The sequence below is a fragment of the Malus domestica genome, chromosome 11 (assembly GCF_042453785.1).
Source record: "Malus domestica chromosome 11, GDT2T_hap1".
NCBI lineage: Eukaryota > Viridiplantae > Streptophyta > Magnoliopsida > Rosales > Rosaceae > Malus > Malus domestica.
This window is the reverse complement of record NC_091671.1, coordinates 8936460-9007379: the sequence shown is the minus strand read 5'-3', so window position 1 is coordinate 9007379 and position 70920 is coordinate 8936460. Positions and strand designations below refer to the sequence as shown.

Sequence of the window (70920 nt, the reverse complement as noted above, 5' to 3'; positions counted from 1 at the left end):
ATGCACTTTGGGATGAGGCTCGCCAATGCACATTCAATGACTTGAAGAAGTACCCGACATCACCTCCCTAGAAGCAGCGGATGACTTATTCACATGTTTGACGGTATCTAAAGTAGCAATAAGCTCTACCATCATGCGAGAAGAGATGGGGGCCCGACTACCTGTAGTCCACAGTTACCTGTATTCTACAGTTCAAAAGCTCTCCTCAATGTTATTAAAAATTCAAAAGCTAACTTTGGCGATAGTTGTTGTAACCCAGAAGCACAAGTTTTACTTTCAAACGCATGCAATCATCCTAATGACGTACTATTCTGCCCAATCCAGACGCGCGACGATAAAGGCGTAGACCCTGGCGGATGTAAAGTTTTCTGACGAACGCAACACTAGAAGGACACACTCGAAAGCAAGTTTTGTCCTCGTTACCCTAAAAGATTCTACATAGGAGCAACATGTACCGGCAGTTGAGTACCATTTCTTGTTGCGCATCACATGGCCCTAGCCGACCCTTGCTCAATGATTCAACTCTAGAGTGGCCCAATACCGGCAGTTGAGCATCTCCTGTTGCGTATGACATGGCCCCATCTCCACAGCTCCCTACTGCGTCTTCACGCCGAGCCTAGGTGACGCAACAGAGCGGCCCAACGATGCCTCAGAAGTAGCCGAGCACACTCTAGCTGCGCCTACTCCACCCGATGGAGACTTCTGGCATTTGCATGTCGACGACGCAGAAAAGCCTTCATCACTGCCAGCAGAGAAGGCTCCAAAAAGATGGATCCCATCTGGGAAGGTCCGTACAAGATCAGCAGAGTAGGGGGCAAGAGTAATTACACCCTTACCACCATGAAGCGGCAAAAAGATTGAAAAGAAATGGATGGCCTACAATCTGAAGAAGTACCATGTGTGACCTCCCGCTATATCAAAACCCGAAGACTCAATAAGCTCGACGGGCACCACCTCACAAGCTGAGGACTATCCAGTTGTTATGTAGTTCCTACCTTACAGCTAAAGTTCTCGTTCGTTTCACTCGTTTTTCAATGAGGAATTTAGAAGTAATCACAACTTGGCTTGGCTGCATGCTTACAACAACTAATCACCCCTGCACTTCAAAAGAAGACTGCGCCCTTCTTAGGGACTCATCGCAGGAATTGCGCCCCCCGAGGGACCAACCATGCTCTCCAGTGCGAGAGGGTAAACCAATTCTCCGACACCCATATGGGTCAGCTCTCCAAGACGGGAGGATAAACTTTACACTCCGAATATCCAGACGTGGATGAGCCTGGCTGCCCTAGTATAACTAGATGCACGATGGCTTGCGCCGGGATTCCTAGAAGTAACCGCAATGGTCTTTTTCAAGGTTTAGCTAACTGAAGGAATTTGGGTCTCTTGGCCTAATCCGTGGGGAACCGGGCCCTAGAGACGGAGAGGGCACATTACGCATTACATCCGATGGACGGCTACCCTGGAATCCAAAAGCTGCTACCGAGTGCACTAAGGTAGCCTACGGATTCCGGAAGACTGCCTACGGCTTGCCTTTCGAGCAGTGAAGCCGCACTAGACTTATACAACCGCACATTCTTGTGAAAGGTTAAACAAGCTAGCGCGCATATACGAAGTTTTATCCACTGCCGACATGCTACGTAGTCGATAAGCTTCACCTCTGCCAAGCGCGGAACAACCTACACCAAGTCCTAAAGTGTTGTGATACTTGCTACGCAACATACGGAATTGAAGAAAGTCAAGGTTAACAGCCTAGTGGTTACGCGGACTTGTCTGCTTCTGTAAGTAAGGCATCCGGCTGCCAACCCTATGGCTAACAACTTTGCAAAGTTCTACACCAACACCTACGGCTGCATAGGCTACACGAGTTTGTCTGCTTATAAAAAAGTAGCATGCCTACCACTGGTCTATCAAGTCTAAAGGTTAGGGCATGAACAAAAGAAGTGAAGATGAAGAAAAACGAAGGAAAACATGTTTTTAAACAACTAGCAAAGGCCGAAGGAGTTCAAGCAAAACAAAAGCTACAAGGAAAAACAAAGAAAATCCTAAAGGCTACCTAAAATACTACACTACAGCAGCTTGGACATCCCACGACTACTCGGTCGCCACACCTTTAACAGCCGTAACGCTCTTAGTAGCGGCATCATCCGACGCTTCACCCCTGGTTGCCCCAGTCTGGGCACTAACTTCTCCAACTACTTCACCAATGGAAACTTTAAAAGTAAAAGCAAGCAAGTCTTCCGGAGAAATAGAAAAGGTCTTAAAACCTCAAGCCCATCCTTCTCACCCTTCAGTTGCTCATTCTTCTTAAGCAGACTAACACGGACGCGCTGCAGCTCATCCACTCTCTTCTTAGCATAAGTAGCGAAACGAAGCTTAGAAATTGCAAGCTTAAGATCTTGAATCTGAGGCGAATCAATCTCAGCAGCAAAGGGAGCAGGCTTTAGCGCCACTTTAGTAGCAGAGTCCACCTTACCACTCTTCATAATAGCAAGTCTCTACAAAGGTGAACCGGACTTGGCTCCCAAAGAACGTCCTGGTACAGACTTCGGCACTGGGGGCATGATAAAACCTTTACGCTGAGTAATCTTATCCACAATTGTACTAGCCATTCTCAACATGGAAGACGCCACATGCTCAGATCTAGCAGCCTTACATTTCTTCCCATTGGAAGAAGTCATGTCAATCACATACCTCTTGGTAGCAAACAGACCCTCATGAGCAGCGAAAGAAGTCTTTGGTTTTTTTCTCAGCCGACATCTCTTGAGCAAGCAGAGAAGATCCATTTTCCCACCTTCACTTGCAGCAGGATCCACAACAGTGATTGGACGAGCCAGTGCATCCGCTTTGATCCTATTCCCCTCATCTTTTGGGAACAGCCCACGTTTCTCCTGATGAAAAGAGTTAAAGTAGCCAACATCATTCGTGGTACCTAGCAGGGAAGTTCAACCCAACATTCCAGCAATTCATGTGGTTCGCAACCTCTTCATTTCTCTCAATCACCAGCCTAGCTCGAGTCATGTCCAAAAGCCTAAAAAGACATGAGCCATGTGACTTGCCTAACATTGCGCCCCAGTGCCACAATCCGAGGTCCCAACCACACAAGCTGCCCTTGGTTCTAGCCAAGTCGAGCAGCTTAAAGCAGTGGTCCCTGCCACAATACCTCATCGGCCCATGCCGAGTCGACTCATGGCCCATGCCAGCCGACGTGCCGCACCACCCCGACGGCTGCCCCGCAGTAGCACTATCCACGAAGAAGACGAAGAAATCAACGAAAGACGGTCCTTTGCACGGGCAAGATGTAGAAGATTGCTAGAGGAAGGGGAACAAATATCCTCTAAGCTATCTCTCTCTTGTAGGGTAGAATAAATCGCTCTCCAAAGTTGATTTAATAACCCATTTAAGGTGGATTTAAATAGGCTTTGAGAGAAATTTATTTCTCTTTCCTAGAAGGATCTAATTTCCTATTAAAGAGAGAATCTACATCAAAATAGGAAGCAGTCCTAAGTTTCCTAAAGCAAGAAGATCTCTACACCTGCTGCCCTTTTCTGCGAGCAGCCCAACAGGTGTGGGGGCATTTGTGGAGCCAAAAATATTCACAGGGCGACACGTGGATTTTTGGACAAAAATGACAAAAATACCCATGCAGTACAACGAGGTTCCTACGCGCAAGCAGCGGGCAACCCTCTTTCAACCAAGACAGAAGTGCTCAAAATAGGTAACAATTCAAAGTCCATCTCATCAAATCCTTTCTACAAGGTAATTCCCAAACACATTCCTTTTAAATTATGTTAATTGGCTAATTAATGGGTTTATTGCCTAATTAACCCATTAATTGTCAATTAAACCATCCATTATATCCAAATAACTACAAAATACATCCAATTCAACCCTAAAACACCACATGGCCGGCTATCCCCATTTCAAAACCTAATCCATCACTTTTTTCTACCTTTTTCACCATTTCTTCCTTTTTATTACCCAATAAATTCAAAAACCACCAAAACATTCATCTTATGTTTAATAGCCAAATAAATTGGCTAATTAAACCTAAATTAAACCTAAAAACCCTAGCCACCTCCTATCCCTATAAATATACTCCCATTCTCACCAAAAAGCTAATTCCAACACTTTGGCAAAAATCCCAAAATTCTCTAAACACTCTTTCTCTCTAAATTCTAACTTTGGCATCGGAGGTTCTTCGGCCAAAGCCCCCCCATTCATCGTGGGCGCGTGAGGCTCTTGGCCTTAACCTAAGATGTTAATTGTTTTGTAGGTGCAAAATTGTCCAAGATCAAGGAGGAAGAAATTTGCATCCACAACTCCAACTTATGAGCTAGCATATGTGATGAAATATGTGATGAGCTAACATATGTGATGAAAAATGTGATGAGATAGCATATGTGATGAAATTTGTGATGAGCTAGCGTATGCGATGAAATATGTGATGAGCTAGCATATGCGATGAAATATGTGATGAGCTAGCATATGCGATGAAATATGTGATGAGCTAGCAGATGCGATGAAATATGTGATGAACTAGCATATGTAATGACATATGGGTAAGTCGTATAGGTCATTATAGGTGACTCCGACTTATGAGTTAACATCGATTGATGAGATATGGGTGCAGTTGTATAGGTCACCATAGGTGACTCCGACTTGCATGCTAGTATGAGTTATTAATCACACGATTATTGATATTGCTGATGAGATGCTGTGTTGTGGTATATTTATGATTTTTCTGGTAAGTATACAAATGTTGTAGCGAGGAGTTATAATGTTCTATATGGTTTCTATTAAAATTTTATTACCAGGGCCACTCACCCTTGGTTTGTTTTCACCCTACAGGTTTTATTAGCTGAGCTTTCGTATCAACGAAGATTTGTGGCAAGTCTTGATATGGGAGATTACCTTCAATGGTATGATTTTCAATCCACTCTACTGTACTTTACTTATGCTCTGACGTTACGTGTGAAATGAATTCATTTCCGCTCACGGCGCACTCTGGTATTTAGGCACTCTTAGGTTCCAATTTATTCATATTTTTTCACATCTTTACACTTTATGGCTTCGTCACCTTCCAGGTGTCGGCTAGCACAGCTCGATTAGGATGCCTTGAGGTGTGTCAGTTTGGTATCAGAGCATAAGTTTTGCAGTATTGTGTTTATCACAGCGTGATGTGAGTATTCTTGGTTCTCGAGTCTATTGTTTGAATCTTGCCGCCTCGTCAAATACGGAAAATATGTTAGTTGTTCCTAAGTTTGGGCAGATTTGACGACTCGTCGATCTTTAGAAGATCATTTTGGCGAGTGTCTCTAGATTATAAGCAAAGAACTTTTTTGCCAATGAAAGGTATAGATTTGAGGTAAGTTGATGGCCTAAGTTAATGTATTGTTAACCGTGTATCACCAAAGATTTTACCAAATAATTATACCATTATTCTTCCATCGTTAGTATTGATCCTTTTGAGATTGGGAAATCTCAGCTAGTCTTGATTTCTTGGTAGCATTTCACGGAAGATCATCTTAGGGATAATTACTTTTAGTCCCTATTAACACTAATATTTTCAAACGTGCTTGTGTTCATGTTGGATCTTCAAGAGGAAGGTCGACTCTCAATAAAGTTCTTTTTGAAAATAAATCTTTAGCAAAGTCTTTTTCAGCCGTGGAATTTTTCGACCAACGCTCAATTCCAGATGGTGCTTTTATTGTTATACTTATTAAATGGGTGAGAATAGGCTTGCGAGTGTAAGTTGTCATATCCTAGGAGTAGTAGAAATCCGAAAAGCAGTTATCAAGTCCTCCTAGGATCAATGAACTACTTCGTTGAGCCGAATAAACTAGGATCGTGGAATCTTAGGAACAAGCTTTGTATTAGAATAGTTAACTCAAGGTTGTTTTTACCTTATCACTTACCTAGGTAAATAAAACCTCTTTGACTAGCCACATCTTGATCACTTTAGTTCGTGTCGTAGAGTTGGTTAGTAATACAGTGCATTTCGCGGACGTATACTTTTAGCGTCATATTCCAAAATCTTAGATGGGATATCACCAAATTATGAAGTGAGGTACATCATCAACTCACCTCCTAGTGTTACACTAATTTTCCTTACTTCATATCAAACGTTTTTGACGTCGTTGAGAAACTTAGTTACAAAGTTTACCAATTAGGAATTTACCCAAACTGGAACCAAACACTTTAGCGTAGGAACCTCAAACCTTTCGGCTACAGTGTTTTCCTCACTTATGACCGAGGAAAGTTAAATTAGAGTGGGTTATTAGAAATGATTAAAGTACCTGACAACTGAAGTGTTGTCTTATCTTACCCCTATTTTACACCTTTTGTTGACTCTGATCATTTCGAAATCCAGTGTGACGTGTTCGTTGGATGTTTCGACTGGGCAGAGGTAACATGACGAGTATTGCTTTTATTTTCCAACGGTTAGAACCGTTCGAAACGAACCATCTTATTCATGACCTAAAGTCAACAGTCATCATCTTATTTCGGAAGCTAGATGACACCTATATATGGAGATTTTGGTGATGTATGGTGATTGTCGATTGATGTGACAAGTCAATTCGCTTTCCGTTGGTTCAAAAGGACAATATTTTCACTTCTTTGTACTGGAATGTCTTCTAGTTAACCTTAGGTACGTGTCTACCCTACTACACTTTGTATTGCCTTAAACGGAAGCACTGTCAAGAAGAACCACTAACATTGAAAGTGTAGTTGTAACCATTAATTACTTAATCACCCAGTAAACTCTCAGTTGAACGAATTTTACCGTGGCGATCGAATATCTCAAAAGCTATTGTCGTAGTTCGATGTTATGTATTCAGTCTAGTTATCTCTTATTCTAAATTTGACGGACTTGCCTTGATCCCCAAATTCTCGAGTATTCTTCTACCCTTCTTGACATTATCACTTTCTCACTAAGTTCGAGGGAACTTCATTATAAAATTACTTGATAAAGCGTTGCAAACTATGTTAGCTCGACTACATAACAGGTATGTCACTATTACATCTTATTGGGATGCATGTTTACAAGTGTTTGGGAAGCCTTCTTGATACCAGTTCAGGCAAACAGAAATTCAACAAGATTATCATCTTGGTGTATTTATATTTCATCGTGCTACCTGTTTCACTTCCAAACCCTTGGGAAGTCTTTATGAAGGTTATGAATATTAGATGCTGTTTAGTATCACATTTCTACCCCTAAACTAATTATTAGCTCGAAACTAGCTACTCAGACCTTAGTGGACGAATTTCATCTTGTTCGTTCCACCATTATCCTGGTTGCAACATACCATTGTCTCTATTTTAGTTGCTTGTAAACACGGTTACAATTTTGGTTTAGCGATGGTACCATTGGAGTCGACATGCAAAGACTTTATGCACATTGCATATTTGATAGACGCTTAATTTGTTAGAGTTATGTGTATCTACAGTTACATTTTTTATTAGGAGTATGGCATCATTTGAGAGATAATGTAATTATTATATTTGTGGCATGGTAGTGAAAGAGAAGGAAAGTTTGAGCTTGGAAGCATAAAAGAGGAATTACTGCACTCCGATCGCGATAGAATGACATTCTATTTTATGCAACCGCTCTAGTTTGATTTCTTCTTATGTGTACATTTTCTTACGATTTTTTGGAGCATTTTATGTATAACTAGTGATTTCAAATTTCGGGGACGAAATTTTTTTAAGGTGGATAGATTGTGACAACCCGTCCCTAGTTCTAGAATTTTATAAATTTTAAAGGTGTGAGTGTACTTAAATACCCTAAGAGGCGAGGGTATTGACTTACGTTGACCAACGTATAGTGAGACGTATGACTTATTCTATTAACATATCGTCGTAGTACTCATTAGTACGAACGCATAGGCGGAAGCCGTTTGCGAGTCCGAATTATAACGTATAGTTACGGACGTTTGATTTTGGGTTATTCAAAGATTAGTTATAAATTATTTGAATTCCCACCTTGTGGGATGAGGACCAATTAAATTAAAGTACAAGGGACCAATCAAATAAAAAGGAACTAAGGACCAAGCAACCGATGAGAAAAGAGATTAAGGAGGGAAATGAGGGAACCAATATCCCCTCTTCTTTTTGGACCCGTGTACCCATAACACCCAACCCGTTCGGCCGGGGTTATTCCAGCCAATTTTCACCCATTTTTCCGGCGATTCATGTCAAATTAACACTTAGGAAACACTCCATGACCTTTCCTCTACCAATTACAACCCAAAATTTATGGAGTTTGGCTTTGATTTGATGAAAACCGTACCCATAGGCGTGATGAATCCGTGTCTTCGATCCTCCAAATCTGAAATGATTTCATCCAATTACTACCACCATTATACTCTCCTTGAGGTCTAGAACAAAGCCCAAACATTGATTGGAGCGTCGAAGTTACATTGGAGTCGAATCAAGAACACCCAAATTCAAGGGTTTCCGACAGGTTTTGGAAAAATTGAGGCTTTTCTCGGCCAAATTGGCTTTGGTCATATGTATGAAAGTTGTTCCACTCATTGAGATTGTCATTCCTGTAAATATTGGTAATTTTTGGAAATAGTTGGATTTTTCGACGAGTCGGGGCGGTCGACCGCCAATCGCGGCGGCGCGTGGCCAGGGGACCGTCGATGTTATTCTTAGGCTAAATTAGATGTCTTGAGTTCAGTTTTGGTGATTTTATATCGTAGGTTGATCGTTTGGACCTAAATTACGTTACTTGGTAAAAATGTGAATCGACGATCCGATCGTTGGATCGTCACCAAACTTTTATACATTATAGTACATAATGTTTAAGGACCATAGAAACTTATGGATTGGGAATCTGACGAACGGATCTTCCCAAATTGGATATGTAAGTTCATAAAATAAAATGTTGACCGCCACTTGGTTTTTGACAATTAGCGGAGATCCAACCATTGGATCGTAATGAAATTTTAGGATGTTATTCTAGAAGCATAATGTGGATCTTTGGAAGTAACGGATCTGAAATCCATGATGCGGATCTTCCGGATCAAATCTTAGGGGTGTGTTTTATGTAAATTATGTATTTTTATCAGTCAGAACTCTGAGATGTGATTTGATAATTGGTCATAGGCGACAATGGTTTGTGACATCTCGATATGCGTGTTAGGGAGTCATAGCGCGGACCTCAGGTGAGTGGATCTCTTCCTTTCTATCGTATAGTATATATATATATATATATATATATATATATATATATATATATATATGATTATGATTGACAATTCCATAAACGTTTATAAATTGAATTATTGCATATAATTACTGTAAATGCTTTGAAATACTATCGTGAACTACGAATGGCTTCATCCCTGTTTAGGGTATGTAGGCAGTCTAACGAGACGTTAGATGCAGCCATAGAAGAAGGGAGACTAAATAATTGAGGCAATAGTCTTGTTTAGGAAATTGAGTAATGTGAGGGACATTGGTGGAAAATGTGAGAGTTAACATTATGACTTGGTGATTAATTGGTGGTCAAAAATCAATGTGTGAAGAATTAAGAATTTGAAGTAAGGAAATGTAAGTAATGATAGTTAATTAAACTAGTGTCTAGTTGGGCTTAACACTGATAATTATTCCTGAAAATAAATAGTTTGAGAGTAGGGCGTTACAGCTTATGCATTTTTATGCCATATTATATATATATATATATATATATATATATATATATATATACATAATTGAAAATACTATAATATGGTTGAGTATTAGATTGCATCATGGTTTATCTATATGTATATTACCTGCACATAATTATTGTGAACGCTTGGAGTGCAAAGGTGAACACAATACATTCAGGTAAGTTCAGGTGAGTTTATGGTATTAGTTGAAATGATGGAGTTATGGCATGACCATATAATATTTTAAGCAACTCCGACATTGTCATACGGGTTGCCCATGAATCGTACATGTTATGTTAAGATGGATTGAGAGCTCATAGACCTATACCCTGGTGTTAGTGCTCCCGCCCGTGGCCAGGGCACAATCATTCACGTGATGTTCACCTCCCGCACCTTACGCTCACCTTGGATCCAAGGTAGGTGCACAGTCCTGTCATACAGACCACTATAGGTGGTTCCGACTCGTAGGTGACCCGCGATTATTCGCACAGTCTTCACGTGTTCATAGCACTTAAGCGTATTTATTTACACTCAATCATGTCGTACAAACCACCTTAGGTGGTTCCGACTCGTGTGCAGGTATACTTATTGAGCTATGGATAAGTCGTACAGGTCACTAGAGGTGACTCCGACTTATGAGCTAGCATATATGATGAAATATGTGATGAGCTAGCATATGTGATGAAAAATGTGATGAGCTGGCATATGTGATGAACTAGCATATGTAATGAGATATGGGTAAGTAGTACAGGTCACTATAAGTGACTCTGACTTATGAGTTAACATCGATTGATGAGATATGGGTGCAGTCGTATAGGTCACCATAGATGACTCTGACTTGCGTGCTAGTATGGGTTATTAATCACACGATTATTGATATTGCTGATGAGATTTTGTGTTGTGGTATATTTATGATTTTTCTGGAAACTATACAGGTGTTGTAGCGATGAGTTATAATGTTCTATATGGTTTCTATTAAAATTTTATTACCAAGACCACTCACCTTTATTTTGTTTTCACCCTCCAGGTTTTATTAGCTGAGCTTTCGTATCGACGAGGATTTGGGGCAAGTCTTGATATGGGAGATTACCCTTAATGGTATGATTTTCAATCTACTCTACTGTACTTTACTTATGCTCTAACGTCACGTGTGAAATGGGTTCATTTCCGCTCACAGCGCACTCTGGTATTTAGGCACTCTGAGGTTCAAATTTATTCATATTTTTCCACATCTTTACACTTTGTGGCTTCGTCACCTTCTAGGTGTCGGCCAACACAGCTCGATTCGGAGTCCTTGTGGACATTCCGGGTCGGGATGTGTCAATCAAAGTCTCTAGTATTAATGTATTAATGAATTAAATGTCAGTTACATAATTTTTAAAAATAAAAATTAGTAATTGATTTAGGGTTTAAATACTCACATATTTATTAAACTCCTAATTAATTTTCAATTCAAAACATTTCCAAAATATAAAAAAATAAAATTAGAATAAGTTTGTACCCATTAATTTTTTTTATAAAAAAGTTCAATTTTTTTATCTTATATGTACCCATTCATATAATTCTTCAATTTTAATGTACCTTTTTTTTAAATATAAAATTCATTCAATCTTTTTTCTAATCCACTTTTTTAACTTATATGGGTACATTCTATGATTTGAGAATGTATCCATGTCAAGTTTAATAGAAGAAATTTAATAATGTTATTAAGCCTAATATATATATATATATATATATATATATATATATATATATATATTTGAAAAATGTATCCCATGTTTTGGTGCAATAATTTTTTGGTTAGTTTTGATGAACATACCCATGCATGTGTATATATATATACACAATATATTGGAGAGTATAATTTATCTTTAATATTTTTTATCCCATAAATAATGGGTTTTATTTAAAAATTAAAAATACATTATTACATTAATGTCAAAGACTTCGATCAAAAACTGAAAACCACAAAGGTTTTAATTAAAAAACATTAATAATTAGAGATCACATCCAACGTCTCCTTTAATATAAACTTGCTCTCGTTAATTTGAGAAGTCCTCCAAAAAAATTACTTTGAAGGTCAACTGAGACAAGTATATATTGACTAAAAACAATTTAAAAAGAAGGAAAAAAAATAAGATAAAACGAAGGGAAATTTGGTCTAATAATAGCCTTGGCAAAAAAATCACCAATAAAAAATAGCCCTGCTTAAAAAATGTATTCAATTATAGCTCTTTTTGACGAAATTTTCTTAACTTAGGATTTATCCATATCGACAAAATATAAAAATGCATCGACGAAATATCAATAACAGATAAAATATCAACATTCGGACAATTTAGTACATAATGAATTTCAGGAGTAGGGCTAATTTTTATTGCTGGCTTTGCAGTTGGGTCATTGAAGCGACATCATGACCTTATTAACTGAGTTTGTCTTGAGTAAAAACCATAACACTAAACCATTGAATAATCTTCAATTTATTACATGACAAATTAACTATAGTCTTAAAGAAGGGGTGTGATATTCACACATCCCATTTTACTTCTCACACACCTTTTTAATTTTCGATCGTCGGATCGGATGAATTGAAGAAGATCAACAGATAAAAATTATTAAGGGGTGTGTGAGAAGTAAAATGGGGTGTGTGGATAACACACCCCTTAAAGAAACGTGTCATTTTGATATTAAAGAAATCCAATATACGGTTGAAATGTTGAATTATGATCAACGACCTTGCAGACTGATCTTTCTTCCAGCATTCGAAGGCCAACGTACCTGCCCGAAGAACAGAATTTGGAGTGGGAAAACAACAACAATATATTCTTATATGAAAAAAAAAAGGAAAACAAAATAACCAAATAATTTATATTTCGGAGGATTATTTAGTTAAAAATGATTAAGTAGTTGTATTAAGTAAAGGTAATTTCTTATGGATTTATTTGAATGTATGTAGCATGCATACCTGCCTAACATCATAAGAGTAGCCTGAGGATTGGTCCCTGGTGATAAACTTTTGAATACAGATCCATCAACAACACGTAATGCCTTGATCCCCATGACCCGCAAATCTCCATCAACTACCCTTCCGACCAGGCATCCACCATGGTAATGCCAAAATGTGGCTACTGTATTTCGACAAAAGGTTTCAAATGATGCAACATCTGACTGGTTCATTGGTAAAGACGGTCCAAAAAAGTTAAAACCTTCTTCACCTGGTAAATCTTGAGTCTTAAACGGTTTCAATGAGTTTGTTTTTAATAAATCACCAATTTTCCTCACGGCACTAACACAACGAGAAAGGTCTGGCTTCTGTGCAAAGTAGTTGAATTTGACATTTGGGCCGACTTTGACATCAGAGGAAGATTGCAATTTAAGAGAACCATAGGACAAGGGTGCTGGATGTTTTACAACAATGTGCCCGAAAGTTGAATTTATCGTCATGGGAATGGTTGGATTAGGGAAAAGACTAAAGGCCGGAGTAGAAAATGGCAAGCCGGAGAAAGTCTCTATATAGTAATCACTTGTGATACCAGCAATCTGTGCAGTAGAAGGTTCTAGTTGAAATGGGGGCAAAATGGTAATGTAATTACGAGGATTGTCACGCATAAACTGCCCAACGTAAGGTTGTGGGTGAACAACTGGGATTTTAAGAGATGAAAAGTAGGACTTCGAGCCAACACCACTAAGTAGCAGAAGTTGAGGACTCCCAATTGCCCCTGCACTCAATATAACTTCACCCTTACCACGTATCAATGCCCGATGAGACCTCCCGTTAAGATCACTGTATATGATTCCTTTAGCTGACAAACCTGCATTAAATCGATATTAGAATTGAACTAATATTTAATTTGCAAGTAATTAAATATATAGATTAGATTCAAATTCAAATTCAAATTCTTTAAATGTATTAAAGAGTTTTTCTTTGTAACGCCATGATAGATTTGGTTTTTGTTTTTCGAAACATATTAATGTACTTACACATATGTATATGCACAGTAATATGTACGCAACATACAAGGTCAAAATCAAAGTCCAATCAAAATCCAATCTAAAATTGATTTAATGAAAAATATGAAAAACCTTAACTCATCTTATCCAAGTATGGAAATCTAAATGGCCTTTAATTGTATATATCAAATGTTAGCATACCTGATGCTTTGGAAGAGAAAAGGATCCTCTCAACTGCGGCATGAATTGCAACTCTCAGGTTTTTTGGATGTCCTTTATTAAGCAGTTCCACAGCTCCATGTCTTCTTCCACGATTGTCAAAGATCGTACCCGTGATTTTAGTTCCCTTAATGTGATCCAAAGTAAGTCCATTGTCTGGACGAACACCAGCTTCTAACAATGCATCTTTCACAACAGATTGCCAGTGTGATAAATTCGGACGGAACACTAGAGTGTTTTCAACCCATTCATATGAATTATTGACTAAGTTCATGTCCAATTTAATTCCTGATTTCTTGAGGAATTCACTGTCGGCTCTTGAGTAAAGACCAATATTGATCATACTTGACCCGCCTAGGACCCGTCCTCTTACAAAAGCTACACCATCTTCTGATGTGAACCTCTGGGCCGGCGTCTTACCGTCATCTTCTTGCATGAAATTTGCAAGAATCCCAGCGTTACTCAACACGTTTGGATATGCTGTGGGAATATCTCCCCTTTCTAGGAGGAGCACGGAGTAGTTCGCGGATAAAGTTGCTGCCAATGGGCACCCTGCCGTGCCCCCTCCAACCACAATGTAGTCGTATTTTTCTTGCAATGGTAGATCAGTTGCGTTACGTACAAATTTCAAGTAGCTAAAATCTGCATTATATGAATAAAGAGATGAGGAAACAAGATTATATAAAGAGAACTGGTTTGTTATTAATTTTATTTGTTATGTAAGTTACTTCGAAGAACCAATTAGACTTTCAAAATATATTTAGTACCTTCGACGTCAGATGGAGTGGCGAATGAGTGAACCATTGGTTGAGGGCAGAAGACAAAAAAGTACAAAAGCAATAATATAGCAGCAATTGCTGATTTCTCCATATTGTTTTCGAAACAAGACATGTTTTTCTCCTAAAAATATTATATTAAAAGAAAAGTTAGTTTCATGTTCTTCAAGTAAAGACTTTCTGAATAAAATTGCTCTCGAGTCATACTCTAAAAACACAACTTCCCACAAAAAAATATTTTGAGCTCCATATATAGAGTAGAAAGAGCCCTTCTCTAAATTTAGAGTTTGCCAACCAAATCGTCTCCCAATTCATGTCCATTTGGTGCTAAAAATTCAATTTCTACATTCCCAAATTTAAGAACTACTTCTCAAATTGCTATTTCTAATAATGAAGGAGAATACCACTAGACCGTAATATTAAGTTATTGTATAGGTAAACTTTTAAAGTTAGAATAATATGAAGTTATAATATTTTAAAATCACATTGTAAATTTTGAAAGAATAATATGGTAATAAGATAGAATAAAAGGGAACTTCAAAAGTAGGCGAGGTTATCGATATTTTAACATTTTATTTATACATATATAACTCATTATCGACAGTGTTTTCACTTATTTCGACATATACAACCAAATTATAACCACATATTAACGTTCAATGTGCAATTAGACTATTTTCACTTAAGGATCGCAATAATTTAAATAACGTTCAATGTGCAATTAGACTTTTTTTTTTTTTAAATAAATGATTAAATAAGGGAGCCAAAGCGTAAGGCATGCCTCACGCTGGTTGGAACAAGATTGAACCAAATATAATCAAATCGTATATAATGACTAAGATGAGCAAAAACATCTGTCACAAAATTAGCCTCTCTCTATACACATGAGCAAATACAACTTTTGTGAAAGTCTACTGATCAATCTTTTCAATTGACTTAACTCACTAGGAAAGGTTATTGATTAATATAGTGTTGAGAAATAATGGAAATCAAATGATAAATTCAAACGCATGAAGACTATTGCATATAACTTTAATTTGAAGCTAATTGTTGGAAGTTCTTATTAGGGTATTGGGATCAGTGGCAAAATTTATATGGAATCATTACAGAGTATTTTGGGTTATGCGAACCCATTGGACACCTCGCCTCCCTTCTCTTCCCTACCCTCCGCTACTGCATGTGACCTTCATATCAATGACGGATTCAGAATTCTAGCATCATAGGGTTATAATGTAAAAGTTAAAAAAAATCTTAGATGCAAATAACATTGAAAAATTTAACAATAAATACTTTTCATTCTTAAATCACTACAAATACTAAATTTGTCTACGACGTAGTTTTTATACTTTGAAAATGTTCATTATCAATACAAGAAAAATGGTCTTACGAAACAACTAAACTATCACTTAATCATTAATCTTCCATTCTGTTGAGGAGTGAATACTTAATGATATTCGTGGTGAAAAATGTGTTATTCACTAAAGTAGTTATAACCGGTAAAACCAAAGCCAATTCAAATTGAAACTATTCAGAATAAAAAATAATAAATTATATGTACTAATGAAGACATTATAATATAATTCTTGTATTAATGCCAAAAATATATTTATTCTATTGATGCATTATAATATAATAGATACTAATTTAGTCGTTATAATATAATAGATATATACATTGATGATATTGGCTAATATTTGATCTCTCCCGTCAGCACCATTGATCTCTCCCACAAAATACTTTTTTATTTCTCAAAGTAATAGGTTCTAGTCAAACAAAGAGCTAGAGTCTAACATCTAGGTGTGTAAGCAAATTTAAATAAATTTATTATATATCTTTAATATCGCTGAACTAATAGAATGAAAGTGATTATAAGTTCAATCACTTAGTAAATATTTTTTCAAAGATTTTGAATTTATTGTCTTATAGTCTTATAGTCTTATAGTCTTATAGACTTGTAGAGGTGAGGGAAAATGGGCCACATAAAAGGGGATTTAATAAAAAATTAAAAAACATGTGGAGTGGTCGTTGGTCACGTCTATCACGTGGATGGGAATTGGAGAGAGAGAGAGACACACACACACATTTGTCTCTTCTTCCTCCTCTCGTCTTCTTCGATGGGCATAGAAGTTTGAAAAGCGGAACCCACAACCAGAACCAGAGTGCAAACCATACTCAGCTGCTCTCCAAAAAATATTTGAAACGCCCAGGCCATCCAATCGCCCGCCTAGCCCGCTCAAGCACCGCTTAGGCCGCTCGGCGCCCACATAACCTCCTTTGCCCATTTTCATCCCTGACTATGGGTTAATCGAAGTGACTGGGCACTGTGTAGTGCCTAAGCGGCCGTATAGGCTGATTTTTTTTTCTATATCCGAAATATAACAGAATTTCATCGTCAAATCCATTCTATTCAAGTGATTATTCAAGATTATCATATCTAACGGTTTAAGTGTTAATTAAATAAGGGAACTGCATGAAAATAGTTGAGCCTCGAGTTTGTAAATGAAAGAGTTTTAATGTTTTTCCAAATGGCCTGGCCCAAAATTATGTCATTTTGGTCAGATCATTAAATGTATTGTTTGGTATGGAGACCGGATGAGACGGAACGAAACGGTACAGGACGAGACGGAACGGAAGCAAAGATGCTTTTGGATGGAAACAAGGAGGAAGAAGAAAGAGACGGAAAGATCATAATTTTGTGTTCCACGGATGTGGAACGGGTCTTTCCAGGAGGTGAGGTGAAATGAAAATTCATCCAAAATTCGTTTCATGAAATAGCGCGTTTCATCCGTTTTAAACACACCAAACGTAAGACGGAACACCTCGTCCCACTTCGTTCTGTCCTGTCCCATGTACCAAACAGTACCAAAAAGAACGTGTTCAGACCATCAGGTGGTCCTCCAAGGTCCTCACAAGTGTTTCTCGGAGTTTTTTAAGGGTTCTGGGACCATCCGGATCCATTAATAGATATGCCCCTGCTTCACACACGAGTCAACGTGACTCAAATACCATGTTAAGGTAGTTACAGAGAGCATAAAAGAAAGCAGAGAAGGAAGAGGAAAGCAGAAGAAACACTGTATATCTCATAGACTGAAGGGAATGAATGACAAACTTTGCCTTCCCTTTCTCGACTTATTCACGGCCCTTCATTTCTTAAACTTAAAAACAATAACATGTTATTGATAATATCGAATTATACTGTTAGTGAAAAAAAAACAGACAAGACTTACCTGAAACCACAATATTGCCTTTGGTGATTTTGAAGCTACTTCCGAGAACTCCTTTGCCCGCAAGGCAATGGCATAGACTTGCTGAGTCTTATTCCTTCTTATATAAATGCTCGCTAGGCCGCCAAAGATACGAGGCATCTGTCACCATCCATTTATTGATAAGTGGACCCAATATACACCCCGTCGGACGGTCATTGAGTAGGACAAGGATTGTCTGCCCTCCACTTTCGGTACCCTCCATGTGCTTTTCTGTTTGTGTGGTCACGGTTAAACCACGTCAACATTTTATATTATTATTCATTTTTATCTTATTATATCTATAAAAAAATAATATAAAATATTGACGTGACTTAACAGTGACTACACAAAATAGGAGGGCACAGAGAGGGCACGAGAAGTGGAGGGCAGACAATCTTTGTCCCATTGAATGAGCAAAGTTGAAAGTAATGATAATTTTAGTATTATTAAGAATAATATTGTGGTTTCAAATCGTAATAATAATTTTCTAATAACGAATTATCTTGATATTTTATTGGAAGTAAGCAGTACTGTTCAAACTTCAAACTGATTTGGGATGCTTGGCGTGTGAACCACTGTCGCCGCGTAGACTCTGGCTAGGCGCTAGGCGGCTAGCCATAGTTCCGATTAATGTTTAGGCGTTTGAAAATTAAGAAAGAGCGTCTAGACATGCCAGTCTAGACCACCTAAACACCCGCCTAACCCGTCCAGACCCGTTAGACACCTGCCTAGGTTGCAACTCATTTAGATAGAAAATAGATAACTTTCGTTTTCTATTTTATTGTTTCCAATAAATTGTAAGAGACTTATTGAACAATTAAATAAACTCACATTATATGTTTGCTCCCCATGTTTTCATTATGTTCCAATACTTCATAATATATATATATATCATTTTGTTTTCTAATTTATGATGAAATTATATATATTTTAAGTATAAACAAACATTTATTTACACAAAATACAATAGATTTACTTAAATCCAAATAAGCTTTGTCTAGCCGACTAGGCACTAGGCTCCAGTCTGTCGTCTGATTAGCGTATAGCGTCTTTTAAAACATTGGTGTGAACTGAAAAGTGGCGTAGTCAAGGATGTTGACGTGGCAAGACAACTACTGATGGATTAAGGTAGCATTTTTGTTCATTATCCCAAACAATAATGTATGCTCACCTCACCTTCAAACCTAACATCTGTCCACCAGCCTAACCATAGTTAAAGAGGAGGATTCTCTACTCTCTTATTTCCATTCATTTTCATCATCTCCTCTCATATATTATTTTTTGTCTTATTATCTCTATAAAAAAATCAATATAAAATGTTGACATAATTTAACCATAACTGTTCAAATAAGAGGGATGGAAGATTAGAGAGATTAGGAGGGTAGAGAATTCTACTCTCACAGTTAAATCATATGTTTTTAATTATTTCTATATCGTTACGAGGAGAGATAATCACAATTTGAAAAGTCATTTTATTGTAAAAGAAAAGAAAATTAACGGATCAATAAAACCAACCTCCCGGATTCCAAGATTTCAAATTCCATTTTCTGGGTTCTGAAATTTCTAGAGAGAGAAAGCCAACTGATTCGATAGTGAGACATAAACCAAATCAGTGAGTTCGTTCGGAAGAAGAAGAAGCTTACAAGCCTAAAACATCAAAAACCCAATTCCGAGATTTTGAGATCTCAAATTCCATTTTTTGGGTTCTGAAATTTATAGAGAGATACCGATGATGACGGTGAAATTGATTTTAGAAATTGAAAATCATATGGCTGGAAGAAGAAGAAGGGACGGCGGAGGACGGAGACATGGCAAGATTCACCATGTCACCCGAAGAGGAAGATTGGCTGGGTGGGTGGGTGATCGTGAAGAATGAAAAGCACCAAATTCGCAAGATACCAACCCTCGAACCCAGACCTTACATGAATCATGCTTGTGCACTTTTCCATTAGGCTAGGAGGAAGGCCATGGTGAATTTGGGTTTGAAGAATCAACAGAAGGTTGGCGTTGGTGGGTGGGTGTAGGGTTTGGCTGGGTAGGGAAGTTGAAGCACATCTGGGTTTGAGTTTTATTTACTTATTTATGTTTAATTTAATGTTTAAAATTAATTTTAAAAATTGAAAATCATATATATAGTCAATGAGTTTACTAGGGTTAAGAGATGGGACATTTTGATCGCTAATAATGTGTACGTATACATTATAGTTTAAGATAGTGGGCAAAAATGCTTTCATAAATTAATGCATGCATGTATGGGATAAAGGTGAATTGCATTTTCACACCTAAAACTAAAAGTCTTCTGGACAATAGACAATTTGACCTTTCTAATTGAATATTAATTGCTTTTTGTGAATAATAAATGTCTAATTGCATCTTTATTTTTAAAATGAATAAAGCAATTAATTCGTATTAAAATATTATTATTTTTTATAAAATAATAAATAAATAAAATTTTATTTTTAATTTCAGATTATAATAAAAAATGATTAAAATATTAAAATATGGTCTAATATGGAAGAAGATTGTTAGGTATTTATAAAAAAAATTATTATTTTTATATTTTTCGTTATGATTTTTTTATAATTTTTTGTATTTTTAATTAATCTTTATTATTTTTTCATTATAACTGACGTCAGCCTTACAGAACATGACCTAAAGGTTAATCTAGTAGATTTTAGTTTAAGTGAACAACTAGGCCTGCTCATAGTCCAGTGAATTAGAATGGGATGGAAGAGTTTTAGGGGAGGGAGGTGATTTAATCTTTTATCCCTTAGGAATTTGAAAGAGGTGAAAGTGCTTCCAGAAAGAAACATAGTTTAGCTTGACTTTTGGTGATGATGCGATATGCCTGGGTAGGCTTTTAATTTGTTTGAAAAAGTGACGGATACCCATCTGATGGATAGATGGCTTCATCCCAGGTTAGCTTGGCATTTTGTGATGATGCGATAAGCCTAGATAGGCTTTTAATTTGTTTGAAAAAGGACGGATAGCCATCTGAAGGGTAGATGGCGCACGGATCAGTCTGCCTTCCTATAGTTTTGAGTTGCGGTTGAATTTCGGATCCTTGTTCATTTAATTCATCTAGATCAAGATACGGGCAATTAAAAAAAAATTTGATCGTACGATATATGATGAATGAACACGATTCATAAATTTTTAAGATCCTTATAAAGAGGATTTAGATTCCGAAAAAAGATTCTAAGGATTCCGGGATTGGGACCGTTCATCTTATATCGTACGATCAGAAATATTTTAAAATTTAAAATTAAATGTAAATAATACCTAACGAAAACTAACCATATAATATACAATAGACGATTCATTTTCCGATTCCTCTATTCCAAATATCTCTCTCACCTTTTTTCTGTCAAAACATTCTGACACCAACTATCAACTAAATAGCGACATTATTAATATATGGACAAGGATTGTCTGCACTTCTTGTTCTCGTGCCCTCCCATGCCATTCTGTTTGTGTGGTCACGGTTAAGCCACGTCAACATTTTATATTACTATTCATTTTTGTCTTATTATCTCTATATAAAAATAATATAAAATGTTGACGTGGCTTAACCGTGATCATACAAAATAAGAGGACACAGGAACAAGGAGGTCAGACAATCCTTGTCCTTAATATATAGTTTGATGAATGTGACAGGTACCCCTTTGAAAATTCAACTATGTTTGTATTTGGACTCTCTTTTTCCACAATCTTACCCGGATCCAAACTTTTTATGTAGAGACCAAGTTATCTTGGCCAATGTCCAAAGCTTTTGATTTCTATAGTGGTATAGGGGTTATCAGGTTTTGGTCACTTTTGGGCCTCTTCGGGTGGACTTTGGCTTTTGGGCCGAGCCATATCTTATGTAATTTTTTGTTTTTTAGGTATAATTGAGAACCTTTACTCATGCGATCAATGCATATGTGGCGTCTCTTTTGTACTTTCCTCAGTTATGAGGTTGTTGTCTTTGTACTGTGTCCGTTTGGACTTTGTTAGGCCATCTCCAACCGAAGGGTCCAGAGGGCCAGAGGGCCGAAAATAGCCCTAAAACCGTCTCCAACCGAGGGCTAGGCCAGAGGGCTCGGGAATCTGGGAGGGCCCCACGGGATCGGAGAGGGCTGGAGGGCTGGCTGCTTTCGGCCAGCCAGCCAGCCCCGGGCTGGCTATTTTTTTTTTAATGTTTCTTATTTCTGTCGGTTATAACCGACAGAAATAATATAATATATATTATTTCTATCGGTTACAACCGACAGAAATAACATTTTGAATTCAAACTTCCAACGGCTAGCGCCACTAGCCGTTGTAAATCCTTTTTTTTTTTTATGAATTTAAACCTTTTTTTTTTATGAATTTAAACCTTTTTTTTTCTTTTTTTTTCTATAACTTCCTATAACTTCTATTTTACAAAATTTGTTTCAATTTTTTTTTAATTCTATTTTTTTCCTATAACTTATATTTTACAAAATTTGGTTCATATTTTTTTCATATAACTTCTATTTTACAAAATTTGTTTCATATTTTTTTTTTAAATTCCATTTTTTCCTATAACTTCTATTTCACAAAATTTGTTTCATATTTTTTTTAAATTCTAATTTTTTCCTATAACTTCCTAAGCCATTATACAACATTAAATTAAATTAAGTAACATGAAACAACATTAAACAATATGAAACAACATTAAATAACATTAACCGACATAAAAATTATACAACACTAACCAACATGATTTTTAAATAAAATTAAGTTGTAGTTTTTAAATAATAAATTATGTTTGGCCCTATGGCCCTTTGGCCCTCGGTTGGAGACGGTTTTTTTTGACAGGGCTAAAACGAGCCCTCTGGCCCTCTGGCCCTCGGTTGGAGACGGAGGCAAATATGGCCCTGTACTGTTCATTAAAATATTAATATCTTGGAGAATCTTGGAGGGCCAGAGGGCTAAAACGAGCCCTCTGGCCAGCCATCGGTTGGAGATGGCCTTATATAAGTCCTCCTTGACCAAAAAAAATAAAATGCAAGAGTACATTTCTTGCACAAAATCAATTCTTGTATTGTGCTTTGAAAGTAAAGATTCAAATTAGTATTGGCACGGTTTCTTTTATATACGGTCTTGTATTGTATTATTTATCCTTTTCTTTACTTGTTTTAAGTTTTTTTTTTTTTAAAGGAAAACTAACAAAAAGTCTAAACAATTTTTTAGTTTTAATGAAAATTGACAAATAAATGTGTTCGTTAAAACTCTTTTTTTTTAAATTTATATGAAAAGGATATTTTACATTAATTTAATCTAAATTGTGAAGTGAGGGATTCGAACTCGGTTGCATAGGGATAACAACGTCCACTTTAGCTAAATGGCTACACCCGCGTCTACTACATGTTTTACCAAGATTAACATAAGAGATTGATCCTTCTAGTTTATGTATGTCTATTTTTTCATATAATTTCCTTGTTTAGTTGCATTTTAGAGTAGGGTTGATTCATATGAACATTTGATTATTTTTTCCGTTTTCTGTATCGCAGGTTTCAGTCCTAAGATGTCTCCAATTTCAGGCGAAATGAATGTTTGCACCGGTGATTTTGAGTTTTGTCTTCATTGTTAAAATTTATGAGAAATTTTGTCTGTTTTTTTTTTTTTTTACTTTAAAAAGGGTTAGAAAATTAGCAATTGAAGAACCATGTGCCATACATACCGACAATGGTGGATGGACACTTGGAATGAACCAGATAGATTGGCCCTCTTAGCCTTCAAAGCTGGAACAAAGCAAGATGCTCATGATGTAATGAGCTCCTGGAACGAATCCCTTCGCGTTGGAATGTAGCAAGGTGTCGCAGGTAGTCGGCAACATCCGCAAAAGGTCACAATGTTGGAACTATAATCTCATAAGCTGGCAGGGTCCCTTTCCCCACCCATAGGAAATCTAGGTTTTTTTTTTTTTTTTTTTTTTCAGAGTACGGCTACAACGACAGTTTTGACGATGAAATTGTAGAAAAACACAGTAGACAGAGAAGGAGATAGCAAGAGCTATTTAATGTTTGTGGAAGGCTTAGGCTTTCTTGATTCATTATCACGGTACAAGTAGATAGATAAGAGTCCCATACAAAGTGATGCATATCTGAAACAGAATTATCCACAATTACATTTGAATCAAGTCGTTGAGTAATCAGTACTACAAAAGTACCCAGCAGTGTCACTATAAAAAGCGACAAGACAAACCCATTTATTTTGGATATTTAGGAAAAATCCAACATAAACTTATGTAATGTCAGATAAAAGAACCGACATCATTGGTAGCGTCACTAAAATGCTTTTGATGTCGGTTAGTCCCCTTAATCCGCTAAGAAAAAGGAAAGCTATATAAAATAAAAAAGGATAGTAGTGTCGGATAAAAGTGATATTGAAACTCACGTCGGATACATGCGACATTAAATACTAAGAAATAATGTCGGATTAGAGCAGATTAGTGTCGGCCCTAACCGATACCACTTAACTATTTAATAAATAAATTAAACAACTATACTATCGCCCATAACCGACACCACAAATCATTAATAAATAATAATAAAAAAAAGCTTGTCTCGGTTTCTAACTGATAATTCTTATAAAAAAAATCACAAAAGTTCATTAATTATACAATTTGTAAGAAACATATATTCATATATATAAAAGTTCATTAATTATATTTATAATCTTTTACTAATTATACAATTTGTAAGAAAAAGAAAAAATATACCTACATTTGACTTCCTTTTCATCTTCCTTAATCAAGCGACAATCCTTCATAAAAGGAAAAATATACAAATTGGGATTCCACAGCTCCAAGTTTTCCGTTGAGGCATTGCTCCTTGTTAATAACAAAAAAAAAAAACATTTTTGATGCATATTTACAAAAACAAAACCTACATAAAAGCTCTAAACAAAGACCAATTTTCAATTTATGCATAATATTTGATAAGTATCTCAAGTCAAGATTCAAAATACAAACTAGATTTAATAACATAATCAAAATTTAAAACACAAACTAAACGTAATACAAATAATTTAAAACATACTAGTTTTGGAATGTTGCTCCTTGAATTATTCATCCATGGGGAAAAAGAGAAGGGGAGGAGAAGGAAAGAAGGAGGAGAGGAGAAGGAAACAGGGAAGGGAGAAGGCAGCAGCGCAAGGAAGGGAGGGAGGGGTTTTATTCTGAAAAATTTGTATTACTGTCGGTTAAAATCGACTGCAAGCTTTTTCTAAATAATATTAAACTATTACCGTCCGATATAACCAACGGTACTAAGAATGGCGGCAAAAGTCCCCCCAAAATTCACTCCCAAAATTTTGTCACGATTTAAATAATTCCCTCAAAAATTTAAATTCCCCCCCCCCCAAAATTCCCTCTCAAAATTTTAAATTTCCCCCCAAAATTCCCTCCCAAAATTATAAATATTATTCATTTGCATTTTCTCATAACAATTCGAGTGACAAATTCAATTATTTTGATTTAATATTTATTAATTTAACATTAATACTACAAATTTATCTAATTACTTAAATTAAAAAATTTAAATAAATAAACTTGTGTATTATACCATTTAAAATTAAGGAATTTAGTGATAGAAACCTGAATTATGGAAGAATTCTATCGTCAATCAATTCTTTATGTACTCAACCAACTCAAATAAACCTACAAAATTAAATTGTAAACAAAAATTAAATATAAGAGGAGAAAATAAAAATACTAGAAGCAAAAAAAACTTACTGTGAAGAAGAAGGAATAAATGAGGATGAACGAGGCACTAAGAAGGGACATGATCAATATAAACAGGTCACCGTTCACGGACAAGATCGAACAGGTAGAGCCTCCATGCAAATTCAGCATGCCACATTTCACACCCTTCAAAGGAGATGGAGACCTAGAAAGACACCTAATGCACTACCGAAACACAATGATCCTTTATTAGAACAATGACGCACTCATGTAAAAAATATTTGCCACCACTTTACAAGGCGAGGCGCAAGATTGGTTTCATACCCTACCGCCACAATTCATCCAGAGTTTCGATGAGCTTTCTTTGGTTTTCACCAATGAGTATTCATCCTACCACTCAATTAGGAAGAAGTCCGACCATTTGTTCAATGTCAAGAAGAACCCAAATGAGTCGCTTCATGACTATATGAAGAGGTTTAAAGCAGAGAAAACAAAGATAGTCGGATGCAACGACTTAATAACTACTGCAGCCTTCCAAAAAGAACTCTAAGCAGACCACCAATTGTTTGGAGAACTGATCATGAAAGAAGATCTAACTCTGGCAGACTCTTTCACTCTGGCAGACTCTTTCACTCTGGCAGAGAAGCATGCACTTTGGGACGAGGCTTGGCGAGCAGACAAGGCACCCAAGCAGCCTCGAAGAGAATCGGCAGTAGCACAACAAAAAGATGACGGGAAACAGTACAACAACAAAAGTAGGCAAGAAGCCAAGCGTAAGATTTGATCCTCAACTAAAGGAGCCCCAACACCCAAGAACTACTCTAAGTTCTCGATCCTGATCCACCAAATCCTTCACAACATCAAGAGTTAACCATGGTTCAAGCTACCGAAGTAATCAAGTGGAGATATCTCTAAGTTGGACCACACCAAGTACTGTGCATTCCATCGAGGTTCTGGTCACACAACTAACGACTGCTACACTTGGAGGAACTACCTAGAAAAACTGGTGAAATAAGGCAAGGTCTTCCCACATATCATATATGGCACGAAACCCTGTAGTAATATTGATATGTGTCACATGTGGGGAGATTAAACCGTTATGAGATGATTTTAGAAGGGCTTCCATGTGAAGGTCCCATTCAATTCACTACTAAGAAAATGGCTTATTGTGTCAACGGTTAGTGTCAATTTTATATAATATACTGGCGGATAAGACATTTTCAATAGCCGCTTTACATGGTGTCGGAATTACTGTAGGTTATAATCGACATAGATTGTTTTTGTCGCTTATAACTGATATTGGTTGTTAATGTTGCTTATAGCCGGCATAGTTTTTAATCTTTTAAATGGTGGTGTCGTATAAAAAAAAGGAATCGTGTCGCTTTCGACCAACATAAAGTTAATGTCGGTTAAAAAGAAAATCGTGTCGATTCTACCCAACATTAATAATTATTTTTAAATATTTTAAAACTTCATGTCAGTTGTAGCCGATATGTTTGTGTTTATATACCCTACCTCGTGTCTTCTTCTTCCTCTCTCGCGTCTCTTCCATGTGTTCGGCTCGTCTATACCGTGGTTGTGGTGCATGTTGTTCATTCCTAGTAGGCGAGCGAATTCCTCGTAGGCTTCCGGTTGAACTTGAGCCGGATTGAGTGATGGCTTCTCTCTGTTCATCGTGTTGCCTATTCCGATGTGAGGTGGATGATGCTCCATACGGGCTAGCTGCGAATGAACACTTCGCCTAGAAGGTTGCCTATGTTGATTATCGGAGTGTGGCCTTAACCGTGAATGTATGCTCATCCGTGGGCCTAATCGAGAGTGCATATTCCTCCGCACCCTAAGACAAGAGTATATGTTATCTTGGGGGCCTAGTCGGAAGTGTACATTGTAAAAACGCTCGGTTCGTGAATGGTTGAATGGCTACTTGCCGAATGCTGCTGGAGAAATTTGTCGTATGCCCTTGTCCTACTTTGGAACACCTTGTTTGGGGGACGCTGCATCTCAGTATGCTGCAAGAGCTAATTCACCAAGGTTGTCTACTGCTCAAATGCGCTTGTCAACTCTATGACTTGTCGAGACAAGTGTTGTTCACCATTTGGGTTGGAAGAACTTGGCTGACATGCATCTCATTAAGTAGTGGAAGTGTAATAGACTCCGGGCGCAAGATTTAAGTTGGGATATGTCAAATCTGCAGAGAAATATGGTGAAACTACCCTCGGTTCAATCGTCAGTCCAGAAATCTAAAGCCGGGATGGTTGAATCAGTCTTGGGCTGATTGGGATTGCATGAAGGGCCACAAGAGTGGGCTGGACCACATGAGTGTACAGTGCGCGTGGGCGCTGAGCCTGGGCTTAGCTCGGCATCGTGTTGAGCTAACACTGGCCTTGGGCCCGCGAGTGTTGGGCTGCTTCTCCTACTGTAGCTGATTGGGCTTGAGTTGCTACGGTAATGGCACGGGCCTGCTCGTGTTAGGCCTAGCTCGGTTGCCTTGCAGCTTGGGCTGTAGATTAGGTTGCTAGGGCAGCTGCTTGGGCTGCTTTTAGGGTCTGGGCTTGCTGTTGCAAAGTGGCATGAGCCTGGGCTTGTGGCTGCCTCGCTACTCCCTACTCACCGTGGGCTTGTTACCATGGAGCTAGCCCACTGCTTGCTACAACGGTGGTCTTCCTGGCTACCATGGTGGTGGTGTTCCTTGGTGGTAAAATTGCTCATCTTGCCATCGTATTGAGCCTCATGGATCGTCATAGTGGGGCTATATCTCGTCCTTCATTATTTGATCTGGATCTTTGAACGTAGGAAGTTCTGTTCATCATCGTTTTCGATTTTCCGTCATTGTATTTTTTCCTCACCTCTATTCAAAGAATTAAAAAATTCTAGGAATAAGAAAGTATGAAAAATTTATGAACGAACGAGAAATGAGGAACGTTGAATGCCAGAGTCTTCTTCGAGTGTATGAATCAAACTCTCAATGAAAGCACCAATTTCTGCATGCAAATTTCCACCGTCTTCTCCTTTGATGAAAATGCACCTGCAAAATAATAACTCTTAAGATTAAAGCCAAAAACCTCATGCACCCACAATGAATAGGGGGCTTTGGCCGAAGAATCTCCGATGTCAAAGTTAGAATTCTGAAAAAAATGTGTTTAGGTGTTTGTGGGTAGCAAATGACTTGGCTTTTTAGTGGGAGAATATGACTATTTATAGGGGAGTGGTTGACCCTATTTGGAGAATAGTGGTTGGGCATATATGGTGATTTTGTTTGAATAATTGCAAGATATTATGTGAAATAATATCTTGCAATTACCATGCCAATTAATCCTAATTTAAATAGGAAAATTGGGAGTTACATTTTGAATAAGGATTTGATGAGGAGTGATGAGAGGAATCTGAATAAATATCATTTTGATCATTTTTTACTCTTCCTTGATTGAGCCGTTATTATTCGTTGCATGAGAGTGGAAATCTTGGTGTGCCCGAGAGTAATTTTGTCATTTTAACCCAAAAATTCACATGCACCTCCATAATTATCTTGATTAGTTTTTGCTCCCCAAATTATTTTCTAGAGACGCTTCGATTTTGGCACTGAATAAGATTGAATATCTCCGGCAGCCTTATGAGACAGCCATGAGTAAAGCTGAAGCAGCTCTAATGATCAAGAAAGATCTCCTCTTTGGCTAACATTGTGAAAGGTGAAGACTTCTTCCACATCTGCTCTTTGGGAAAGACTACATACTTTGCAACAATTTTGAGGGTGAGGTTGACGATTTGGATAGCATTGAAAGCAAGGTAATTTTGTAGTGAAGTAATAACCATGGATAAGCAAAAGCATGAGATAATCAAACGAGAAGCGGAACTAATATACAAGAAATGTGTTGATTATGTAAGCGATGATAATTTATCAGTGAAATTTATTACTGTATGATGTGTAAACCTGTAGATAAGAAATATTTCGAAGTAGACCTCTGATATTTTGAAGTATCCTTATGGAACGTTATGTAGTGAAGTATTAATACCTTCTCATGCGAAACTCCGATTTTCTTCTGGTTTTAATATACAAAGATTCTCCTTCTGCAAAAGTCTTTTTTCGGGTTAATTACACTAACAGTCCTTAAGATTTATCGTGTTTCACAAAACCCCACAAGTTTGAAAGATAACACGAACACCTCTTGAAGTTTTAGTTCACTTTCACGTAACCCTTGTAGGGTTGATAAATCTTAGTACGTGTTAGCGTGAAAACATGCCAATTCTTCTTAAATGTTATGTGTTCACTTTTTAAATGTTATGTGTTCATTTTTTAAGGGTTATATTATGATAGGTTTGAAACTCCTATTTTCCAAACAAAAACTCATCTAATTTTGACATCATATAAGATGCGATCATACCAACTCACATGCACTAGATTTCATCAGAACTCCAAAGTTAAGCGAGTGTCACTCAGTATTAGGTCTGATGGTATTTCTCTTCACTTGGAAGTGAGAGGTCTTAGGTTCGAATCTCGTGGAAGGCGAATTCGATACCAAATTAGGTTACCTATTGTATGGCTTAGCCAAACTCCCCTTCCCTTAGTGTAAAAATATATCGATGCACTCAAAAAAAAAATTAACATCATATAAAAGAAAGATTTTTTAGTGTGCTCGGACTATGGGCATATATGTTATTATACAAGTGGAGGGACACTTGAACAAAAAACTTCCCTCTACTTGAATAATAACATATGACGCCTCATGTTTCAAGCACACTGAAAACCTCTCCAAATAAAACTCAAATTTCAAATATTCTGCCATGTAGATAGTGGCGGATCCATGATTCTAACTTTAAGTGGTCCTAATCAATGTACATTAGGCGCTAATCCAGAGGCGGGTCGAGGCCTCCTATGCGCCTAGACGGAGTCTAGGCAAAGGCATAGGTAGGTTAGGTGGATTTAAGTAAACTTACTACATATTATACAAGTAAGTGCCTATTTACACTTACAAAAATATATACTTGTATTGAGAATTTGAGGTTTATTTAAATTAGGCTTATTATTCAATATATAACATACAAAATATCAGAATTTTTGCTTTAGTATTTTAATGAATTTGATGGTATGAGATGAAAGTGAAAGTGACTACGAGTTCTTAGTACATTACGAAATACTTTTCAGAAGTCGTATGAATTTACAGGCACTTTTTAAAAGTAACGGTGTCAAACATATGGTATAAAAATATTTGTTGAGTGATGCACCATCCGTTTGCTAATTAAAATGCTAGGGTTGCACAACTTGACGGGACAACAATTAAAAAAAATGAGTGTTGGTTACTTGGGAAATGCAGAGAAAAATCTTTCTTCTTCATTGTAACCAAGGTCCAAGAACAGAAAAGCAACTATGGCTTTGTCTTCCACTACACGCTCACACCATTGGGTGGTCCTCATAGGTTCTCACACGTGCTTTTTCGGATGTCCGGATGGTTCCGAGACCACCCAGGTCCAAGAGTGGGTCCACCCTTGCATGTAGACAAACCAACCATATGCGTGAACCTTGAATGTTGTTTTAGTGTTCTGATAAAAAAAGGTCGTACCCAGTGCACAAGGCTCCTGCTTTACGCAGGGTCTGGGAGAGGTGAATGTCGGCTAGCCTTACCCCCATTTATGGAGAGGCTCCTCCCAAGTCTCGAACCCGAGACCTACTGCTCATGGGCGAAGAAAACTTGAGTTGGAAAAGAAGCTTGATGGGAAGAAGCTAGGATCAGATGGCGAAGCACGTGTCCAAGAAACTGCTGCCACAAATTATGGCTTGAAGAATTTAAATAGTACCAATACCAATTTAAATCTTCAAGTCAAGGATGTGGCAAGTGTAGAAGAATCAAGCATGACTGAAAAGAATATCATGCAGAAGAGTCTGAGGGAGCTAAAAAAAATGCTGAAACATCAATTACAGAACAGAGAAGTGGCCAGGCGGGAAGCGTTGAGTACTCACATCTTCTCTGGTGGACAACATGACGCCCTTCACGGAAGGGGTTCTGGAATGTATGTGGCAGAGGATGATTACGAGAGGAAAATATCAGGAAAGGAACAATCGACAATTACGAATTACGTATGTGATGAAAATGAGGAAAACATTGAGAGCACTAGTGATAAGTTATCGGAATTTAAATGAAGTGAGATGAAGAAAGGCAACAACTTCCGGGAGAAGGTTATCATGCTGGAAAGATATCATGAGGTTAAGTCTAAAGAAGCTAAGGAAATCGCTGAAACCTAAATTGCAGATTGGAGACCAAAAAGGTAGATGAGCCAAGAAATGGCTTGCTGAAAGGGAAGGATAAATCATTTTGGGTTTGCGCCACTGAGTTTTGTTGAGAGAGGTCAAGGTGTTGGGGGTTTCAAACCGTTGTTCATTTGCCTCCAAATTTTCTATCTTTTAAATTATCTTGCTCAAACAGATGAGGATTTTAGTCTTTATATTTTTGGTAATTGTGGTCCTTTTCTTGTGTAATAATGTAGCTCACTGAGCAATCTTTACTGCTGGTGGGATTGGTAGTTCTTAAAGACGTCAATTTTTCTTCTAGAGACTTCGGAAACTCAAGAACATGTATTCTTGGAACTTTAGTAAAATTTAGTGGAACAATTATTCCGTTCTTTATTGGAGTGTTTTAGGGAATTCCCATTAAGTTGAGCTAATAAAATCAACATGTCTAAGCTTGAGTTGTCCATAAGTTGATGCAGATGATTGATCACATCTTCAATTCTCTAGTTGATGCAGATGATTGATCACATCTTCAATTCTCTTCTTCCGTCTCTAATTCAATTTTCTTCAATTGATCACATCTTGAACCAAATCGCAGGCAAAACAAACTCATGAACTTTGAAAACCGTTGCCATTGCCATTGTTGATTCATGTGATTCTAGATGAAGGAAACTTGTCGTTAATTTCCAAGTTTCAACTCAAGAAGCATTGCAATCCATAGCTTCCGCATCCCTTCTTGCGTTTCAAATATTTTTCGAGTAAAAAAATGATAGTGATTTATTGATGATCACACGTTGCAATCCTCAAATACACGGGCTTCTTGGGGTAAGAACTGTATCGCATAGTCTTCCAAAAAGTTCCTAGCCATGACAGGTACCAAAGGAAGCAGTAGTACATCCCAATCCCTTCCTGGATCAACATCTTCAAAATTAAACACGTATATTGATGATCTTCTGCATGATCTATTAGTAATCGAAAGAGATACTGATGTGGACGCGATATTATTCTCTTCGAAAAACAGTATCTATTATAACCCAAAAAGAATACGGGATGCGACTTGGGAGTCATTTACCGTGTCCTCGCTTCCGGCAAGGGTTCGAAAACATGCAAGTTATCTCTGCGTTTCCTCCCTTGTTTTGAAGAAACCAAGCAAAAGGAGCCCTATTAGGAACATATAATGACTTACTCTTGTGCTGACCAACCAAATGTTATGAATGTGAATACTACATGTGCAACCCATTCACCAAGGTATGGGTTGCTATTCCTCACCCACCTAGAGTTCATCAAGGATCAGTACAAATGGGATTCACATGCGACCATCCCTAGTATAACCGCGAGGAACACAACGGTGACAATACAAGTTCTAAGTCGAGCTTAATGCAGAGTACTGGTGCATTGTTGTGCGGATGCCTCAAACTGAAATTAATGCTGCCGAGTTTACAGTGGAATTCTACTCTTCTGAGACTAATGAATGGAGAGAGACAGTTATATCACACTCCCTAGGTTTTAGCTTTACTACTTACGCTCTTTCTCCAAGCGTTGCACACATCAGAATGGTGTACTGGTTGGATTATCGTGGCATTCTCATTGGGGTGGATCCGTTCAACAACTTTAATACCACTATCGATACTACTGCCAATAGCGGTGAAATAGTTGATAATAACGAATTATGTCGTTTCATTGAATATCAAAAGCCTGAGTTTCGACATTCAATGTTTCCATGCCTAGTGTGTGTCAAGGGCGTTTGAGGATGTGCCATTTCGATTTGGATGTAAGCCGCACAGCGAAAGCGACACTGACATTTTGTGTGTTTGGGAGTTGAAAGAAGCAGAAGATGATCAGCAGGTCGATGGAATCGCAGGCAAATTGAAAAATGGTGCTTGCTAAAAGAGGTTTCCTTGAACCAAATGCTGGTGGAAAATCCAGGAATTGCTGAATGGCGAGAGAGAAACAGGTGGCTAAGGAGTAGGGCGGTGGCCATTGACCCCAACGATGAGGATATTTTGTACCTAGATTTCGATGGAGATATTGTAGCGTGTAACTTTCGGACAAGAACTTCGTTCAAGAGAGCTATAGAAACAGGTCAGATGGTGCTGAGTCTGCTGAGTTTGATCCTTGGACGTACGTTTTTCCCCTTTCGATCGCTCCCATGTTGGCCTACACCAATTCCTAGACTATGCTAATTATTTTCGACCAAAATGTAAATGTTATTTTAGTTTTTAAAATTATTATTTTTTGTTGAAAGGGAGCAGTTGTACTCCTTCATGATTTGTTTATGATGTGCTTCAATTATTGGACTAGTAAGTATGCATGTCCTTATTTGTGATATCATGTCAACTGGTTTTAGTCCCCCTAACCGTGTTTTCTTTTTTTTCAAATCATGAATAAAGCTCCATTTTGTACGAGAATGACTTACATGGAACTGTTTCACTATCACCTTGTTTAATAATCTATTTCTACGTGCAAGTTTTTCTCCACATGACAATGTATTATTGAATCGAAACTCCACGTGGTGGTGAACCCATTTCATGTAAGTTGCTCTCTTCTTGAACCTTTGAAGTTCCTCGTATAAAACAAAAATAAAAACTTTTTTTACCCTCTTTAACTATTGGTTGAGTAAGATTCATAAGGCCTAATAGGAAGATACAGGGGTTTAGTTGTGGTTTTGGTCCATTAACTTTTTCCTTCCTGCTATTTTGCTTCTTGTACTTCGGATTTCCATCAGGGCTGCATTAATGGACAATATTTTTTTTCAGATAACCTTAATGCTCAAGATTTCCATGTCCGTGACTGAAGACTAAGGAGTTCTATCCACTTTTAAACAAAGTACCATTTGCCATTTGCTATCTTGAGTCCTTGATGGTCAAAGCTGAACTCTGCCAATAGGCATATGTCTGTTACCCATTCTCTTCGTTACACGTGTCTCAACGGTCCACTGTACCACAGAGAGAGAGAGAGAGAGAGAGAGAGAGAGAGAGAGAGATAGAGTCTGTTATTGTTCTGGGTAAGGATCAGTAGCTTCTTTGGGTTTTAGATGTTTTTCTTTTCTTATGCAACTCTGAGTATCTCTTGAAGCAAAGGTAAACTTCATTTTTTTCAAAACCCTTCAACCACTTCACTCCAAAACTTCACTTCTTTTTTAAATATTTCAAAAGGTTGAGATTTTTCTTGGGCGTTCTGTTTCAAGGTGAGAATTTTGTGGATGATTTTGTTCATGGTGTGTTTTTGAAATGATATACATTTTGTTTGGTTGTCAAGAAAATGTCAGAAAGAAGAGGAAAATCAGTTCATGGCAGTCTTCTGAAAGTGAGAGTGAAACTTTGAGTCAGGAACCCTATCATCCATTGATTTTCGTAGCAAGCTGACTTTTTCCTTAGCAACCAAACAACAAAATACCACTTTTTGGGGTTTAAATCTTGATTATTTTGGGTCTATTCTGTTTTGTATATTAATAATAGCATGAGTTGTGTTTGGTTGCCGAGAAAAGGTCTTGACAGAAGTGGGAAATCAGTTCATGTGGTTGTGTTCTGAAAGTGAAAAGTTGAAAATTTAAGACTCAGAACACTGCCATTCATAAAAAATTCCGGCCAATCTGAATTTTTCATAGGAACCAAACACAAAAGACCACTTGTTTTGGTTTACACGTTGATTTATTTTGGGCATCTGCTGCTTTTTATTTTAGAAAATAACATCCATTGTGTTTGGTTGCTAAGAAAAATTAAGAACAAAATGGAAAATCAATTAATAGTAATGTTACTGATAGTCAACATTGAAACTTCAGGACTTATGACTCTGCCATTCATCAACTTTCCTGTTTTTCTGACCTTTTTCGTAGCAACCAAACACAAAAAGACTACCTTTTTCTGGTTTGCATTGTGTTTGGTTGCTAAGCAAAATCGGAGAAATAGGATGATGAAATATAATGTTAGTGTTCTGAGACTACCTTGCATTTCTCATCTTTTGGAACCTGCTGTTGAAATTAGGTGTAGTATTGCCTTCACCATTTGGCTTAGCTACACACCAACAATTAGAGAACTCCGTTACTTGTTTCCGAAAAACTCATTCATTTATGTTTATATATTTTATACCTTATTTCCTTGTTGTAGTTGCTCTGCATGGATAAGATTGATTTCTGAATCTTCGGTATTTTGTTCTGTATTGCAGGTTTTACAATGTCTTCAGAAGAACCAGATATTGGTCAGTCTGATTTTTTTTTTCTTCATTGAAGTTAAAATTTCTGATTCGACTTTAATATGTTGATGTCGGTTTCGAGGGTTTGGAAAGGGTGGAAAGTTTACTAACTGAAATGGCATTTGCTTCATTTTTGGGGTGTTTTTCTTATAGACTGAGTGTATGACTGAACTTTTCTTCTTCTTTTTCATTTCTGTAATTGCTTACTTATTTTTGTATTTTATGTTGTTGAATAGGAAAACTGCATCTAAATGTAATTAAACTACGCGACCACCTTGAAAAAGTAGTATTGGACCAGTACACAGCCTTGATAAAATCTGAAGCTCGGAAGAAGGATCTTACCAAGGAGCTTGAGCGGAGTGAAGCTCGGTGCCAAGAACTTAGGAAAGTACTTGAGCAGACTGAAGCTCAAAAGAATAAGGAAGATCGTGGAGAGAGTGAAGCTCAAAACAAAGAGCTTGAAAACTATCATGGGAATAAAGGGCTAAAGAAAGAACTCGAGTTCTGTGAGGCTCGAGGGAGAGAACTTAAGAAAGAACTTGAACTCAGTGAAGCTCAAAAGAACAAGCTTAAGAACCAACTTTTTCAGAGTGAAGCTAAAAACAATGAGGTCAAGAAACAACTTGAGCAGAGTGAAGCACAAATTAACCGGTTAAATGAAAATCTTCAGAAGATTGAAGCTGAAAAGAGAGAGCTTACGAAAAATCTTCAGGAGAGTGAAGATCAAAAGAAAGAGCTTAAGAATTATCTTCAGCAGAGGGAAGCAGAAAACAAAGAGCTCGAGAAAGATCTTTATCAGAAAGAGGTAGAACTGCAAGAATCGGTATTCTCTCAACTTAAAATCCATTAACTTTGGATTTATGTATAGAGTTTGACGCTGCCATGAACTTCCACTTGTATATATTCCTTTTTGTTTCAGAATGAGCTGCAACATAATGCTGATGAAACAGTGGAATGGCTGAAAGAAGAACGAAAGGTTGGCTTTCCCATTGACTATGTTTAGGTAGAGATTCAGATTAATGAATATCATATGAGTGTGATCCGTTGAAATGTTGTTCTATGGTTGATTAGCAATGGCGGGACCAAGAGGTTAAACTTCACAACAAAATCAGCATATTGGAAAAGCAGCGTGACACCAACCGCAAACATGTGGATGGGCTGGAAGTTAATATCCATGAAATTGAAGGAAAGTTTAAGGAACTGGAAGAGGAGTTGGGCAATAACAAAGCCCTTAATGGAGTACTTATTGTCAACGAGCATGAAAAGAATGTTGAGCTGCAGGAGGCTCGCAAAGCGCTCATCATTGTATGTATATTTGCTATTCTTGGGTTTGAATGTTCACCCGCAGTTTAATTTCCTATTGATTTCTGTCTATTAATATCCCTCTTTGGATGGAACTGAGGTATATATGGCAACCTTTTTTGTCTTCATAAGTTCATGCCTACAGACTTTTTGGTTAACGTTTTGTACAGTACAAAGTAGGTGTGACTTGCTGAAGGAAGCTGGTTTCTTTTTCGTGTGATAATGTTCTTATTACTTCCTTGTAATGTCTAATTTTTCCCCCTTGCAGGGACTAAGTGACTCAAAAAGCCAAACTTGTATCGGCGTGAAGAGAATGGGAGAGCTTGACAATAAACCATTCCGTAGTGCGCTCAAAAGGCCCTGTCCTTCAAAAAGAGGTGCCGGTCTAGATGGTAAGGCCAAGAAGCTATGTTCTCTATGGGAGCAGCATCTGAGAGATCCAAATTGGCAACCATTCAGGATTATAATGAATGAGCAACAAAAGCCAACGGTATGCAGTGCTTACTACTTCCACAAGTCATTTAAGTTTTGTCCAATTTTCCGGCCCATTCTTCTTGTACTTCGAAGCTGTAATTTGTTTTAAGGCACCGCGTACTTTCCATCCACCTTGCTAACTGATTTTATACTGGATGTTGGTGTGCAGGAATTCATTGATGAACAAGATGAAAAGTTGAGGGGCTTAAGGGAGGAGTTTGGTGAGCAAGTTTTTCAAGCTGTGAAAACTGCCTTGGCAGAGTTGAATGAGTACAATCCCAGCGGCAGGTTTCCCGTGCCAGAGCTTTGGAACTTCAAGGAAAAAAGGAAGGCAACGGTAGCAGAAGGAGTCTCGTATTTGATGAACCTTTGGAAACCAAATATAAGAACACGTAGAAGCTCTCAGATCCTAAACAATCAGTTAAGGTCTCCAACTAGGTAAGTTGTACGAGGCAACTTGGTTCTAATTAAACAGAGAAGTCACTGAAACTATCTGTTATAATGCTATTGTTAAGGACCATATTGAGATAGAAACTATATGCTTCAATGTATGAGACCTAAACTTAATGCAGATAATTTATGGCTAGTTGTTCATGCTGGAGAGTAATTTCTTAAGATACACGAATAGGGCTATTTGGCTTTTATGCATTGTAAACAGGTTACGTTCGAGCTGTTAGATATTTTCAAAAATAAAAGTGAAGTTTTGGAAAGGAAGACAGTTCTGGGCTACCAGTCGATGGGGTCAGAAGCAAAGATTATTGCTCTCTGCAAACCTACGACAGGTAGGCTCTATCGGGCTACCGGTCTTCCTGGTTTCCAGAATTCAAACTTTCACCCCTCTTCGGAGGCGGAGTTGTGTTTGTTAGGTTCAAAGGTTTGATACTTCTTATATAGTATCAAAATCACTCCTGAAACATGTTCTAGAAGTTTGAGAATGGATTCAAATGAGTGGACTTCTTTCCTGAAGTGGTGCCTCTGGATCAAGGGGTGTAACTACACGGAGTCTCGAAAAACCTCACAAATGGATGTGTCTACAGTATTTTAATTGAGTTCCCTAGTAGCTATCCTAGTACTAAATATGATATTTATCCTACCAATGCTTTATAATCCCTCTATTTATGCCTGGTTTGGTACTGAGGTGATTCTGAAAAAAGCTGGTATCAAAAAAAACTTTTGTGTTTGGTAAACATTCAGCTTCAGCTTTTTTTTCACAGTTTTGGGTGAAAAAAAACCAAAAATAAGAAGCTGCAAAACCCAGCTTTGAAAAATCGGTTTTTTTTCACATCTGTTTTACATAAAAGTTTACCAAACATTATAATACTGCTTTTTTTTTCAAAAGCATTTTTACAAAAAAGTTTACCAAACACTCTACAACTTTATTTCACATCCGCTTATTCTCACAGCACAGCAGAAACAGCTTTTTTTCAAAGCACAGCAATACCAAACCAGCCATTAAAGGGTTCCATATGTATTTTTAAAGTAGTTGATTAGTGAATTAAAAATTAATCTAAGAAGAGAATGATTTTCTCCTTCAAAAACAAGCATTGGCTTGGTCGTGTTGAGTGAATCTATGATTAGCAACGTCAAGCAAGTTTCGTTGCCCCTAGTTAAGCGAATCCCAGGTTATCTATCCCCGTTCTCCCCGAACCTCCTTTTTTTCCTACGTCACAAAGGAGTTCTTGACAATGATGATGATAGATCTCAATATGTTGCTGTTAAGGTGTATGACTTGTTACACCGTGGAGCATCAAAGAGTTTCATAGTCGAGTGTGAGGCTTTGAGAAATATCAAGCATCGAAATCTCGTCAAGATTATAACTGCTTGTTCAAGTGTTGATTTTCGTGGTAATGGTTTCAAGGCTCTAGTTTATGAGTTCTTCGAGAATGGGAGCTTACAGGAGTGGCTCCATCCAACTACTGGAGATGACGAAGTAATAAATCCCCCAACCAAGAGTTTAATTCTTCTTCAGAGGTTAGACATCTTATTGATGTTGCATGGGCACTAGATTATCTCCATAACCATTGTGAAACGTCAATACTTCATTGTGATCTCAAACTGAACAATGTTCTTTTGGACAACGAGTTGGCTGGAAATGTTTCCAACTTCAGACTAGCAAAATTTCTCTCACTACGAACCACTGTTTCTGCAAATCAGACAAGCTCCAGGTAAATATCCTCATCCTAGATTTTGTTTACAATGGCGGTGACTGTTTTGTTTCGTATGAGTTGAGTATGGTATGGGAGGTGAGCTGTCCACAAATGGAGACGTCTGCAGGTTTGGGATTCTCTGTTAGAGATGTTGACAGGGAAAAGGCCGGCTGACGACAGATTTCCCGGCGACTTGAACCTTCATAGTTTTGTGGAGTTGGCGTTTCCCAACCGAGTAATGGAGATTGCAGATTCACTGCTCTTGCAAGGAGGCATTGAAGAAACTCCTGATCAATACAGTGCGAGAGTTGAGAAGATTGAGGTCTGTTTCAGCTCAATTTTTATAATTTGAATCACATATCCTTCTGAATCCCCTATGGACAGCCCGCAGAGTATCGGTGATGCCTTTGCCAGTCTTCCCTGCCAATCCCCTATCGATATCACGTCTTAGGTTCTATATGTGAAACTCTATTCAAATTATATTTAGAATGGTGCAATCAACATACTCATTTTTACTTGTCACATATTCTTTTTAATTTTCGACCGTCAATTTAAATGAATATAAGAAAATCAAAGGATCAAAATTAATAAAAATATGTAACAAGTAAAAAAAGGTATTCGAATAACGTTACTCTATATTTATTTCAGTGAAATAGAAAGTGGGATCGGCCCACCAATAGACTTGCTGGTGGGCCTGAGCCAAGAAGCAGCCAACCTTCTTCCTCCTCTCGTTAAGAAATCCTCCCAAGAATTCCTAGTCTTCTGTTCATCACAGTCCACTTTGGTCATACAAACTGCTCTATGATTTTCTTCTCTCACAAAACCCAGCTCTCTTCTCACCCCAAAAATGGGAAAAAATATAAAATATAAAAGCCCAGCTCTCCTCATGAATTCATGCAACAGAGAGCTAATTGGTGGGCGGAGGAATCGAAGCCGCCTTCACCCTACTGCCCTCAATTTCCATTACAGTCACCATAGTTGACTGTAAAGTTTGCTTCCTCTTCCTTCAATCTGCTTTTGCTTTCTACCCAATTGCACTTTTTTTTGCATGTGGGATCTTCTAATTCCCCGAAAACTGCAGTTTCAGAGATCCCCCCACAAGCTTAATCTGCTATAAAGGCACAAAACCCAGGTGGGTTTTTGTGCTGGAGCTCTGAAATGGCCAACTGCTCAGAGGAATTGGATAATGCAATTGGTGAGTTTTTTTATCAAATACCCATGATTCCATTTGCCTTTGATAATGGCTGCATGTTTTAAATTTCACTTCTTTTTGTTACAATTTGATTGGCCTGTAGTGGCTTACTAGATTTATTTTTGTTCATTTTTATGCTGTTAAATAGCAAAATTGCATCAAAACTTTCAGGAATTGAGGTACCACCTTGAGAAGTCCTTCTTAGAGCAGGGCAGGGCCCTGTTGAAATTTGAAGCTCAGTGGAAAGATCTTAAGAAAGATCTTAGCAGAGAAAACGAGCAGCGGCAGGTTCATCTGCAACAAATGGTATCTAATTATTGTTCTCTCAACATACATCAAGTTAACTTTGGTTTTGCATATGATGCATTTTCGTGTTGGTTTGAATGTGATCTGAATTTCAAGTTATTGCATTGCCATTGGGGTTCTTCAATCCTCACATTTGTTCTAGACTTCTAGTTGTTCCAGTACTTATGTGATGTTCAACGAAAACAAAAGGGATCTATCGGATACTCCTCTCCCGCTTGGTTCTGCGTAGTCTTTCCAATTGAAAGCCATGTTTGAACTGAATTTTAAGGACTTTCCAAACACAAAAGAAATAAATGATTATTGTTCTGAGATTTGTTTGCAGAAATTTAGAGATCGCACACCCTTTCAATGCAAATTTAGACATTTTGTTATCTTCTTTTATTTTATTTCCTTATTGTGCTGCTTTGTGGTATTTCATGGTGTTGAATGTACTTACCTAAAGCATAACACTATTGTCAGCATCACTTTTTCAAATATTCAATTTCATGTTTGAAGACCCATATCTGTTTAGCAAGCTTCAAAGTTTATGTTATACAGTGACAAATTCTCCTTCTCCACTTTGTTGGAAAATAATTGGAGGAGCAGAAAAAGTTAATGTGGCTGCTTAAAATGGTTGAACACCGAAAAAAGTAAGAGAATAACTATGTACCTATTTATTTAGAAAATCAGACACATAAGAGAGCAGGAATGGAACAATGTGTAGCCCAGGTCATATCAGGAATAAAAAATAAAAATCATTTCTAGGTGTATATTTTAGCTATTTAACACAGCCTACTCCACTACCGCTCCGTTCTAGTGTTCCTTTCTCCCCTTGTGTAGTACTGATAGATCGACATCAAGGATTGTGAATGGTATGTCTATCCATTAGCTGTTAGGTTCTATACTAGTCCTTTATTTTCTCAACTGTATCATCGAGTAGTCTTCCCTCGATCGTGTTGTCTAGCTGTCTTCCTTGTGGACCTTGGACATTTAAGGTTTGTATCATGTTAAACATTGATAAGTAGCCTTAATTAACAAGTCCTAGCTTAGTAAACACATTTTTATGTATGTACATATGTTTTTTCATTTCGGATGGGAAAAAAATAGTCTCCATCCCTGGAAGACAGAGAAGGATATATGGCAAAAACATGTGAGAGAATAGAGAGAAGGGAGAAACGGAGAAGAGATGAGAGGTGAGACAGGTGTTGAAGGACCAAAATGCAGATCAAAATTTTGCCATATAGTCACCTCCTCAGCTTGGCTAACAAAAAAGATGAAAATTTTGACAGAACGGGAAGGGGTAATTTAAAACATGACTTGTAGTTGTTTAGGGGACAAATGAGTTTTGAGAATAATCTCATGGATAGTCCAATTGGAAAATGACCAAGTCACTCATTTAGTTGCCAAAATGCCCCAAAGGCGTAAGTCCTTTCTGTTGTCGTGTACACCTCATCTCCTATTTTTTGAGAAGGGGTGTAAACCACTCATGCAATTACTTTACTGTTATATTTTTGCCGTGTTCCAGGTCTAAACAACAGCATGGGGTATGCAACTTCCAATGTAAATATAACCAAACGAAGTCAGAGGAAAACCCCTTTCTTCTCCTGATAGATCGTCTGAAAACATTGGAAAAAAAATTCCTTTTAAGTCTTTTCATGTATGGGAATTTGGAAAGCTCTTCACTGCAAACCATGAAATTTCTCAAGGAAAACAGTGCCTTGGAGTATTTTGGTGATAACACACTAGCTTAGGGGAGGTTTCAGTATCACCCCACTAGCTTAGAGGAAGCTTTATTGTTTTTACGTTTCTCTTTTCACATTTCTTCTTCATTCTACTAGTGTTATTTGGTCTGTTTTGTTGCCATTGTTTGGAGCTTTTCTTTGCTAGTCTATTTAGCAGGTCTATGGCGTTTGCATTGCTATTATTTTGATGTGCTGGTATTTTGTTCTGCTGAAAAGCTATTTGGTATGGGGTTGATTTTTATGGTTCAAGGCATATGCTTTGTGTCCAACTGCACTTATGAAAACACCAACTCAGATTACATCGATCATTGCATGCATTGCATATCTGTGTTGTATACTAGTTAATTTCAAAATTAATCTCAAACGGTAGACAAAAATTACGTATTTCAAAACCGCAACCTTTGAGGGTATTTTTCCATAGAGACTTTTATCCCTGCATGGTAGAAGAGTCGGAAGATGTAGCTGTTAGCAACCGATGGAAGAATATTTAATATGGATTGAGTTTACGTCAATCAGTGGATGCATTTCATGTTGGTGTTGTATTCAATGTATTGTTTGTTCGTGTCAAAGTTAATCCCCTTCTTTCAGGGTTTCTCAATTCCATCAAATGGGACAGAGCATTATGCTTCTGCAAATCCGAATGCTGCATCGTGGAGTAATTCTAGTGCTCGGCCGGCTGGAAATGCTGTTCCTCGGCCTTCTGGAAATGGTACTCCGAAACTGCATTGTGAGGTATGCAATATTTATTGCGACACCAAGGATGTACTCAATAAGCATAAACAGGGGAAAAAGCACAAGATGAATTTGGATAAGTTGAAAGGCAAAAAGATTCCTGGAGAAAACAGTAAGAAGAGAGCAGCTGATCAACCTCCAGATGATTTAGAAACTAAGAAAAGGAAGGTTCTTGAAAGTGGGGCAGCACCCGACGCTTTAAGGACTTGCGCGTTATGTAATGTGGTGTGTCTGAGTGAGATGGATTTCAACAATCATCGTGCCGGACAAAGGCACGTTGAAGCTGTTGCCGCGGCGAGGAGACATGGTGCTGGAACAAGTGCAACAAACAGCCATTGGCAGTCGCAGTGGAGATATCAGGGTTGGAATTCATAACTCTTGTAGAACCGCAGTGAGGCTGTGTGAGCTTCTATATAGATATCGAACTCTGAAGTGAGATTTAACCTGAATAATGTTGTTACTTTTCTCATACCAAAATTATTTTCTCTCCCACTTTCGTAACTAATTGCCTAAAAGATTCTAAATTTCAAACCTTAGACCCGTTTGGTAATCATTTCGGTTTTCGTTTTAAGCTTTCATTTTGTGTTATAAATAGTGGAAAAGTATGCGACAGAAGGATAAAGGATGATGGAAGAAATGTGGACGGAATGAAACTAAAATGAAATGGTTATCAAACGGCTGTTAAAACAAAAATCCAAAAACCTTGACGTGGAAGCTCAACCAAGAAAGTAATTGGCTTTTTGCATAAGGTATCCAATGCTTACTGCTTTGTGCTTTTACTTTTGTCGTAGTTGGAATCCAAAGATGTTTGTCCTCTAAAGGACAGAAGAAGATGGATAATAAATTCACCAAGCAACAAAACCCAGATACCCACAATAACCCCAACCCCACCCACGTGCAGGTTTGGTTTTGATTTGACCCATTTGGACTTATGGGTTCACTAATTGAAGCTTTTCCTTCACTATATGAAGTGTGATTTAGGCGCGCTCTCTTTTTAGCTGTCTGCACTTTTAAATATTTATGCAAACTCTTCAAAATTACATTGAAAGAAAACGAATCGTTAACCTATCCTAATTCTGATCTATTTTTTCAATCGCCTCGACGTTCGAGCTAACCCTGAAAACTTACAAGTGCTTTTGGTTATCCATCATCAACACAATCAAGTAAAGCTTGTTGAATTAGGCAAAATTCCAACTGAAAAAGAAAATTAACAAAATAGTTAATACAAATACACTTCTCATGCATATATATATGATCATATGAATATATACTACAACTTTACTTTTGGCAAAGTACTAATACGGTGCGGGCTACAATTCTCTGCGGCCGCCTCAACCTCTCCTACAATTTGCCCACATTGGGCTTTTAAATTTAATTCCCAAATTACCCTTGCACTTGTTACATTGTTATACCCACCCACTACGCATCATATCCACTCAAATAAGTCACACCAAATCCTACCAATCAAAAAGTCAAACTTGCCCCCTGAAACACTTTCGCATTCTCGAACGCCCATCAAAAACAGCATCTTGTAAAAGCAACTAAAATGGCGCCACGAAAGGGTAAAATTGGAAATACATAAATATGGCGGGAAAATCATAAATATGTTGACTTTTGTATGGTCGTTCGTCAGACTCTGAAGTTCTTTCCGGTGAATGTTTGACCGAACTGCCAGTGTGCCGGGACGATGTTCCACGAGGTGGAAGTGCGTCGGTCACTGCCGGTGACCCTGAAGGAAAGTGACTGACCAACCAGAACGGAGTTCGACTGCCAGTTCTGACCCCAGTTGCGGCTCATGCTCATCCAGCCGGTCCTGGCGCCTTTCACGCTCACCTTCACGATATCCCCTGCGCCCGCCACGTTGCTGATCAGAACCAGGTTGAAGTAGCGGAAGCCGTTGATTGTGAACCTGATCCCTCCGCGCTTCCGACATGGCACCCTGAGGAAAACAGTCAAAAATCGTGAGGGCATGTTCGGAAATTTCACTTGGTTTGTGCCAACGTGGATCACGGACCGTGTTTTACGGCGGGCATGATTAAATGAGCCAATCAAATTGAACACTAAAATGGTCTTTTCACATTTATCGACGAGTCTCGGAATTTTGGGGACTGTGCTTTGGAATGGTCTTCGATTTGGTACGTAGGGAACTGTGACTACATGCACATCGTACTTTGTGATAGCATGAATTTAAGAAAAATTAATGTAAATGGTTTGAAAAATTTTGAGTTTTAATGATAAGAACAAAATAAAAGGTAAAAGGAATAGTACCATGATTGACTTTTTAGTGTAAAAATATGATTTTTCGTTAAAAGTAAATAGTACTGAGAGTTTTTTGTTAAAATCCTTAATGATTTACCGATCAAAAAGTACGTACGGTGTAGATCTTGCCGTAGACCGAAGACCATAATCCAATGAAAAAAGCCCAGTTTGGTAGCTAGAAGCAAGTTTGGTAGCTGGATGCAAGTTTAGTGAACTGTAAGTCAAATTTAGCAACTCCAGCAATGTTAAAGAGACTATCTCACTAAAAATGAAATTCTTTATAAACTGTCTGGTATCTCATATTTTTAGCATAATATTTTATAATGTTGGTATGAGAATTAACATTAAACTGTAAGGTGACATATAATCCAAGTTAGCATAAGAATTAATCTTAAAGTCTCAATTTGACAGAATTTCCTTAGCATCTTCCCTCTTTTGTTCTTTTTATAAGGTATTCTAAGCTATGAGCCTATGAAAAGAGGATCGAACTCGACCCAAACTTGAATAAGGAGTTAGACAGACAACGTCGACCTACAGACCTAACCGACATTTGCATCACAGTTTACATTTGTTCTAAATTTGGAAACTTAGTTTTATCCTTATGTAGTGATGCATTGCACGCCTAGAACGCGAATCCTCATCTACTGGAGATAACAAAAAGGCCAAGGGTGAGGCCAAAGGATGACATAATGGCATATGTTAAAACTATGGTTTTTGGGGAGTTAAATATTCCCTACTGCCCATTCTTATTTTGCTTTCAGCATTTGGGACCAATTGGGCAAAATCCAAACTTTTGAAAGAACCGAAATTAACTAACCCATTAACTACCACAAGAAATATCAAGAATTTGGGGCAATTAGTCAATTTCAAGTGAGCTCTTTCCACGTGGTCAGTAAATACATTGTTTGGATTTTCTATGGTGCTATCAAACATGTGATACTTCGAATTTTTTAACTTATATTATTTAAGAAATCCAAAATATTGTATACTTCGAAATACCACAGAATTTTGGTCGATAGAAACCATATACATTCTGCGAAAGCAATTACAACTCAGACCAGAATCCAATTCACTTGTACCACAGGTGTGACCCGCAAGATTGAGAAAGGTCACAAAAAGCTTTTGAGCAAAAAGATAAGTAGTCTAATTTATTTCATATGAAAAGAAATTAAATCAGAAGAAAGAAAAAAAAGGAAAACAGAAACACTCACACAACCAATTCCAGTAGAATTATATTGGAGAGAAAAGTGGTCTAAGTAGGAATTTTGGAAACCACATTTCATTGGGCTAAAAAGTTACAACTATTGTTTTTCAAAGTAACAAGTAATCCACGTGAGTTAGGTCAATTAGTTTTCGGAACTCACGGTCGAATTTCAATATACATAGATGTAAAAAAATAGTAACTCGTTTTGTTAAAAAAAAATTGTTCGAATACTTCCAAATCCAAGATTATTACTTTCAAATTGTTAAACTAAATAACCAAACCTAAAAATAGAGCAAGGAAAACAGAGAACAAAAACAGAGCAAGAAAAACAGAGATGTGGGCTTTACTAACCTACGGTAGGAAACAGGGACGATCCCAGCTCTGTACTCGGCAATCTTGAGGAACATGGGCATGGCGAGGTCGAAGTGGGGCCTAGGAGGGTTGCACCATCCGCCATTGTCGCTTGGTTGGGCAAAATTGGGAGGGCAAAAGTTAGTGGCAGTGATGAAAATAGATGGACTTCCGGCGTGGCACCAGCTGGGGTCCTCTGCACACTTGAGCTCAAAGCAGGCTCCGCAGCTGAGGCCATTGTTGAACAGCGCTGTGCTCAGTGCCGCCGTGTTAACTCCGTACCCTTGGCTGTATAGATTTCCGTATCCACAAGCCCCACCTGAAAAATTCAAGTGTTTTAGTTAATTAATTGATAATTAAGCTTGATTAAGTTCTTGGTTTCAGATCTTTGATGGGTTTTGTTGGATTTCGCTACAGTATCTCAACTCAATCATGCAACGTTACGTGTAAAAATCATAATGCATGCAGCGCATGATTAGGATATTGACACAATGACATTCCTAGTGCATGTAAGTTTCTCTTCTTTAAAAGGAATGTGGCATTATTGTGTACATTAAGAAAAATGAAAAGTTGAGGCAGATGGTGAAGAGTTTGAAGGGGAAATGTAGGGTTTTGGTGACGTACCCATGGTTCCGGAGGCGTCGGAGCCACCGTAGAAGGTGGCATGAGCGCCTTGCCATGCACCACCAGTGTAGACTCCTGGGATTCTTGCTTCAGCCACCCACATTAGTGAGATGATTAGAGAAGCAATGGAAGTAGAAACACTCACCACGCCCATTTTCTTTTTCTTCTAAATTTTCCCTAGAAACAAACAGAAAAGAGAGAGAGAGAAACAGACAGAGAGAAAGTGAGTCAGTGAGGTACTGATAGGGTGAGGAGTTAAAGGAGGGGTGGTGGACTACTTATGGAGGTTGGCTTCAGACTTGAGAGGTCTTTAGACATGGACTCAATGGATGAGCAACTTTGAGTCATTCTGAAGTTGAGGCGTGATCAGCGGCTGTGATTTGAGGACATTCTTTTAGGGGACCAAACAAAAGATTTCATGGGGCATGAGAGGGATACAAAATTATGTAAATACAATCCAAGCCCCACTAGCTACATATTCCATTGCATATGAGTGTGCCCAATCCTTAAGTTTTTCAAAATCCCCATTTCACCTCACTACATTTCTTGTCAATTTCATACTTAAGTTTAAGGAATTTTGTTGTGTCCTGAACACAATTAAAATTAAGAATAATGTTAAAAAATCAAAATTTTCAAAACAAATGATGTAGTTGTTGATGATTGGATTATTACTTAAACGTTAATTAATGTACTTATTTCTTATAAATGATACGTCATTTAATTTGTAAATTTAATTTAAAATTTTAATTTCCTTAATATTATCCTAAAATTAATGAAAAAAACACTCTCCCTTCAATTGTCAACCCTATCCAACTTCATGTGCCACCGAAACCCTTGTCCCCATTCAGATCGTCGAGGATTCCTTCTCCGAATTCGTGACGGCTCTTCCACCAGGGTAGAAGACCGAGTCTGTAAAACGACATGACCCGGAAACCCCTATTCTGGAAGGCCTGTTTCAAGATTCTAGTGCCAGCCAAGGCCAGAAGCAAGCTGACCCAAATAAGCGATCGGGTCTCGTCACTCGGGTCGTCTTTGCTGACGGAGAGTTTGCGATCGTCATCCTCCTCTAAGAACTATTATAGGGTGGTCTTCGCTGCGACGGTGCAACCACTATAGGGTCCAGAACCAGCTCGTTGTGAGTCGAAATTCGAGATCTCAGATCTCGTTCTCGAATGGATCGCCTTCTACGGATCGATACCGCATCGATGTCAACATGTATCTCTCAGATCGTGTTATCGAACCACTATCCTATATTCCCACTTCTGTTTCTTTTCGATTGCACATAGCACAAACTCAACAAAATAATAATAATAATGTGGTGTGATATCCACACACGCATTGTACTTCTCACATACTCTTCTAATTTTCGACCGTCGGATCAGATGAATTGAAGAAGATTAATGGTCAGAAATTAACAAAAGGTGTGTAAGAAGTAATTTGAGGTGTGTGGATAGCACATCCCATAATAATAATAATAATCAAAATTTGCGATTTTGTTTGGTGAATTTTCTTAAATTTCTTAATTTTAAATAGAGATAAGAAGAATTCTTAGAGAAATGATGAAGACCAAGAACATTATTAAACGGCAGTGGGGCGGCGATAGCCCAAGTCGATCCTGGGATTCGAAGAGAGAAAGGGAAAAAGAGAATGGAGAGGGAGACTTTGTTTTCTAATTTTCAAATAATTTAATTTGCCAGTCTAGGTGGCAAACTTGAGAGGCCATTGCAAGTTCTCGTCAGTTAACGGAATATTTGATAGAACTAACATAAGTATGAAAATGGAAGAAAAATTAATTTTTAGGTCTGAGAGTGAGACACAAAAAATGTTGTAAAGTGCGAAATTTGAAAATTTTAAGAGTGCTACAATGAAAATTACTTTAACTAAAATGAGGCAAAGCCAACTAAAGTAGACATTAATGAGAGTTTGAGAGTAAAAAATTTTACATGTACCTTGGATTGTCACATTGTTAACAATTCATCTATTATAATATGAATAGACTACAGAGTTGGTATGTTTTACTTATAGATTGTATTATTGGATAATGCCACATGTTCTTAGCAATCTCACGTATTATAATATGAGTAAACAATAAAGTTGATATGTTTCACTTCTAGACTGTATTATTTTCCATTATATTATATTAGAGACCAAGCACCAAGCCAATTTATATAGAACATATTTAGCGCCAATATTTGCAAAAAAAAAAAAAAAAAAAATTACATATAATTGTATTACAAATTGAAAAGTGGTAAAAGTTTTTCATATTTGGAATGCACAGAAAATAACTTTGATTGGAGATGGTGACTGAGAGGGCATCCAGCGTGGGTTGTAGGACCCACTTAATCCCGTAATCATCGGTCCATATAGCCCGGCTGGCTTTCACTGTGAGTCTGTGAGTGGGGGCCAGAAGCACAATCACAATCACAAACACTACACAATGGCATGATGCAACACATATCAACAAGGCAAATTATAAAATAACATAATTAGGCCTCTCATTCTCGAGCCACAACCCCAGCAAGCAAGCAGTTGTATAACAGACAGTGGTCCAATTTTTGTAATGTCGTAGACTAAACTCCATTACTTTTACTTTGGCCAGCCTATTATTTTACATAATTACATGCATGCATGTATTTTCCCTGTCACCTTTTGTCCCACTTTAGCTTTATAAGTTTCTTTAGCTGCATGCAACCTAGCTACGCTTACGGCCCACTGCGGGATTATTTGTGACAAGTTAAGATGTTTTATGTTTGAATACTTATGAGCATCTCAAATTACTTTGACATATGTGGTTTACATGTGATTATATGTAGCTATAATCCAACATTTAGGGTTTGAAATCTCACAAACGCAAAATACTTACAAGCATCTCAATTTACTTGATATATACGGTTTGTCGGAGATTATATGTATCCATAATCAACACTTTAGGTTCTGGAACCTCACAAATAGAGAATAGTTTAACTTATTACATAGTTTTGCAGGTGATTGTACCTACAAATGTTCTAGTTAAAATATGTGATTATAAGTCAGGGGCTTGGTTCAAAAGGGGTAGAGGAAGATGTAGGAACACTTGAAAAGAAATTGTAAGAAAAGATATGAAGTACCTGAAATATCGATGATATCGGAAATATCGGTAGTCCAAAAACACGGAAATTTCGATGGAAATATCGGGATATTATTGATATCGATAAAAATTGAATAAAAACCACGGAAATTGTAAGAAAAACTTGAAAAATTTTATTGAAACTTTGCAGGATGCTTATTTAGTCAATTATCTATTAGTTTATCACAAAAATTTGAAAGGAAATGCATTGCATGATAGATATAACTGATTTAAGTTGATTATATAGCAAGCTGGCAAACATTGTGAGTATAGAAAATATGTAGTAATTAATGAAAGAATTTTAAACACACCATAATCATTTATATATAATGAATTAGTACAATATTTTACACTTTATACATTGCATGGTAAGATACATGAGTGACTTAGTAAGGTCTAAAATATCGATGATATCAGAAATATCGGTAGTCCAAAAAAATATTGGTAGTCCAAAAACACGAAAATTTCGATGGAAATATCGGGATATTATGGATATTTTAGACCATACCTGAGGCTAACGAAAAACTTATCACAAAACCAGCCTAATGACATTTTAGAATTTATACATCCAACCCACTTAGTGAAATAAAACTTAGTAGTTCTTGTGTTCTTGTTGTTGTAGTACGTGTCATTTTTCTCACAGTACTACATACTATGCAAATTAATACTACATTGGATACCCATGCTATATATATATATTAGAAACAAGGACGGTGAATGTTGATAATGATTATGATTAACCTTACCCTTTATCATTTCCCCTCCTTTGCTTTATAAATCATGAAAAAAATAGAAACCTTCTGTGTTTGTCAACACATCGAACTATTGACATCAAAAGAAGAGGAAGGGTGGATTTTATGGGGGACTTTGCAAGAAAATTCGAATCTGGTGGGGCCAAATTTTGGTGGGAAGCTTACATTTGGACTCCGTTACATTTACAGTGATCCAACAATGCAGCTGCAGTGTGTTTTAGCTTTTAACATGGCCATCCAAGAAAAAGGAGAATCCATCAGTGAAAGGTACAAAGAAAACTCACCTAGAAATTCACAAATTGGTATAACTCTGATTATCAAAGTAAAATATTTGTACAGTACAAATATATACATATATATATATATATGGGAGGCTGGGTGGCACTCCTTTTTTTACATGACTTTTTACACATATTTTTGTACATCCCACTCCGTACATAGAGTTGAACATAGTAAAATAAGAAATTGAAAGATTTCGTTGAAATTGTTCGTTTGGAAATTTTCCGAAAAACTAATCGTATGTTCTTCTCTCCATAGGAACAATAGGGCCGTTATGCTCATTACTAAACTTGTTGAAGAGATGAAATATAATCAAGGTATATATGACCATTGGATAAAGGGTTTCTTTGTAGAACTGTTCTCTTCACTACAAATGAATGTTTTAATAATTTTGAATTTGTCTAATTTTTTGTAAGATGATCTATGAATGATATTTTAAAAGGAAAACTAATGAAAAATACTTGAAAACTTTGAGTTTTAATGATAAGGACAAAATAAAGGGTAAAGTGAATAGTATCAGGATTTACTTTTTAGTGTAAAAATGTGGTTTTTCGTTAAAGTGAACAATACTGGGTGTTTTTCGTTAAAGTTCCCTATTTTAAAAGATAGACGAATCAGATCATTAAAATACATTACAAATTAAACCACATAAAAAACGTGTGTCAAATATAAAAAATAGTATCACAAATCTGCCTCTTATATTAGCTAAAGTTAAAAAATGATGGTTCTTCCTATAGACGCGATATTAGGTAGAGGTGAAAGGTGTAATTAGGGGTGGGCACTTAGAACCGAAAACCGAAACCGAAACACGAACCAAATCAAACCGTACCGAACGGTTTGGTTTTGCGGTTTTGAAACGGTTTTGGTTTTGAAACCGAACCGCAACATAGAAAACGGTTTGGTTTCAGTTTTGGCTTTTGAAAACCGCATCGAAAGCAAACCAAACTGAAAATATTAATAAACATTTAATTAAATGTCCATATTAGATTTCATGTTTTAATTGGTTGTTTGTTAGAATCCATACTTTTAGTATGGACTCAACCACACTAGAATATCATCATTCATCACTTTCTTTTGTTCATTAACTCGAATGACCTTTGTTATTTTATACCATCACACACACACACACATATGTATAAGGGTGGACTAATCTTGTTATCAAGAGTCGAACAATGATCTAATGAAGTCCACTCATTTGAAGCATGATATCACATAATGAAAGTTTCGCTCACGTTTAATAAATTCAAAGTTATTCAACTTGTTTTATGTTATACCTTGTATGGGACACCCTTTTGTTGTACAAACATATTTTAACATCACAACTGCATGCAACATGCTAATTGTTTACATAACAAATGTCTTTTTCCTATTGCTACTGGGAAATGCTTATTAATATGTTAAATTGCAAATTGTACATTTTTTCTTAAAAACCAAACCGAAACCATTTGAAACCGCACTGAACCGAACCAAACGGTTTGGTTTCATTTAGGTTTTGGCTTCAAAACCACACCGAACCGAACCGCAAAAAAATTCGGTTTCAGTTTTAGTTTAACTCAAAACCGCACCGAACCAAATCATGCCCACCCCTAGGTGTAATGCATGCTTATTGATTGCTTTATTGATTGCTCTTGGACATCAATCACACCGGAACAGGTTTTAGAGTAGTTGTAGTTGTTATAATTAGATGTGATTTGTTATGGTAGTGTTGAGTCTGCACTATTTATTATCGTTTAAGACTATAAATGTTTACCAAAAAAAAAAAAATTCTCAATGTATAAATGCTACACAGATTCAATTCTTTACAAAATGAAAGTGAACATAAGATTTGAAGTTTACAGTAAATATTCTTAACTAATTAAAGGTTTTTTTAATCAAAATAATTTTTGAAATTGATATAACTCTTCACCTAGTTCTGAGACTGAATTTTGAGTTTGTCCATCATCAATAATTTTGGTTATTCTGTGAAAACCTCCTTAAATAAGGATAAAATGAAAAAAATACCCTCAAGTTTGTCAAATCATTCTAGCCCATTATTTATTAAATTGAAAATATTTTTATCATTTTTGTTTTTATTTAACAAATATTTTTTTTACAGAATGGTCAAAATAATTGATAATTGATAAACTCAGAACCACTTCTATCGATTTCAAATCTCACAAACCAAAATGAAGAGTTATATCAATCTCATAAACCATTATAGAACAACTACTTGATACCAAATTATCATTTAAAACTTAGCTATGAAGCATATAAAATAATAGTCTTAATGAAACAAATTAGAAATAACATGTTGCTTAATTTCTAGCAAAAGCCAAATCTTTTCTTGTGAATTTTGTGATCGAGATTTTACCTTTTTAATTGATACATTCTCACTTGTCTACTACGAAAATTGTGGAGATTTTACCTTTTTAATTGAATTTGCATTTTGTGATCATTAGGACGTTTGACTTAAAATTCAATTTTTGTAAAATAATGTAGAGGAATATAAAAAAGTTGCTTGAATCGCCAGGTCATGGGTCACGTCCACGAATTTAGCGCCCCATGTGCTTCCCACTTCACTCTTGATTCTATTTTTTGACAAGAGTCACAAGACCTTACACGTGGACCAATAACTCTTTCCCACGTTGGTGGTGAGGGTCAGAGATTTGATGTGTGCAGGATGACATTGGATTCATGATGATCTCTGATTAGAGCGTGCGATGCACTCGCAACCATGTGAGCCTTCATCATTGTTGCTTGATTTATAGCTCACCGAGTTAACAATATAGCCATGTCTACCGTCCATGTGAACGTCAATCTGGAATTTTGCATTTGTTTCGAGGGTTTTTAGTGGGAATTAAAAGGTCTTTACTTACTTAAGTAGTTCAATACAGAGAATACGAAATGCAAATTCTATGAAAATGGGGTTTCAAATGAGATAGGATAATGATTGGAGATCAGGAAGTATCAAAGAGTGAACGCTTTAGTTATTTTTTATCCATTTTGCAAAAGAAAATAGAATTAGATGGAGATCTCAACCATAGTTTACAAGCTGGATGGATGAAGTAGAAGAGTTCATCGGGTGTATTGTGTGACATTCGTATGCTATTAAAGCTAAAGGGAAAATTTTGTAAGACTGCAATAAGGTCAGCAATGTTTTACAACACAGAATGTTGAGTTGTCAAGCATTAACACGTGAATAAAATGAGTGTAGCAAAGATGAAAATGTTTTGTTGGATATGTGGACACATGAAAAAATGACAAGGTTAAGAATGAGGATATTCTAGATAAAGTACGAGTGGCCGCAATTGAAGATAAGATGAGAGAAAATCGGTTAAGGTGGTTGGACATGTGAAATGAAGACCTATAGCTACAGATGTTCCGATTAGAAAATACCATTATGAAACAGATGTTCAGGGCAAAATGGGGTAGAGAAAGACCTATGAAGACTTTGAAATAGACTTTTAAAAATGACATAGAGTACTTGGAGTTAAGGAAAGATTTTGCACAAAACCAATGCGCAGTGGCATTCTAAGATTTATACAATCGACCCCATTTAGTGAAAGAAAGTTTGTTGTTGTTTGCCTCGAGGGTTTTTAGTGGGTTTAGAAATTTGGATTTCTAGTTAATTAATCTCTTCTCATCTTGTGTAACTTGTTTTTTTGGTGGGAAGAAAATTAAAAAGATGATTTTAGTATCTTTGGGAAGCATAAATTAGTTTGAAATAGTTTTTTCTTTATGGATATTCAACACAAAACTAAATGTTTGGACTACCGTACGATTATTAATCTATACGTATAAATGTGCGTATCTCTGAAACCATATACTTATTCCTAATATCGTAAATAATATTTTAAAGAAACATGATGACTCAACAGTCACACATGTTTCACATTACTCAATTAGTGTTTCCATATTTGAGAGAGTTTGTGAGAATGTAAAGTGTCGCTCAATAAATGTCAACGCATCTAATTGCCAAAATGATAATTATATCGAATATATATAAGTATTGCAGCCAAATTCTAAAAAGTAAACAAATTAAAGGAGTTTGACCTATACTGGTGGAACGTTTCGATTTGGCTTATAATAGACCAAGCATATCAACCGAGCAGTTCCTTTTGTTCTTTACCTGAGGCTGTCATACTTGATTAATTCATTCACTTGCTTGCTTCAATTGCCATCGTTTATATTTTGAATTTGGGTCCTACAAATCATAAATAAAATGGTTTGTTAAAAAAAAATCTCAAAAGTTCTCTTGTTAGGTAGTTCAGTTAGTATGTATAATATTGTTAGATAACGAAGCTAAGAGCCAGTTTGGAAGAGTTTTTAAAATGACTAAAAACGTTTTAGGAGAAATTTTTTTTGGGTTCTAAAAGCACTTCAAGTACTTTTATAAGATATCTTTGTATTTTTACTAAGAATTGGTTTCAAAATCATTTTCACCAAAAGCTTTTAGTTATTTTAAAAGTACTTTCAAAACGAACCTTAAAATATTAAACACGTGTACTATTTTTCGAAACAAAACATTAAATTGTTATGAAATCATTTCTAAATTATTTTTAAAGTTTCACTTATGGAAAAAAATTCCGTCATCTTTTTTTATAAAACGAAATATATATTTTATTGTCACCCCATAAAAATAGTAACCTTTGATAAAAAAAAAAATAATAATAGTAACCTTTAAATTCAAAAATGAGAAAAGAAAAGGGCCAAATTAAATTGTAATCCTTCTAGTTTCACATTTCTTTAACTTAAGGACTTGTAGTTTTTACTTTGCCACTTGAGGCCTTGTAGACTTATAGTAAGTTTACGATTTCAACAAGGAATAGTCTGTTATGCCCTTCCAAAGTAGTATTTTTGTACTAATTACCACGCTCCAAATTAATTAATGGTCAATTTGCCATTCCATATGTTATTTTATCTTGTGATCAGAACATGAAATCTTGTTTCATGGTATAATGGATTGTCCTTAATTAAAAGCTTCCACAAGGGTACAAATATAATTTGGCCAAAGAAAGATAGTATTCTATTCTATCATGTCCTCCTTGTTGCAACTCAATATTCCAATCCGTTTGCACGTATTACATATCTAATTCATTGGTACATATTTTTTTAATCTTTAATTTTGAAGCCTTTGATACATTGCTACGATTGCGTCCCGTGCTAATGCAATAAAGACGTGTAAATTTATGTCTATATGTCCTTATTTTCTTAACATGAGACGTCACGTGACCGCATATCATGTGACCGCATATGTAACGTGCCATATGAATACAGAGTACGTAGCACTCCATGTGGAGACGATAACAAGAAAGATAAACATATATACTCATATATTCATGTGGGTAGGAGGACAAGCAGATCAGAGAAGAAACTTGGCGAAGGGAACAAGTAAAATATGCCCCCACAAAATATATAGTTTTGCACGCATATACATCTCCTATCCTTATCTGCGATCTTCTTCTATGTGATCTTAAATCTAAAATAAAGCCTTCATACATCATCTTGTTTGTCGAATTTTGAAGCTTTTGTGGCCCGTGAATGTGACCTAAAAAATAAATGAAGAAAATATGGGTCATGTATATATAATCATTTCTATTGTAAATAATCAAATTTCCTTCCGATATTTTTATTATTATTATTATTATTTGGATATATATGTGGAGTAGGGTTAATTTGCTTGTGTTCTGACACGAGGGTTCACGGTGAAGCAGAAAAAAGAAAAGAGATCATGTTCGGATTTATTCCTCTTAATCCATTAAGTTCAGAGATTTGGACCATTGAAATTTGATTCAATAGTTACAAATAGGGTCCACTTTAAAAGTTATAATAACTTTAGTCGTTAGATCAAATTTCAATGTGGTCTGAATTTCCGAACTTAATGAATTAGAAGAAAGGGATCCCGAGATGATATCTTTTCCAGAAAAAACAACAGTGGAGTTGCAAAAGCTTACTAGAATAATTGACTGATTTTTTTTTCTGGAACAAAGTCTTGCACTTTGGAATAAGTGGACGGGGACTGAGGAACATGGAACTGTAAGGCAGTTTGACTAGAGGGAGAGGAGGTAGACAAGGCTGCCAGTGAAGCAGGGCTGCTTTTTCAGAAATCAACATGATATATAGAAGTGTGAAAAAGGAAAGAGATGGATGCAATGGTAAGACAGTAATTGCCCTTGTTCAAGTTTATCCGTTTGAAAAAAATTGGCAAGGCTAAGTGCAATTACTCTTCATATATTTTTATTTTTTCAATATTTTCTTGATTTTATGTTCCACATGTCATTATTGGCTTAAATTTTTAATGAGATTTTCAGCCAATTTTATCGCACCACATGCCATTATTTGTTAGTAATATTCGCTCCAATTTTGTTCTAGTGTGAACTTTATAAGGTTTTTAAATTTTTTTACCACTAAATTAATTATGGCCACTGAAATTTTCAATTTTTTGAAATCAGATGCGCCACAAAGCGCTACGTGGCACATCAGCATCTTTTTTTCAATTATCTTTTACCGTTAGAAATCTAACGATCCGGATCAACAAACCGTTGGAAATCCAACGGCTATGGCGTGCCCAAATTAGAGCTGTTTGGCTCACTTCGATGCACGTGGTGGGCCCAGTCTTCTATTACTTGAAGTCAGGCCCAACGCCACCAATTGCCAACAAGCTCAAGGCTCGACAATCGTTGCATAGTGTCTTTATTTCGAACTTATAATTTATACAACCACGAGTTGGTGACCCAATAGTAAAGGATGGATTACGAGGTTTTCTTAAAAATAAAAGTTGAAGGTCTTGGGTTCGAAACTCGCTGCTGGTGTGAAAGCAAACTTGTGGCCAGAGGAGACTGAAATTTGTGAGTTTTCCTAGTCCCTGGAAGGGGTGAATAACCGTGACTTGCCACCAGTTGTCCCTCTTTTTTAGAGAAAAAAAAACTTGTCATTTATACCGTTTAAGTTTTGTATGAAATGATGTTATATTGTTAGATAATTTTGAGCTACTAAATTCTAGCAACAAATCTCGTTGAAGTAAGATTCTAAAAGATGATAGGCGCTAGTCGGACGGCGGGCTGGGGCCTAGCGCCTAGACGGCTAAGTGGAGCCTAGGCAGGCGCCTTGGCAAACTAGACATTTAAGTAAATCTACTATATTTTATGTAATTAAGTGTCAGTTTATACTTAAAATATATGTAATTTAATCAAAAACTACAAAATATAATGATATATATATATATATATATTATGAAGTATTGAAACATTATGAAAACATGAGGAACAAGCAAATAATGTGTATTTATTAAGTATTCAACAAGTCTCTTACAATTTATTGAAAAAAATAAAATGTAAAATAAAAGTTATCTATTTTCTTCTAAGTGAGTCGCAATCTAAGTGGGTGCCTAGGCGGGTGTGGGCGGGCTGGACGGGTGCCTCAATAAGTATAGACGCTCTTTCTTAATTTTCAAACGTCTGAGCATTAATCGAGGCGGTGATCAGCCGGCTAGCGCGTAGGCGAGAATTTTTAGAACAAAGTCTATAAAATACACTCGAATAAATGTAGTATTGTCCAAACAATTTTAGGAACGATGGACTAGTTAATTTTAAGATTGAGGTTTCAATTTTAGAGCGATCCGTTATAAAGCTTTTGTTATAGTTGTACTTAAGGATATTTTTGGGGCTACCTACATGCCGATGCAGTTGATTAACTGGGAGCTTCATTGAATCACAATAAAATGCAGGGGTACAAAATGATTGAAGGGAGCCCTCCTAAATTTGCCTCTTGCCCTAATTATATGAGGGTGGTGTGGTAGTTAGAATTCAATTAAACCCCATACGTTGAGGAGGTTTTCATTAATGTTGCAAACATACATATTTAAGCAAAATATATCCCACTAAAAATAAGAATCTTTAGTTTTGGTAAGACGATATTATGAGCTATAATTTACGAGAGAATAATTTAAACTTGAATGTAAGAATGCGGCAGATATAATGTCTTTACCAACCGACCTAACCTATTTTTATGGAGTAAATATAAGTAGAGACGCAAACAAAATCATGCGGCTTTGTTTGTATCTTGTATGGGGGGCTCCCATACTTGGGCCTCTCTCGAGCGAGAGTGGCTGTTTAACACTTTGACATCAGATGTTAATGTTTTTATTCGAATTCAATAATTTCTACCTTTCGACAAAAAAAAAAAAAATCATGAACACTATAATGCTCAAGTTGGCATGCATTATCTCAAAAAAAAACCTTATTATTTGGTTGGACGTAGGGACCATAATTTTCCCGAATATGAAACCTATTTTGCACAACCACTAACAAATTGTTTGCACCTTTACGCAATCTCCATTAGAAAAGCCACAAGTTTCTCAACCAAGCAAATTGGCATCATAATATCCAAAGGGTGCAAATTAGCCCTTTCTCAACCAAGAAGCAGGTGCAGCTAGCACCATCACTATGTCTGTCCAAACGTCAAATGCCCCTTTCTTTCTTTTTCTTCTGCAAAACGGCCAAAGTACCTAGATTCTTATTTTCTATAAGAAGCTTGCTAAAGACCAACTACCACACCAACTAACTTAACTACTTATATTATTGAGGTGTTTTTAGTCACCACTCTCAAGTGGTGGTAATGCTTACGATCTTATTTATTATCGTTTGATGAGTTTAAATTTTGAGATTTATATCTATCCAAGGTATTAAACTCATATAATGGTGATAAATAAGGTAGTGAACATCACCATCATTTGAGTGTGGAGAACACAAATATTCCTATAATATTGTACACAAAAGGGGAAAGCTTCCTAATTGCAAAAGCAAAATAGGGAGGTAATAATTAAAGAGTATTTAAGCTCTTAATTAATGGTATTTAATTTGCTTGGTAATGAGAATTATTTAGGAGTTAGTCACCCACCGCATGCATGCAAATTGGAAGAGACAATTCATGGACCAAATTACACCACCGTATCCTTTGGAACTTCCCTTATATAGCCTCTTGTTTAATTGGAAGAAATGAAAATTATGAACAAAATTGATTTTTCTCCTAACTGTACCAATTGGCTCACAATAAATTTATAACTCAATCAAGCTTATTTGCTTTGGTCATTAATATTTTGAGAACAATTTATGATGTAATTCATTAAATACTATCAATTGGAGGACAATAATAATTGGAGTACGTTAAAGATAGGTCAATAAGTTAAAAGGTTTGTAACACGACTATAAGTCACATTATCGTGACGTATTTTTGTTTTAAAAACATATTTGTTAGTATCCTATTGATTGCCCAAAAAAAAAAAATCTCTGTCAATTGTAATAAATCTAAATTCAGATTCATTAATGAACGGCTAAGAATTTTCATTTTTGCGGGTTTAATAGAAACTCTTTTATTGTCAAGATTGGTAGAACGACTGCTAAAACCATTGGATTTGAATTCAGAATGCACATGGCGAATATTGATAGCTAGACAACCTTGATTTGTTATAGCCCATGGGCTTTAAAAATGGGGTTAAAATTCTACAAAAAAATGGCCATTTGCAAACCCTAGTAACCATACCAACCAACTAGAACCCAATCCCCTTCACTTATATGGAGGAGTTCAAATAAGTAACAGTATGAGATTAGTCCACTTTCAATAAACATGTCCAGTCACCTTGGTGTTTAAAAGAACATTGCTTGACTTTAGATCACAATAAACAATCGATGTTCGCTATGGTTATGAAAATAATCCAGTGCACAATAGCAACACCAATAACAATATCTAGCGTTTGAAGAAGATATTAATTCTTGGGTGTGTTGATCTCTTACCTCTTCAATTACAAGAGGTGGATGCAAATCAGGCAGCCACTCCTCTAAACTCCTTTGCTGTATCAACTCATAAACTAGAGCCTTCAAAAAATCATTGAGAAAACATGTAGATATGACCTTGACGCGATTTTGATGCTTGATATTTCTCAAAGCCTCATATTCGGCTATGAAACTCTTTGATGCTCCGTGACGTAACATGCTAAACACCTTCATAGCTACAAGTACAAGCAGAGCTCTATTGTCAGCATAAAGAACCCTTTTGAATACAAACTCGAAACTGCCAACACCAGTTAAATTAACTGAAGAAAACTGATCAGTGGCTTTTGAGAAAGTAGCAAATGACACTTGCAAGTACATCAAGTCCGCATACTAAAAGGATTATTAATTTCAAGCTATAAGCTAATCTTCTTTTCTTGGAGCTCTTTAGACTTGCAATTGCGCAGCTTGAGATTAGGAATTCCTTTGCAGAATCTGGTGTTGTCAACAATTGAAATAGCACTTTGATTTTCGAAAACACCTAACACTAATGGTGGTCAAGTCTGATAGGATACTCAACTCACCATCTTTACAGCTCCCAAGATGATTTTATTGAATGTTGAGGGTCTTGAGGTTATGAATCTTTCAAAAATTTGGAATTCGTCAATGTGAATCTTCAACAATTTCGTGGCACGAACTAGACTTTAATCGATCTGAATATTACACAATAAAACAAAGTACAAGAAGTAGTAATACACTCTTCACACAATGAACCTCATTGGTGATTATTTACATTGCAAACTTTCACATCTACTGTGGTAACATAAAAGCTAGACTTCACAGGCAGTACATGAAATTTCTCTATCACAAAAGCACATAAAAAAGAGTTTCTATCCAAGAAAAGTATTCCTAATGGAATGAAGTTCAGATGCAGCATCATTGATATTCTTTAGTCGATCTGTTGCGAATTCAGCAGAACAAGCAATTCCAATTCTAAATATTGAATCCAAGCACACCTCAACTTTATGAATCCTCGCACTACATTGATTGGGATTCTCGTTCGTGCCTCCTTGAAGAAGTGGTGCGTCTGCAATCTCAGTAACTCGCTCGGGGAGAGCCATCTTGACAAAATTATGAAGGTTCAAGCTATCACTAAACATGTTGTCAGTGGGTCTCTTCCCTGTAAACATCTCCAACAAGAGAATGCCAAAACTGTAGACATCCCACTCATTTTCACCTCACTCCCCATGCCATACTCTACAATTCAAACATCACATTTGTGTATAAATGGTTCAGTTTAAATTTTGTAAATTCAATACTCCAAAATAAAAAAAAGGAAATATAATGAAGTGTATATCTAACAGATATATATACCTGGAGCTATATAACCAATTGTTCCTCTTATTCCAACGGAACTTGTCTGACTCTGAATTGTTGCAACATTACTCCTTACTTGTGAGAGAAACCTTGTTAATCCAAAGTCAGAAACATGCCCAGTTAATTCGTTGTCCAAGATAACGTTGCTTGGCTTGAGATCACAATGAACTATTAGCGTTTCACAATGATTATGAAGATAATCTAGTGCACAAGCAACACCAATGACAATTTCTAGCCTCTGAAGAAGACTTAACTTATTGGGTATATGATCTCTTAACTCTTCAGTTCCAGTAGGTGGATGCAGCCACTCCTCTAAGCTCCCGTTGTTTATGAACTCATAAACTAGAGCCTTGAAATCATTACCATGAAAATCAACACTTGAACACACAGTTATAATCTTGACAAGATTTCGATGCCTAATATTTCTCAAAGCTTCACATTCGGCTATGAAACTCCTCGAAGCTCCATGGCGTAACAAGTTAAACACCTTCACGGCAACAAGTTGAGCTTTATCATCATCATCAAGAACTCCCTTGTACACAGACCCATAACTACCAGCACCAATTAAATTAGCCTCTGAGAACCCGTCAGTAGCTTTGAGCAGAGTAGCAAATGACACTTGCAAAATAGTGTTCCCCAAAGTGCTCAATGAAATTTCTTTCCTTGTCTTCCTTGATGAACAAAGAAAGAAATAGGAGAACACCATGGCTATTCCTAGAAGAGTAAATTCAAATACTAAAGGGAGTATTAGTTTCAAGCTATGAGACAATCTTCGTTTCTTGGTCTCTTTAGACTTGCACTTGGGAAGCTTTAAATTAGCAACAGGGCTGCACAGATTAGTGTTGCCAACAACTGAAATAGCACTCGCATTTTTAAAAACACCTCCAGTTGGTACCTCTCCCCAAAATTGATTGAATGATAAGTTCAGATTATTCAGGATTCTAAAGCTTTCTAAAAAATGTGGAATTTCACCTGAAAAATTATTGCGAGAAAGGTCTAGATCTTGAATCCCTTTCACTGAACTCATAGACAAAGGAATGGACCCGTTGAAGAAGTTTCCTTGCAAATGCAGGACTTCTAAACTCTCACAACCACCCAGGCTACTGGGGAGTTCTCCAGATAACATGTTATCAGAAAGATACAGTTCACTTAGACTATGGAAATTCCCAACCTCCAGGGGAAGGGAACCTGTGAAGAGGTTATTAGACAAGTCCAAAGAAATCGATAGGGAGGAGAGTCCAAAAACTTGTTTGGGTATTGGGCCATTAAGAAGGTTATAAGAAAGATTCAACAATTGCAACCCATGGCATTCCCCCAGACCTAAAGGAATGCTGCCCTCAAGATAATTTTCATCCAACATAAGATGGAATAACTTGGTTAAATTTCTTAAGGATGACGGAATATTTCCTGATAATTTGTTCATGAAGATTTCTAATTTTCCAAGGTTTGAAAGCTTACCCATGTCAGAGGGGATGTTACCTGTGAAGCTATTATTCTCCCAAAGCAACGATTCCAAGCTCACCAGGTTCCCTATCCCAGATGGGATGCTTCCATATATTCGGTTATTGCCAACCCAAAACGTGTGAAGTTTGGTTGAGAGATTGCATACTGACATCGGCAATGTCCCTCCAAAATTGTTGTCGTTAATAATCAACCATTGTAACTGGGTGGCATTGGTCAAGTCCGAGAGAAAACTTAAGTCACCATCTTTACCGCTTCCAATATTATTAAGTTGAATGTTGAAATGCAGGAGGTTGTGAAGCTTTTGGAGATTCGGTACCTGTCCGATTAGGTTGTTACTCCCAACATCAAAGAACCAAACACTTGTGACGTTGAATATTGAGGGAGGTATGGACCCAGTGAATTGGTTTGTGGAGACGCTGAAGACTTCGAGATTAGGAAGACTTTTGCCAATATCTGATGGAATACTCCCTTGAATTTGGTTCGATGACATTTCAAATGTAACAAGAGAAGAGAGGTTATAAATGGAGGAAGGGATGCTACCAGACAACTGATTTAACCCCAATCCCAAGAAGGTTAATTTTTTCAATTGGCCAAGAGAACTGGGGATGTTTCCCATCAAGTTAGTACTAGCAAGACTTAGTACCTGGAGAGACGAAAGGTTCCCTAAGGAAGGAGGGACCTGTCCCGTTACATTATTATTTTCCAATACAAAGATTTCCAGTTTCGACAGCAATCCAATTTCTGAAGGAATTTTACCCACCAACATGTTGCGAGTGAAATGCACTTTGATAAGGTTGAAGCAATATGATATATTGTGTGGAATACTGCCACTAAACGAGTTAACGTCTAATCGCAATACCTGCAATCTACGCAAATTCCCAATTTGTGGAGGAATTTCATGACTGAAGCTGTTATTTCGCAGCCGCAGCTCCCTTAGAAAACTCAGATTTCCTATGTTTGGAGATAGTTTCCCTACCAGAAGTTGAGATTGCAGGTCCAGGTTAGTGACCCTTTGGCGATGTCGTCGACTGCACGTCACACCATGCCACATGCAAAAGTGCGTGGATTCGTTCCAGGAGCTCATCACGTTGTAATTATGGAGATCTTGCTTTATTTGAGCTTTGATGGCAAGCAGTGCCAGCCTATCTGTCACATTCCCTCCGAGTCCCGATTGCAGGGAGCTCCTACAGCAAACGAACACTGCACCGAAAAGCAAGTATATTAAGATCAATTTCACAACCAAAACCCCCATTTCTGATCTAGTTAACCATATAACAAGAGAGAGAAGCAGAAAGAAATAGAGAGATGGGTGTTGAGTTGCGAATTTGGTGAGTTCCATTTGTTACACCACAACGAAATTTATAGAAGGATAGGATCATAGGAGGAACAACTTTGGCTTGTTTTTTTAGACGACTTCACTAGCTTACTTCCACTACTAGGACCTATTGTCTGGCACTTTCGGTACGCCAAGGACCAAGACCCTTAAAGCACCTTGACTTCAGAAGCTCACTGGAAACATTTGGCAACCATCCAAAATGAAAAAACATTTGGTTCAAGACTCGAGAGCATTGATTGAAAATTGTAACATGAAGGTTTAAGTCCCCATTAAACACGTTGTCAGTGGGTCCCTTCCTTGTAAACATCTCCTGCAATAGAATTTCAAAACTGTAGACATATCCAGTTATTAACGCCTCTGCCATTCAAACATCGGAAAATATTGTTAGCAAATTGAGAACAAAATAGTTTAATTATGCAAAATTTAAAAATTAAAAAAAAAGGATATTGTGGAGAGGATGTGAATATTTACCTAAAACCACATAACCAATTGTTCCATTTATTCCAGCGGAACTTGTCTGATTTGTTGAAGCTTTTATGCTGGTCAGTTGTGAGAACCTTGCTAGATTAAACAGCACGCCAAACTAGAACGACTGAATCCATGATCGTATCAATAAGCAAGCACTTCCATCTATCAAATATTAAGGCAGAAGTTAATTTACCAAACAATAAATATTTTGTGACTCGCAATTCCATTTTGACGTAGGGACACTGCTCAAATAATGACACCAGGAACAGTGATTGTTTAGATTGACCCCTCGAAAAGGAGTAACCAGGCCAAGAATGTATACCTGTCAAAAACATGACGACTGTTAGAAAATGCCTGCATATTCTGATACTACGCAGATACGAGGAAAATGAACTTTTATTTCCAATAACAAAACAACAAAGTACTGCCAACACATACCAACCCAAAACAACAAAGTAGAAGCCAATATCAACAAAGTGGCCAATTAGTACTACAAAGAGAATAGCGATAACACAATGCCTTCTCCAAACCATTCTGATCAGAAACAAGCAGATACAGAGACTATTCGCAATGACAATAATGAAGACATATTGCAGGACGCATGATATCTACATATCTACACAAAATCAAGTTCTCTGATTTGATAAAAAAAATAAAAAAATGTGCACGCATCAACTGTGCCTACCAGATTCTCATGCAGGGAATCGATTAGGTTCATGAAGTCAAACAATTAAATTTCAGAGATCGAGGAGGAGCTTACCCAACAACTGATAGTATCAAAGAGAGGACCCACAAGACATATTGATACGTCTTGTGTTTAGATTTAACTGGAGTAGTAACACATCCAGGGGGAGCATTCCTTTGGGTAAGCCAGTTAAATTGGGGGCGGATCAAAAAAAAAATCCAAGAAGAAATCTGGAGACAAATCCTCCAATATGAGCAAAGTTGTCCACGTGTGGTAGAATTCCCACTGCTAAGTTTATTATGATGATGAAAAGGAAAGTAAGCAATACTGCTAACTGCGGATAGAAATCTGAAACTGTAAGATCAAAGGGTCGTGCACATACTATAAAGAGGTGCATCGTTGAGTATACAGAAACTTTATTTACCTTATTTACATACATTGTCCAATTTGATATGAACTCTGAAAGCATGCTTCCGAGTAAACCAAAAAGTGCAACAGAAGCACCAACATAAATACCATATTGAATAAAAAGAGCTGAAAGCAAACTCCCACCAAAACCAGACATGAGATATAGGAAACCAATTCGAACTGCAGAAGAACAAATCAGGAAAACATTAGAATTTCAAACCAATTAGTTAAAACATTTCATCAAAACAACTGTACATGATGTACAGATGTAGATCAGCATCAAACTATTAGTTTTTCAATCTTTTCGAATAGACGGCATCTCAAAACATTTCAAAATGAGGCGCTATGTCTACATGTACAGGATATCCAAAACAATCCTTGTTCCCACATATGTGATGGAAAACTGAAATAATCTCTCAGCTTCTTTTTCAAGCAATTTTATTCTATAAAATGAAATACTATGTCTAAAACTAAAGTTTGAACCCCATCTTCGGTGTATAAACTCTTTTCTTTGCTCACCGCTGAATAAAACGTCCTCTTGTTTCCATCAAACCTAGCAACATACTGGTGAAAGTTATAATGCAACCAGCACTACATGACCACTACTCTAGGATTACAATTCAATAAACAAATGCATAGAAATCCTCTGTAGATTAATCGCAAGGTAGATGAAACCATCCGGAAAGTGTTTCTCTTCTAGATTTATGAAAGAAGTTTTGCACTTGGTAACTAATTTATTATTCTACAATTTATGTCATGTGCTTTATCTTTTACTACAAACATTTATGGATGTGGCTATACATGCATGATAACATACATGAAGCCAAAAATCCATATGCATACCAAAACCAAATTCTTGCTCAAGCGGAATTCCAATGAATACAAGACTCAACATATTGGCAAGCACGTGGAAAACTCCAGCATGTAACCACATACATGAGATCAGCCGCCATCCCTGGTGTCGATGAACCACTCTCTGAACGTCTAGAGCACCCATCTTTTCTAACCTTCAGGATGAAAACACATGAGAAACAAGTTAGATACTTAGATGTGCAGCTGAGACCTATTGACCCTTATGGGGCATGTCTATAGCTCTTATTTCCATACAGATGATAGCTCCCTCGCCCTTGTAGTGCTATTTTTAGCAGTTATAGACTTTGGATGATACATACTGAAATGAGCACATTAAACAGCTTTAAAGAATGACAAACAAGTCCTTGAAGAACGCATACCCGCTCTTACCAGAGATATTAGGACAAACAATTTCATTTTTCCATAATCATTCTAACATTGACCTCACAGAGCAAGGAAAGTCGAACAAAAATTTTGAAACTAAATCGCTAAAGAACACTACTGTAAAACTTTAACCCTGTAACATATTACAGGGTACATTTTGGTTAACATAGCAATCTAATCAAGCCAAATAGTTCACTACTTGCAGCTCTTCAAGCACCCTTCTTCTTTGTTCAAGCATTTCCAATATGCCGACATCAAATAGACATCAAGCATTGCCTGAATGTCACTAAATACATAAACCCTCATTACCCGTCAAGCTCCTTTAAGTTTCTCAACTAATCGTAGATTCACTTACTAGGGTTCCCAAGTCCAACATTGATTAAAAGCAGAATTACATCAAGCTTCATGCAGTTCAACTGTTTTCTTTACAAATATATGTAATATAACCAAAATTCTAGATCCACCAAGTCATAAAATTTACCAAAAACATGTTAAAAACATAACTTTCACAATTACTCTTACCTAAAAAAGTCTCAACCTTGATTGATCCCACTCTAATTTCACAACTAAACCAATCCAACTATCCAACCCTCCTCATCATAGTTTCACCAAAAAACACACAAACGGGTTCGCCGCCACTCCGGCAGTTCCCCACAATCCACAACTAAAATTTTCCAAATTTCCCCATGTAAATGCCCAATAAATCCCAAAACACAAATTTCAATCCAAAACTCCAAACCCCAACAAATAAAAGAGTGAAAGCTTTACGTGGTTTTCCTTGAAGGGCTGAAAGGAGAGGCGGCCGAGGAACCGACCAATGCAAGTGTCGGAGTTCTTGGGGAAATCGTTCACGAACATGGTCACCACAAAAACCACAATGTTGGCCACCACAATCGACGGCACCAGCCATGACACCCACCTCTTCAACGGGCTGTAGTCGCTGAAGGACTGCCGCGGCGTCGTCGTCTCCGGAGGCTGTCCCGCCGGGTGCACAACGTTGTCGCTCCGCCGTGGACTCACCACCTTTATCTCTAAGCTGCTCGGCGCAGCAGGTTGGCCTCTCTCCATAAAAATCTCCCCTTTTTTCGTTTTTTTTTTGTCTTCAATCAAAAATTTGGATTCAGACCCAGAAACCCCATTTGGGTTTTGATTCGAATCTCATCGAAATCAAAATGTGGGACAAAATTGAATGAAATGGGCTCTGAATTTTGCCTCTTTTTTTTCTACTTTTTGGGGATTTAAAAAAAAAAAAAAAGTTTATGTTTCTTGGGTTAGTTCAAAGGGTAGAGGAAGTATGAACATTTGGGAAGAAATGGTAAAGAAAAGATATGGAGTACGATGGTAAAGAAAAACTTATCACCAAACTGATATTTTAGAATTTATACAGCTAACCCATGCTTAATAGAATAAGATTTAGTAGTTCTTATTGTTTTGTTGTTGTTGTATTACGTGTCATCTTTCTCACGGTGGTACATACTATGCAAATTATATATACACACACTAAAAGAGAAAATTGCCAAAAACACTGTTTATACTACAGTGTTATTCCATTTTTATCCCTTCTTTGTTTCTATCGTTACTGTTTATTATTATTGACCCTAAAAACTACCAAGCCTACGTGGCGCGCAAGTCGAATAATCTATAAGCTAACTACGTCCTTCGGTGAATACGGGGCGTGCCAACTTGTTGGCCGAACTCGGTACTTCTGCGTCTTGCGATTGTGGCCGAGAAAGGAACACGTATCGGCCTCTTGGGCTCTCGAACCTGAAGACAAGGTTACTATTCTTACGAAGTTCACGA

General features: G+C 37.0%; 6 protein-coding genes and 2 pseudogenes across 10 annotated transcripts; 3 read left to right on the top strand and 5 right to left on the bottom strand.

Annotated features, from left to right (window-relative positions):
- Positions 1-11948: 11948 nt before the first annotated feature.
- On the bottom strand, positions 11949-17955 carry LOC103447443 ((R)-mandelonitrile lyase 2-like). 3 transcript variants are annotated; one of them, XM_029098722.2, is made up of 6 exons: positions 17833-17955; positions 15713-15816; positions 14597-14729; positions 13812-14471; positions 12625-13471; positions 11949-12437 (listed from the first exon to the last, which is right to left on the bottom strand). In XM_029098722.2, exons 2-6 carry the CDS (start codon positions 15737-15739, stop codon positions 12347-12349), a joined length of 1758 nt encoding a protein of 585 aa, XP_028954555.1. In that variant the 5' UTR covers positions 15740-15816; positions 17833-17955; the 3' UTR covers positions 11949-12346. The 3 variants fall into 3 exon arrangements, with proteins under 3 accessions (XP_028954555.1, XP_028954556.1, XP_028954558.1); XM_029098723.2 differs by having other exon boundaries at positions 15713-15789; positions 17833-17900; XM_029098725.2 differs by lacking the exon at positions 15713-15816 and having other exon boundaries at positions 17833-17954.
- A 17968-nt stretch (positions 17956-35923) lies between these two features.
- Positions 35924-38321, top strand: LOC114823250 (factor of DNA methylation 1-like). Its single transcript, XM_029098721.2, has 6 exons — positions 35924-35957; positions 36188-36774; positions 36871-36927; positions 37023-37256; positions 37522-37743; positions 37897-38321. Exons 1-6 carry the CDS (start codon positions 35933-35935, stop codon positions 38167-38169), a joined length of 1398 nt encoding a protein of 465 aa, XP_028954554.1. The 5' UTR covers positions 35924-35932; the 3' UTR covers positions 38170-38321.
- A 976-nt stretch (positions 38322-39297) lies between these two features.
- On the top strand, positions 39298-40325 carry LOC114823252 (probable LRR receptor-like serine/threonine-protein kinase At3g47570; annotated as a pseudogene).
- A 216-nt stretch (positions 40326-40541) lies between these two features.
- Positions 40542-44302, top strand: LOC103447440 (uncharacterized). Of its 2 annotated transcripts, none has more exons than XM_008386628.4 (3): positions 40542-41069; positions 41238-41372; positions 43682-44302. In XM_008386628.4, the coding sequence occupies exons 1-3, from the start codon at positions 41061-41063 to the stop codon at positions 44198-44200; spliced, it is 663 nt and encodes a 220-aa protein (XP_008384850.3). In that variant the 5' UTR covers positions 40542-41060; the 3' UTR covers positions 44201-44302. The 2 variants fall into 2 exon arrangements, with proteins under 2 accessions (XP_008384850.3, XP_008384849.3); XM_008386627.4 differs by having other exon boundaries at positions 40559-41069; positions 41215-41372.
- Positions 44303-45044: 742 nt separating this feature from the next.
- Positions 45045-48789, bottom strand: LOC103447439 (expansin-A4). Its single transcript, XM_008386626.4, has 3 exons — positions 48264-48789; positions 47640-47958; positions 45045-45764 (listed from the first exon to the last, which is right to left on the bottom strand). The coding sequence occupies exons 1-3, from the start codon at positions 48415-48417 to the stop codon at positions 45455-45457; spliced, it is 783 nt and encodes a 260-aa protein (XP_008384848.1). The 5' UTR covers positions 48418-48789; the 3' UTR covers positions 45045-45454.
- A 13205-nt stretch (positions 48790-61994) lies between these two features.
- LOC139189418 (probable LRR receptor-like serine/threonine-protein kinase At3g47570) lies at positions 61995-62527 on the bottom strand. Its single transcript, XM_070808367.1, has 2 exons — positions 62171-62527; positions 61995-62072 (listed from the first exon to the last, which is right to left on the bottom strand). The coding sequence occupies exons 1-2, from the start codon at positions 62525-62527 to the stop codon at positions 61995-61997; spliced, it is 435 nt and encodes a 144-aa protein (XP_070664468.1).
- Positions 62528-63036: 509 nt separating this feature from the next.
- On the bottom strand, positions 63037-66239 carry LOC139189417 (putative receptor-like protein kinase At3g47110). Its single transcript, XM_070808366.1, has 2 exons — positions 63521-66239; positions 63037-63326 (listed from the first exon to the last, which is right to left on the bottom strand). Exons 1-2 carry the CDS (start codon positions 66237-66239, stop codon positions 63037-63039), a joined length of 3009 nt encoding a protein of 1002 aa, XP_070664467.1.
- Positions 65632-70290, bottom strand: LOC139189172 (RHOMBOID-like protein 1; annotated as a pseudogene). Its single transcript, XR_011572811.1, has 6 exons — positions 69889-70290; positions 68728-68886; positions 67901-68064; positions 67552-67810; positions 66795-67113; positions 65632-66680 (listed from the first exon to the last, which is right to left on the bottom strand). The product of XR_011572811.1 is annotated as an RHOMBOID-like protein 1 (transcript).
- Positions 70291-70920: the final 630 nt, after the last annotated feature.

Excerpts from the sequence above, each read along its gene's own strand:
- LOC103447440 (XM_008386627.4), top strand. The coding sequence starts at position 41,033 with ATGGCCAACTGCTCAGAGGAATTGGATAATGCAATTG. Across the intron at positions 41,070-41,214 it reads GGAATTGGATAATGCAATTG|CAAAATTGCATCAAAACTTT; the intron begins GTGAGTTTTTTT and ends GCTGTTAAATAG. Across the intron at positions 41,373-43,681 it reads AGGTTCATCTGCAACAAATG|GGTTTCTCAATTCCATCAAA; the intron begins GTATCTAATTAT and ends CCCTTCTTTCAG.
- LOC103447443 (XM_029098722.2), bottom strand. The coding sequence starts at position 15,739 with ATGGGTTCGCATAACCCAAAATACTCT. Across the intron at positions 14,472-14,596 it reads CACTCCATCTGACGTCGAAG|ATTTTAGCTACTTGAAATTT; the intron begins GTACTAAATATA and ends CATATAATGCAG. Across the intron at positions 12,438-12,624 it reads ACTCTTATGATGTTAGGCAG|GTACGTTGGCCTTCGAATGC; the intron begins GTATGCATGCTA and ends TTCTTCGGGCAG.
- LOC103447439 (XM_008386626.4), bottom strand. The coding sequence starts at position 48,417 with ATGGGCGTGGTGAGTGTTTCTACTTCCATTGCTTCTCTAATCATCTCA. Across the intron at positions 47,959-48,263 it reads CGACGCCTCCGGAACCATGG|GTGGGGCTTGTGGATACGGA; the intron begins GTACGTCACCAA and ends TGAATTTTTCAG. Across the intron at positions 45,765-47,639 it reads GTCCCTGTTTCCTACCGTAG|GGTGCCATGTCGGAAGCGCG; the intron begins GTTAGTAAAGCC and ends TGTTTTCCTCAG.
- LOC139189417 (XM_070808366.1), bottom strand. The coding sequence starts at position 66,239 with ATGGGGGTTTTGGTTGTGAAATTGATCTTAATATACTTGCTTTTCGGT. Across the intron at positions 63,327-63,520 it reads AATTGGTTATATAGCTCCAG|GGAAGAGACCCACTGACAAC; the intron begins GTATATATATCT and ends AGATGTTTACAG.
- LOC114823250 (XM_029098721.2), top strand. The coding sequence starts at position 35,933 with ATGTCTTCAGAAGAACCAGATATTG. Across the intron at positions 35,958-36,187 it reads TTCAGAAGAACCAGATATTG|GAAAACTGCATCTAAATGTA; the intron begins GTCAGTCTGATT and ends GTTGTTGAATAG. Across the intron at positions 37,257-37,521 it reads CTCGCAAAGCGCTCATCATT|GGACTAAGTGACTCAAAAAG; the intron begins GTATGTATATTT and ends TCCCCCTTGCAG.
- LOC139189418 (XM_070808367.1), bottom strand. The coding sequence starts at position 62,527 with ATGTACTTGCAAGTGTCATTTGCTACTTTCTCAAAAGCCACTGATCAG. Across the intron at positions 62,073-62,170 it reads CACCTCTTGTAATTGAAGAG|CGAACATCGATTGTTTATTG; the intron begins GTAAGAGATCAA and ends TCATAACCATAG.